The following is a 72089-nucleotide window of genomic DNA, read 5'->3' as shown; positions in this document are numbered from 1 at the left end:
AGCCTTTGTACTACAATAGGAAGGCTTTTATTACAGGAAAGGTTAAGAATTAAAGCAAAAAAAAAAAAGGAACTGCTCCTTAAAGGAATATCACAATCTCCCGCGCTAATTAATGGGCAGAATTTAGAAACACATTATGTTTTTAATAGTAGTTAAGAGCAGGATGGCATTGAAATGATCTTATGTGTATCTCAAGGTGTAACACATTACATTAATCATGACATTTAACAATGTTCACGGCAATGTTAAATTTTATTGCCAGTGATGTATGTACATTTAAATGGCTGCAGTTTGACCCCAGAATGCATAAATCTACTAAATGTACACACATACTACTTTGAGAGTTGTACCTTGTTGTGCAAGACCATCTGCATAGAATAGATTAAAAGCATATCAGAAATATACAATACCACACACACTGCTCTATGGTGGACAGGTAGAAGGTTGGTCAATATCTGCCTGTAACACTTAGTGTAACCTCCAGCTTATACAGTATGTACAGCAAATGCGTGCATGTTTTATACAATCCAAATGAATCTTTCAAATGTATTTGTTATACTGTTTTTCTTTCCTTCCAAGCCCCGGACTACATCTAATCTCTTTAGTTTTAGTTTTAATCACAATACTATAAAATTTCATTTGAAATCCCAAACCTAGCTTCTTTTCCTCTCAACGATGATTACAGCTGTTAGTCCTGATGGCCGATCGGTGTAATTTAACGCATTAAGGTGTCCGACCCCGTGATTATTCTCTCATTATTCTTCCCCGGTTAGACTGATCTGAACAGAGTGTGTCTCTTTCCTCTCACTCGTTTCCAGACAGAGAATCCATCCCTATCTTTTGTTTCCTGGCTCATCGACAGTGACCTCAGCCCTCCCAAAGGTCAAGCAGAGAAATAAAGCAACGACAACAGTTCGGTCCCAAATGCTAGAATACTTGTCGAGTTAGGAAACTCTGTCGCTTTTCGAAAATAATGAAATAAAGCCGTGTTATCTGTAACATACTGGTAAAGGGTTATACTGTGTGTGTTTGACTCGAGGCGAGTGTGCTGATTTTATCGACTGCTATAGAGCACTGATTTCATTACTAGCGTTAATGAATATAGCATGGGATTCTATTGATGACAAACGTGTTTACAAAATGATTCTCTGTAATATGAAAGATTTTTAAAATTCTTTTAACGATTCATTTTTCATTTAAACAACAACAACAACAACAACAAACATTCATTAGGGAAATTGAGCCAAGTACTTGGGTTAATCCTGTCTGAAAGCAGTTCCTCCTCATAAAAACCACATTGCTCTCTAGCAGCGTCACACTGCAGGACACCCAGCCTCCTGCTGAAACATTTATGAAGCCTTATGATCCTCACTCAGCCTAATGTACCCTAACAGGCCTTTATGGCCTCTCAAACTTAGCTAAGCCTCCAGCATCTAACTCCTTAACACCCCCGTCTCAGTGCTTTCTGAGTTTCTTTTTTTCTTTCTTCTCCTTTTTTTTTTTTTTTTTAAACCTGTCGCTATTTAGTGGGGTTAAAGCACTTTGGACGTCTTCACGGATGACTGATGCGCTAACAGACAATGCTCTATGCATCCGAGTTTTATGTTTTTAAAAGTTACACTGCTTAGTTAAGTGGTGCGTCGGTGGACAGCTGAATTACATTCTCTTCAACTGCTTTTTTTTTTTTTTTTTAAATACTTTTCAAATTTGTTTTGCGTGAGGAAAGCAAGTGAAAATCGCAGGTTATGTTTATGTGCTACGTTTGGAATCACAATAAGGCGGAGTATAATAAATATAGCCCGAAGGTTTAGCTGATTTTCTTTGTCTGAGCAGTGTTTCTCATAGTTTGACCTTTGAATTTGGCCCAGGTAGCTATACTTATACCTGTACATATAATCATTATTTCAGCTACTAGCATGAATTAACGTTAATAGCATACTTCATACTGTACACTAACAGCTACCTGAAATTTGTTATTCCTCGCCAGATCTTTAAAGGCATCCTAAAGAAACGGATTAGAAACTTTACAGGGAATGAAAACCAAAAAAAAAGAAAAAAAGAATGAAATTTATTATTTATATAACGTCGTCAAAAGTTTGAACAAAATCATGGAACGCACGAGCAGGGATGTAAACATATCGTTTCTGTTCATAATGAACCAAGATGAAACATAAATCATTTGTAATCCTTGTTTAAAAACATTAAGACAATTTTATCAAAGTATAGATATCCATAACAAATCTTGCAAACATATATAGCATACATATGGTATACATGTAAAGGTCCAAACTTAAAGTAACCACGACACACCAAGCACCAAATAATGGATTTGTTTATTTGTTTGTTTGTTTGTTTACTTAGGTAGTTAGTGGCTTTCCATATTCCGACCCCCACCAATTAAGTTATTGCCAATTCTTAAAATGTACTTCTAGACAAAACACCCCAAATACCTTCTACTACTGTTTTTACCCATGTTACATTATTTTGTCCATTATTATAGATAACAGCATGCCATCAAAGTGGTCCGAGACGAGCCTCTGAACTCTAAAGGAGCACATTTATGACATGTCTTGGGTGACCAAGTACATTTAAAGTAAACTTTTCACAAGAGATATTAATATTCATGTGATTTTTAAAGGGGGTTAGGCGTAGTGTAGAAATGAAGAAAGAATGTCAGGAGGTGTAAAGAGGATGAAGGAACGTGACAGAGAAAGAGAGACAGAGGAACAGAGTGGTGTGACCTCAAGTTGTCATTGTGCTGTCAGAGGTCTGACTGGACAGGAGACCACCATTACTCTGTGTGTGTGTGTGTGTGTGTGTGTGCGTGTTAAAGCCGAGAGCCTGTTTTACCGCACAGACCCTGTGCCTGTGTTTACCCTCGCATGTCGAGAAAGCCATATGCTAAACTGCTAGAGTTTCCACTCGGATTTCAAATCTTACACACTCGCTGGTTTCAGAGGATCCACGGTTTAAAAAAGCACCGCTTAAAAGCAAAGCGATACTGAGCTGTTTGATGTTCAAGATGGAGGACTTTACACCTGAGAGGTCCTAATTATAACTGAGAACTTTAGCCCCATCGGATTGCTACTTCTGGTTTACTTAAAGTGAAAGATCATCTATTTATCTCTATTTATCCATATATGTCATTTATATTAAAAGAGTTTTAAACCCAATTGACCCTATTTTAGAGTAAAATCAATTTTAAGATGTCAACATCAAATGTTAAAAAAAAGGAACAATAAAACTACAAATGAAGGAATGCTATTGAAAGATTTTTTTTTAAATAATTCAGTTATTTTTGTTCAGCTGTTTAAAAAAAATACACAGATTATATATATATATATATATATATATATATATATATATATATATATATATATATATATATATATATATATATATATATACGTAGATTCTAAGGCATTAGTTAGTAAAGTAAAATAGTAAAATAACAAAAATGCCGTTATGCAGTCTATCTGGATCAATGCTGCTGAAATGGAGAATGTGTTTTCATCCACACACGTCCAGCTAATGGGTCAGAACATCATCTTAAAAATGGCTTCCCATCAACACACACACACACACACACACACGTTCTGTGTAGGAGAGACAGAGGTCAATACAGGCAGCCCTAAAGGTGCCCGTGGTGTCCATTACACACACTCTTCATTACTCACAGACAAAGAAAAAAAATACATAAAAAGTCAATCCCATCTCAGGCCCCTTGTGTGATTCAACTACAATTCTCCAACATCCGTGTTTTTGCACTTCCTGACACAAAATATCCACTCAAAATTGATATCACGGTTGCATTTGGAATCAATAATGGGAAGAAAGACATATTTAATCTCCTAAAGCACATGTTTTCTGGGCCAAAGTAGAGTGTTGTGGTTTCTGGGTGGTCAGAATCTTCGCTTAAAGTGTCATGGGGGGATCGGGCTGGTGTACGGAAGTCGATGAGGGACATTTGGTAGTTTTTCCTTTCATGGTGTTCTCTGGGGAACACAGTGTCCTGATCAGGGAGGTCATACAAGAGGCCACCCGCAAGAAAATGCACTTATATATATCGAGAGTGACTGTGTGTGAAGTGTGTGTGTGTGTGTGTGTGTGTGTGTGTGTGTTTGTGAGGTGTACATACTAAACAATTTACAGGCTAGATACAGACTTTAGCATTATTTTCAGGCAAAGAGATTATTTAGAATTGATGTAGATTAGAGTACTTAAACCAGTTCATCTAAATTATCGTTAATATATCATATTTAAAGCTTGGGTATTTTGGGGTAAAACATATTTTTAGCATGGTACACATTGGGCATGTCGTAATAAATCAAATATTGGTACGTTCAACGCATATATAAAAGTCTTACATAAAATTTATAAAAATACAGTGGACAGAAAGTCCCCCTCACCCAATGAGGTTTTTTTTTTTTTTTTTTTTTTTTTTTAGACAAATTAGAAATCCAAGATCAATCTAATAGCACAGGTTTAGACAGTGAGACAAGGGGTAAGTCTCAATTAGCACCCTAGTTTAGGAGTCAGGGCACTGATCAGAGAGTCTGCCATTTTAAGGGCTGTCTCAAACACGCTGGAACGTTCGCGCCCTAAAAAAATTCTCAGCCAATGTCGTCTACAAATGTAAGTAGCTTATTATTGTTGTAGCTCTGAAATGATTACTTTATTAGATGTTCCATATAGGGTTTGTTTGAGTCTAAGGTCTTTTAAGTGTTTCATTTTTAAAACTCCACTAGCTAGCCTACGATCCTGCTTGACATAACCATGACAAAAACACGTGTAAACTAACACATTTATATGACATATAATGTCTGAAAGATATCGGGCCTGCCTGCCGCTGATAAATACCAGTGGTGACATCTTACAGTGCGGGTATGTAGTCATGGTGCGGGAGTCACCTGTGTCCCAATGTGTAGTGAGCCAGGTTCCTTACCAAGATATACTGATTCACCACCTACTCTAGGGAGCAATGGAGCTGATTGAGACGCACCCAAGGTATTAAATGATATGAAAGTAAAATTAAAAAACATTATATACAATTCTAAAAGTACATCAGTAAATGTAAATGGTTTTGACAATCGTTTTATCCAAACTGGTCGCTTTTTTCTTACTAAATCAGTTACACATTCACCATTACAGTAACTTCCTGTTTTTACTACCAGTCACATGACACAGCTTAACAAATCAGAATACCACAGGTAGAATGAAGTTCTGTTGAATTACATTAGCAAACTCCACAAATGTAAACCTTTAGACGAATATTTAATATTTTATCTTCATATGCAAATTCGTATATACAGTGCGTATTTTATTAAGCCACGTTTATATTTTTTTCTAAGTATATATTCATACTTTTCCACAATGAATTATGAGTCCATTATGGCTTGGAGCTTAGGTAATGATTATATTGCTGTGATTACTCTCTGTGTGGTGTGAAGTAGGCAGCGTTCGCCCCCCCCCTCTTTCTTTTCTTTTGTCCTGCCAATGTTCAGCATCATCGCTCTATTGATCAGAATTAGTCAGTTAATAAGCTTGAGACCAATTCATCAAGCAGCTAGGGACTGGAACGGAGAAGCCAGGCTTAATCAAGTCCTCAAATCAAGCATTCAGCGCATGAAGAGGCTAATTAAAGGAAGCAGAGAGGGAGTGTGCGTTAGATAGATAGGTAGTAGCAGGGTTCTAGGCCTCGATCAGGAAGATAGAGAACTTTAATTCTCTTTTCTGCCGCGGCGGTGCGCATGTGGAAATGATGGACGATCCACTGTGAAAAACGGCGCGGGGCCAAACAGGGAGTTTCATTTACAGCGTGTCAGTCAGTGAGGAAAAATTTACTCCACTAAGTGTAAAAGAAAAGAGGAGGAACTTGAAAAGTTTATAACCAGAGATAAATCTTTCCACTGATCGTGTTAAGCACTGTCAACTTTCAGAACTATATATACATATATATATATATATATATATATATATATATATATATATAAACATTTCATAAAGTCATGGTTAAATCTTTTTAATAGACTTGGTAAGTTGGAGATGTGAATTTAGCTTGTATGGAAGTTTGATTTGCAAAACGGAGCACATTTTAGAAGTATAACTTCATATACTTCATATACTTCCATATATATATAACATATATATGTTTTATATATATATATATATATGGAACCCCACACATGCGGGTAAAATAAAGAATATATCGTGGCCACAGTTTATTAATTCGTCCCCTCATTTTAGGTAAGTACATTTGAGGGAACAAATGAATAAAACGTGCTTACATATGAATAAGTCGTAACAATGAATTCTTAATCCGTGGCCACGATATATTATTTTTTTCACCCGCATGTTGTGTGAGGCGCTCCTTACATATGTACATTTTAGCCTTTTCCAGTTGCTAGTGAATAGCCTGCTAGCTAGTCAGCAGTTAAACATGAAAATCCTGCTAGCTAACTGGTTAGCATGTGACTTTAAGCTATACTGGATATTACAGAAAACATAGCTAAGTTTACGTGTCATTTCATTATGCAATCATTTCACTGCTAAACTGTAAGTCTACATTACTATATTACGTACGCAACATGTACGTAAGCTTGTGGCTTCAGTTTTTCATATGCAATAAGTCTGTACAGGGATTTACAGCATTAGTTCATATTATAATCTGATTCAAACTAGCAATTTTCCTGCATTAGTTCTTATTTTTTTTTGTCTCTGTGACCTGGGATCCAGTTAATGATCATTAAATGAATCAGAAACATCTCACACACATTGCGTCACGGTTAGGAGATGATGCAGCTCCAATTAACGGCAGCAAAGAATCACAGATAATTACAGCCTCTGTTTTTTATTGAGTGAAAACATGGCAGAGAGCGATGGCCTCATTTGGTATGTTTCATGCAGGTTGGATTTACGGATGACTGGGGGGAAAAAAAACGATGGCTGCTTTCCCTCCATAATAATTCCTCTCCTTACAAGAGTGAGGAAAGAGGTGGAAAAATGTAATGACTTTTAAGCACAACACACGGTGTGTATTCATTTGTAATGGAGTGTGCTTGATTGGACATTGATGAAGGTGGCGGCTTTTGCAAGGCATGGAACCTGCCCTCTGTGGCACCCCAGTCCATCACAGGGCATCATGCACACACACATTCACACCTAGGGGCAATTTAGAGTAGCCAATCCACTTACCGGCATGTTTTTAACTACATAGCTACCCAACTCTCACATAATTAGCTATAACACCACTTCACCAGTTGTGTGTGTTAGTTAGCTAGTAACATGCATGATGTCTTGAACAGGTCATAAACTGTATTATTATAATTCCTTCATTCATAGAGACGGGAGGAGATTCGTACTGTTAATACAGCTTCAGAAGATAAAATGCAAAGGTTTCACATTTTACTAGCGAGTCAAATAAAAGTTTGGAAAGTTCTGGAGTAATCGGTACCTATAGCAAAACAGGTGTGATAGTAACAGTAATGCTGACCCCTTCACCCTAAGATAAACACTGCCCAAGCGTTAAGAAAAGCCAAGAAATCCCCTTGATATGTTGTGTATTTAAGTAGAGCGCTTAATCGAATCCAGAGATTGTGCAGACATGATTAGTCTCGGTCAACTTTGCGGTTCGGTCAAACCACTGGCCACAGTTGACCATGTGATGTGCTTGACTTTTCTGTCATAATTAGTGTATCACTCTATGCTACAATTCGCAACCCATAAAGTGCAATAATGAGTTCCCTAGGTGAGCTCATGTCCTCTGTATGACCAGGGTCATTACCTATTTATCGTTGTCTACTGCATGGTTTTTCCATGTGAACTGTCTGCCATGTCTGTCCTCTCACACATGATATACCCCAGTGACCCATTAAGTGACGGCCTGTCCTTTAAAACGCCTGTTCACAAATCCCCACCCTCAAAAACAGGTCTAATGAAGGAAGACTCACGGGTAATTGTACCTGTTGTTGACGTTCTCTCCAGGTGGACATGAAGCCAAATGAAGCGGCAGCTCAGCGCTAGTTAGTGTGTGTCTCTGTGGTGGTGGAGGATGACATGGAAAGTTCCCAGGATCAGCGGTCACTGAGCCAAAGGACCTCTGTTATGTCTCACTACACACACTCACACAGTAACACTTTAAGGTTGTGTTCGTAAAGAAATAACGACATCCTAGCATAAGACACAATGGAGATGTGTGCAGTGATGCAGTGATGCGTTATAACAGTGAAAACAGCACATTCCTTCATTAAGTAGATGAAGACACTTTGTAAAGATGGAGGCTTCATGAAGTGACGTAATAACACAACATAAAGGACAAGAGTCATACATACAAATCTTTAAAAAACTAACCTTATGTAGCTTAGTGGTTAGCATGTTTACATGCTCCACATGTACTTGGAGTCTCTGTGCTTCGGAGGTTTCGTCCAGGTACTCCGGTTTCCTCCCCCAGTCCAAAGACATGCATTGCAGGCTGATTAGCATTTCCAAATTGTCCGTAGTGTGTGAATGTGTGTGCGATTGTGCCCGGCGATGGTTTGGCACGCTGTCTAGGGTGTGCCCCAAGTTCCCTGGGATAGGCTCCAGGCTCCTCTGTTTATAATTAGCGGTATGAAAAATGGATGGATGGATGGATGGATGGATGGACGTGCCTGGCTTATTAAATACACATGTAATTCAACATTACATGAAATTTAACAGGAGATGGAATCTGTTAAAGAAATAGTTCAGAACCCTGAGGAATCTTCTGGAATACATGGGATAGTGTGATTATCAATCGATACACTTCTACAATTGAATATTATAAAGTCAAGGTGGTGGGAGCACGGTAGTTTAGTGGTTAGCACTGTTGCCTCGCACCTCCAGGGTTGGGGGTTCGGATCCTGCCGCCGCCCTGCGTGTGCGGAGCTTGCATGCTCTCCCTGTGATTCAGGGGTTTAATCCATGTACTCCAGTTATCTCCCTAAGTCCAAAGACATGCATTGTATTCTGATTGGCTTTTCCAAATTGTTCGTAGTGTGTGAGGGGTGTGTGAACGTGTGTGAAATTGCCTTGTGATGGGCTGGCACCCCGTCTAGGGTGTCCCCCACCTTGGGCCCCAAGTTCCCTGGGGTAAGCACCAGGCTCCCCAGCGACCGTGTGTAGAATAAACAATATGGATGGATAGATGGATGAATGGAAGTCAAAGTGTGTTGAAAGGATGTTCAGTATGAGCAGATTGTGAATAAGACTTCTGGGATGAGAACAGGACAGTCTTCAGTACAATCTACAGATTTCAGTAGTTCTAAGGTACAAATCTATTATCTGGTTGGGGGGCGGGGGGGTGTAGATTTTTTTCCCTTCTATTCTAGGGATTTTTCGTAATACTGACTAAGAGGATGTGAAGGTACCGAAAAAAAGTATTTTCACAATTTGCTACTTTTAAGAATATGTGTGAAAATATGTGTAAAATCAGGGACAACGGATATTAAAAAAATAAAAAAGTCTACACACCCCTGTTAAATTTTTTTTTTTTTTTTTAATTAAATAAATCAAGATAAATCATGTCAGAACTTTTTCCAGTATCACTGTGAAATTACAATGCATAAAAAGTAAGTGAAAAACAATTAGAAACGTTTTTGGGAAAAATACTAAGAACAAAACACTTATAATAATCATGTTGCATAAGTGTGCACACACTTTTTTTTTATAAGTGGGGACGTGTTCCGAATGAACCAATCACATTCAACCTCAAATCTTCGGCATGAACTGTTTTTGGGAAGTGCAAAAAAAACCTTTAGGGTATCCATGTGGAACTATTGAAAACAGCAAAAAAGTGAGTCACAAGAGCAGAAACCCCAAGGAGAAGTAGAGAGAGGATCAATCAGAATCAACAAGAAGTGTGTCAGGATCAGGCAAACAGCATATCTTTGTAGTGTGTATAGAGTGAGACAGGTTTTTGATTTGGTTTGAACTAAATATGATGTTCTCCACAAGCTGATACACAGATTCCTTCCTAAATGTAAAATTGCAGAATTGCACAATTTCATCAAAACAAGCCCTGCTGATTATCTAAATAATTCTAAAAAATATAATAGAATTCTGATTATCTGAGTCGCATTTCATTTCCTGAGTTTATGAACCTGAGAAAACTGCCTGTACAAATGCCTGTAAATTTTGTTCATTGAGTTTTAAGGATTAAGCCCACAGTGCATGAGTGCAATCTGAGGAGCTGTTCTGCTTTACGGCGTCTTACGATAGCGTTCCGACTGCTGTGATGATCAGCTATTGATTTGTGTAAGGTTTAAACCTACACCGAGCCCTCCCACTAATCATGAGTGGATTCCAGTCACTACTCCCACTGGGACTCAATCAAGGTCCTGCTAGTAGCTGTCACTCAGGATGGAGAGCTCAAGTCTGACTTTAGCTCAGAATAGAGATTTTGCTTTGCTTGTATCTTTGGCATTAGTAGTAATTCATCATAAACCCATTAGATATAATCCTCTGTTTTCTAATATCAATATTTAGAGTTTTAGAAAAGTCCATTATGTTTAATCTAGTGTGTTTAAAGGCAGCACCAGAGACGCTGAGCTTTTATTTATAAGAATGCTGGATTCAGTACTTAGCAAAAAAAAATGTCTCATTGACCCGTTCCATTTTAAAATCTCCAGATCTATCTGTTCTTCGTCTCGGTGCTGATCAATGTAAATACTTCACTTTATTCACCTTGTTACTGTCAAGCTTATAATTACCTTCATCATCATCATTTCTGTAATGAAAGAGAAATTTATGTTCCATTTTGACCCTGACAAAAGCATAAGGGGTTAAACACACTCTAATATAGATCTCTTCTGATAGCCAGATCGCTTGATCGATATCACGTAAGCACTGAGCGTTTATCTAATCTCGCCGATCGTTAAGGAGGACTCGCCATATAAACACAAGGCGGACTGAAACTTGTTGACATGTTTTATCGTGGTTCATGAGAGAACAGATCAGTGGATAATCACTGACGGAGAGACAGAACAGGAGGAAGAGGAGGAATCCCCGTGTGGGCCTTTTGCAGGGTCAATCTGTGACCTCTGCTCTAATCAATAATCTCCCATTTTACACACACACACACACACATACACACACATACATATATACATACATACATACATACATATGCCCTCCATAAATAGCCTGTGTGTTCTGAGCTCATTGAATTCCTCCAGTATTTGGAAAACACACCGGTGAGCAGTAAATACAGCTTTATACATGATGGAATATCAATATCACTCTGAGCTCATTTGTCACACTGAGAAGAAGAATGATACTATTAGGGAGTGTTAATAGTGTGCACTCCAGTAGAGACAAGATCAAACTGTGCTAGGGATTGTTAATACTGACTATATACTAAAAAGTCTTTTCCCAATTTGCTACTTTTAAGAATATGTGTAAAATCAGGTACTATATATATATATATATATATATATATATATATATATATATATATATATATATATATATATATATATATATATATATATATGTATGTATATATAAAGTCTACACACCCCTGTTAAAATGTCAGGTTTATAATAAATAGTCAACACAAATCATAAAGTTAAATAAGTCAAGATAAATCATGTCAGAACTTTTCCCAGAATCAATGTGAAATTACAACGCATGGAAAGTAAGTGAATAACAATTAGAAACATTTTTGGGAAAAATAGGGAGAATAAAACACTTACAATAATCTGGCTGCATAAGTGTGCACGCATTTTTTTTATAAGTGGGTACTTGTTCAGAATGAACCAATCCCATTCAATCTCATGTTCAAAAGTAATTATCATACAGCTGTCATCAATGAATTGATTCTGATTAACCCCAAATAAAGATCAGCTGTTTCTGTAGGATTTTCTACACATCTTTTTTTTTTTATATCCACTGTACTCTATAAATTGCTAGTTTTCAGAAAATATGAAAATATAGCAGCCATATGTTTGACTTTTTTCAGTGTATTGCCAGAGACATAGAACATATATTAATACTAATCATCCTAACTATCATTATAGAAAACATGCTCAGCAACAAACTAGTTTTAGAGTAAAATAGGAACTGTGTTCACAGACAGTGAGTTCTGGAGGGGTTTCTGAGCCCATGCAGTGATTTCCACTACAGAATCATGTCTGTTTTTAACGCAGTGCCGCTTGAGGGCCCGAAGATCACAATTGTCCCTTGTGCACAGAGATTTCTCCAGATTCTCTGAATCTTCTGATGATATTATGTACTGTAGATGAAGAGATATTCATAGTCTTCACAATTTTACGTTGAGGAGCATCATTCTGAAATTGTTCCACAAAATGTAGACGCAGTTTTTCACAGATTGGCGAACCTCTGCTCATCTTTACTTCTAAAAGACTCCGCCTCTCTAAGATACTCTTTTTATACCCAATCATCTTACTGACCTGTTGCCAATTAACCTCCAGCTGTTTCTTTTTAGTAACACTTACTCTTCCAGCCTTTTGTTGTCCCCGTCCCAACTTTTTAGAGACGTGTTCCGGCCATCAAATTCAAAATTACTTAATTTTTTTCTTAAAATGGTACATTTGCTCAGTTTAAACATTTTACATGTTTTCTATTTTCTCCTGTGAATAACAAATGGGTTTATGAGATTTGCAAATCATTGCAGTCTGTTTTTATTTCCATTTTACACAGATCATCTATGCCAACATACACTCACTGGCTACTTTATCAGCCAATCATGTGGAAGCAATAAGACACACATTCTAAGAAACTAGCATCACAGTAAGTAAACCAAACTTTCTCTAGCACATATCTTGCTGAAATCATTACACGATTCTCTGAATTATCAATTCATTTGCTTTGATTTGAGCATTTCACGATCCATCATGGCTAATTTAGGGTTACCCTTTCTAATTTTACACACCCTGAAAATGGGCTTACATTGAGCATCGCAACTGTGTGTGTGTACGGCAAGCTGGTATAATTATCCCAATAACTGATTAACAGAAAGATATTTCATTTCCTTTTGTACTAATATGAATCCTGGATTTGTCAAGTGATGATTAATTCCAATCCATTTTATGGAATATCTCACTTTGGTGGCCCTGACGAGATTTTCTTTTTCATTCATTTCTCAACCACATGTCCCTTTGCTTTTGAGTCACAAATAACCATTGACAGAAATGTCACCCACTTAGCCACACTTCCATGCAGCTGAATCACAGTTCTTTACGTTCACTTTGTAGGCCACAATCTGCCTAATAACACTTGTGGCCGACAAAGTGTGCCCTCCATCAAACAGATCACAATAGTCAGGCACAAATAAGAAGCCGGAGAGGCCGTGTGTGTTGGTGTTTAAAGTGCAATATAAAAGTCAGAACCATTGTGCTCCACTTTCTTTTGCCCCGGGTAATTGTGTCTCATTCAAGCCTTTGTAGCACAGCACACTTCTGCCTTGGATTGTAAGAGGATGGCAGCGTGTGTAAGGGAACGAGGGGTCGGGGGGAAGAGGGCGGATTTGGGCACGTGCACATCACAATGGGACTGTCGGATTAAAGCAGGAAACAAAAAGCAGAGTAAACTGTAATTAGACTGTGTTTGAGTAAAGGGAGATACACTGCTCTGTTTGCAGCTGGGCTCAGATCAGTATAGGCAGGAGGACACACACACACACACACACACACACACACACACAGCTCACACACACTGCCCACTCCATATGCCTCCCATCCCCCTGTGCAAACAGATACAAACAGGTCATAGGTATAAGCACGCTTCTGGGATTCCGTAAAGGCACAGTTATAGTGGAAATAAAACAGAAATGTCAATAATATAAACATTTTCCTCAGATGTGTTGGAAAATTAATGAGAAAGTACTGCATATTACTAAAATGACACTGTAATTACACTTAGCATCGAATGCGAACCAAACTCCTATGCACTCTCATATATAAAGGTACCAAGTAGTAGTATAGTTCCTTGTCCTGGGGTGGTACTATCAGTCGTACATCTTTAACTGGTAACACTTTACACTAACAGTACATGAATAATCATGCACTAATTCCTGAACTTACACATTCTTAAAAACAAACTAATGATTAGTTAAGGCATGTACTAATTACAAACTAATGAAGAGCTAAGCTTAACTACGACGTGAGTCTTATGACATCACGCGTGAAAAATGACCTCCTTAAGTACACGTTAGTACAGGATTGTTAGTTAATGTATAAATTAACACGTAGGGGTAAACTAGTGTAGAGCGACTCTGTGCTTTGAAGTCTCTATCAATAAATACCTCTTGATACTGGTTCACAAGGTCGTGTTCTAAGAATACCATCACTCTAAAAAGGGAGGTAATATAGTAAGAAAAACACATGGACAACACAATTATTTTGTTTTGTTGTTGTTATTTTTTTTTTTAATGAAAAGTGCTAATTTAAGTACTTTAGGAAGGTAGGTCTTTAGACATGGTTTGAAGACCGCCAGTGACTCAGCTGTTCGGACATCTAGTGGAAGTTCATTCCACCACCTAGGTGCTAGAACAGAGAAGAGTCTTGATGCATGCCTTCCGTGTACCCTGAGAGATGGTGGAACCAGTCGAGAGATGCTAGAGGATTGGACGGAGTGTGGTGCAGTGCGGAGTGTGATAAGTGATTTGAGGTAAGTGGGTGCTGGTCCATATTTGTCTTTGTAGGCATCAGAGTTTTAAATCTGATGCGGGCAGCTACAGGAGGGAGCGTATAAATGGGGTGGTGTGGGAGAAATTCGGAAAGTTGAAAACAAGTCGTGTAGCTGCATTCTGGATCAACTGCAGTGGTTGAATGGCGCTCACAGGAAGACCTGCCAGGAGCGAGTTGCAGTAGTCCAGTCACAAAATGACAAGAGACTGAACCAGCACCTGATTGGCCTGTATGGATAGAAATGGACGAATCCTTCTGATGTTGTAAAGGAGAAATAGACATGAGCCTGTCAGATTAGCAATGTGAGAGGAAAAGGACAGTTGATTGTCCATGGTTACCCCAAGGTTGTGTGCAGTAACCGAAGGTGGGATCAGACAGTTGTCCAGGGAGATCACAAAATCCTGACATGGTGATGAATCACTTGGGATGAACAGCAGTTCAGGTTTGCTGGGATTAAGTTTCAGCTGGTGAGCTGCCATCCATGATGAGATGTTTACCAGACATGCTGAGATCTGAGCTTCTGCTCAAGAGGGTCTGAGGGAGGGAAGGAGAGGATGAGTTGAGTGTCGTCCGCATAGCAGTAGTATGAAAACCCATATGAGGATATGACCTCACCAAGAGATAAGAGATCGAGTATAGAGGAAGAACAGAAGAGGACCAAGTACTAAGCCTTGTGGGACACCAGTGGAGAGTCTTCAGGGAGCAGATGTGGATCCCCTCCACGTCACCTGGGATGAGCGACCTTCCAGGAAGGAAGTGAACCATTGCCATGCTGCACCATGAATTCCAAGAGTCATGAGGGTGGACAAGAGAGTCTTGTGGTTGACTGTGTCAAACGCTGCTGAAAGGTTGAGGAGGATGAGGACTGATGATAGTTGATCTAGTAGCATGTAGCTTCTCAGTGACAGCCAAAAGGGCAGTCTCTGTGGAATGTGCTGCTTTGAAGTCAGACTGTTTAGGATCTTGGAGGTCGTTCTGTGAAAGGTAGAGAGACAGTGTGTTCGAGGATTTCAGAAAGAAAAGAGAGAAGTGATACCGGTCGGTAGACGTCTTTCAGAAAAGATGTTGTGGAACTTGCAAGGATCTTGTACAGAAGTTTCCAGCCTTTCCTTGTAGAAGGAAGTCTTAGCAGAATTCACTTCATGATGTGTTGTACATCATGTTCAATTTTGATATCATGATAATTGCTTAGTTTTTCAGTACGATTTACAACATAAGGACAATATTGCATTGAAATTGACTCCATATATTTTTAACTGTAAAGAAAACTATGCACCAGTAGGGATCGGAACTGGAGCATCCTTTCATTGTCTAATTGGTTTCTCTGAGAAGGATGCATGCTCCTTCAGGAACTTCGTATAAGATAACTGTCCTTATACGGATTACAAATGGGACATGCTTAACCAAAAATACGGCCTACCTATTTAACATCTTCCTGAATGGAAAGTATTCAATATCGCAATATATTGTGTAACCATATACTTCATATACCATGTACTCTGTACTATGAGTCTTTTAGTACTGTGGGCTACAAATGAACAAATTACTAAGATGTTCCATAATTGAAAAAACAAAAAGTGCTATTACAATTATAAAGATGCATTTATGTGTATCGGTAAAGTGTGGCTAATTATGTACCGGTATATCTCCTAATCTGTTAGCATTAGGCTTATAGATGAGGATAAAGTCGTGTTAAAGAGGTTAAAGACTTTACTGCCGCACATTGGGGTGCCTATTGAAATGCATCCTCTTAAACTCCGGCTAATTATCGGTCAGGGCTAATTTACAGTAAGCGTGGGGTAATTAGAGAATTGAGGCAGTAGAATGGGTCTCATGAGTGACGATGGGGCAAATTAAACACATGGCACTTTCGTCTACAGACTGGCGTTACAGTTTCCCCTTAAAGCCAAATGTTCATTTTTTGCATCACAGATGCTCTGAAGGAAAAAGCTAAATGGCAGAAGGTGAAAATATATTGGTACACCATTATTTAAAAAAACCAAAAAAACAAAAAAAAAGTCATGCTAGATGTCATGATAATAAACATTATATACATGTGGGTTTATGTTCATCCTGATCGTTATTTTTAATATAATATTTGTTAACTTTTTATGTACTCATTACATTATTTTTGCACCATACCTACACTTTTAGGATGTAGTTTATCACAAATTAACTCACAAGACGGCTTGATCTTTTAGTCTTATTCCTGAGAGTGACGAATTGGAAGTTTCTCATTCACAACCATTAGGGCTCACAGTGCATCAGATCAGCTAAAGTTCCTCTCCTCAAAAGATTGTCCAGTCTCCATGACCTGAGGCAATGGACTAAATAGCCTGCCCTTCTTAACTTGGTACATTAAGCTCCTCTCTAAAGCGGCCGTGCCATTCTTGTGCGAGTAATTGGCGTCCATGAATATGAAATGCTCCTTAAACAATGTGAAGAAACAAAAAGCTTGAGGTGTTTCCTCATTTCCATGGCTTGAGTGTTGGAAAGAGAGAGCTTAGGAGCGATATGGGGATAAACACACGAAAACTGAGTGAAATTTTTACAACTTAGTTATTATTCATTCATCTTCGGTAATCGTTTTATCCTGGTCAGGGTCGCGGTGTCCGTTATCAGAGTGAATGGGTGTTTATTTTTCAGCCTTTGTTAGCTCATTTTAGCTAATAAGTATTAGTCATTTCATTGACATTGCAGGTGTGATGATATTACCACGAAAACCGAACCTGAGATAGTTATGTTATGCTATGCCATGACTGATGATGATGATATCACGTAATAAGTGTATTACACTGCTTACATCTGCTCTGAGGTTGGTTTTCAAACAACTTTTTGAACAATCAGAAAAATCAGTGTTTGTACGTTATTCTGATAAACTACTGACCGGTAAAGGTGATTAAAAAAATGTCATTTAAACCGTTTCCCTTTAACTAACATACCCCTTACTCTGGCATTGATTTCACATTTAATGTCACGCTCTCGGAAAATGTGACAAACGATAAACCCTGATAAACGAGAACCTACTGAGATTTGGGATTCAAAATGCCACGTACTGTAGAAAATTTAATATATTGATTTGTCAGGTTCAATTCCTGTATATCCAGTACATTTAGGGAATGACGCATTCCTGATTCTGGCTCGGATATGACTGATGGGTCGGAATCTTCTTGTTTAATTAAGACCTCATCTATTGATGTCTTCTGAAGAACGGAAAAGGGAGGATGGGATTGATAAGTGGATGAAAGGGCATTTAGGTGCCACTCAGCGTCTTTTCTCCTCAAGTTTACAGTAAACACAGAGCCGTCCCAACCTCTTCCCAACACTCAAGAAATGGAAATGAGGAAGCACCTCAAGCTTTTTTGTCTCTCTTAAGTCCTTCACATTGTTTAAGGGGTGTTTCATATTCATGTGCGCCAATTACCCGCACAAGAATGGCACAGTTGCTTATGAATAACCCAATGGACATAACACAGAGTTAAAAACATAAATAAAGAAGGGCGAGGGAAAATGCTGTAATGGTGAAATGACTATTATTAACATCTTCATATTTAAAAAAAATCATTCATTTTCCACAGGTGTATCTTGCTATGGTCGAATGTGATGGTAAAAGTGATGGTGGAATCACTAAATTACAGGTTGAACATTTTGGAGTTCTAAAGCATTACATTTTCAATACATATGCAGCAATCGGGCTACATTTCTATCATAGAGACACCATTACTGTAATCTACTGTACAAATATTTATTGTCCTTATAGGTGTACGCTTAGTGGATGATGGCTGCTTTATAATATACAACAAGTTTATCCATGCATACTACAAATATACTGCTAATAATGTATACTTGTACTAATGTATAATGTACATGTATAGGGAAGGCAAATGTCTTTATTAATTCCTTGGACATCTTAATTTTGTTATACACCTTAGCAAATACTAAGTATACAATAAGTTTATCCACATTTACTACAGACATGCTAGTAATAATGCGTTCTTGTAATAATTTACACTATAATATATATTTTTTTTTAAAAAAATTATAATGTATAATGTGTACTTGTAGAGAGGAAAGACACTGAATACAGGTACTCCGTGCATAATGGCTTCTTTTTTAATTACTTTATCGAATTTATATTGTTAAACACCTTAGCATATCATACAACTAGGGTTTACTCATATTCAATACATGTATACTACTACTAATGTATACTAAACTATTGCATAATGCATACTGGTAGAGAAAGCAAATACTGGATGATGAGTTCTTTATTCAATTCTTTATTAAATACCTTAGCACATCCTAAATGTACAAGTTTATCCACGTTTACGCAAGTATGTCACAACTAATGGATACTTGTAGAGAAGCACAGTCAAGTGTCAGGTATACATAAGTTCACTTTTGATGTGCTAGCTCAGTGGTTTTCAAAGTGGGGGCCGCCAGGGGGCGCCCGGGGGCCTCAACAATTTGGTGTGAAAAATAAATAAATGTATGTTTTCTCTTTCTTACTCACACACACACACACACACACACACACACACACACACACACACACACACACACACACAAACAATAAATTCCTAATGTAATGTAATGTAAAGATGTAAGATGTAATTATTAATAATAAAAAAGGGGGATATATTCAGAAGTCTGTATTTTTAATGTGTTTTAAAGACATCTTGCAAAAGGGGGGCCTCGGTCAAATGTTAATGCCATTTGGGGGGTTTTGCCCTGGAAAAGTTTGGGAACCCCTGTGCTAGCATATCTATGTATACTGGAAGGGAAGTATATAAAGTATACAGTACTTGCAGGTTTCATTTGATTTAGCATGAAGTAAATTAGGTGTAGTTTTTTTTTTTTTTTTTTTTTTTAGTAAATTATGTTTTTTGTTTAAGGGTGCACGGTGGCTTAGTGGTTAGCATGTTCGCGTCACACCTCTAGGGTTGGGGGTTTGATTCCCGCCACTGCCCTGTGTGTGCAGAGTTTGCATGTTCACCCCGTGCTGTGGGGGTTTCCTCCCCCAATCCAAAGACATGCACGGTAGGCTGATTGGAATGTACGTAGTGTGTGTATGTGATTGTGCCCTGTGATGGATTGGCACCAGCCTTGTGCCTGATGTGCCCTGGGATAGGCTCCAGGTTTCCCACAACCCAATAGGATAAGCGGTATAGAAAATGGATGGATGGATGTTTTTTATTTTTACTTTTAGATGTAGTGGCACAAAACTGTTATGAAGCACATTTTTTTATGCAACAAATGCTCTGGTTTACTTATGTTAGTACATGTTATTTTTTAATAATCTTTTAATATAAGCAAAATAACCCAGTATACAATATGCACAGGAACTATTTTGAGGAAACACTTTTACTCCAATGATTGTCATATGACTGATTTCACAGTCAGTACGTTTACATGGACGACAGTAATCCGATATGAACCCGGTTAAGACGACACTCTGATTAAGAAACTAGCATGTAAACGGCGAATATTGATGACCTTAATCCGATTAAAGTCATACTCGAAGTAAACACAAATGGGAATTAAGACGTGTGGAGTGTTCCTGTTTTAGTCGCGTTATCGGCGTGTATTACAGACACGTACACACCTTAATCCCACTATTAACATCGTGTGGGAGTTTTCACCGCATTTTGCGACAGGACACGTACACACACGGCAGCGCTCGACCTTTTGACGGCAAACAAGAGAGCACGGCTGTGTCTGAAGCCGCGTACTCAGCTGCTACATAATAGGCGAAATACATGTATCTCAGCTACTATATAGAAGGTAAGAACACGGTTTGGGACGCAGCCCACGGCTTCAAGCAGTCGTCTATTTGCACGTACAGCACGACAAATAATTAACAGCACTCGGAGCTTTCGTAAAATTAAAAATTTTGCATGAATTATGCATGGTGAGCTGAATATCAGAGATTGTGTTTGATCTGTTTATAAAGGTCGGTATGTTCCAGCGATTTACCGCTTGTGATCTGAGCTACAGAAACAGCCATGGGGTGTCTTTCTCTCTCTGCCTGCATATGTGTTAATATATTTGTTAATGTCCTTGTAAGAAACATTAAGAGGACACTCAGGGATCCTTTGTCATTCAGTGTGTCTTTATCTTCCTCCTCTTTGTAATATAACGCAGAAACACAGGGCAAAGCTGCTGGAATCACCACGCTCGGTCAGAGGTCGACAATTTAACAACGGGGTCTTTATTTTTCTCACTTTGCAATTTAGTTTCTCTTGTTTTGTTTTTTTTATTTATTTATTTATTTATTTAACCGTACAGCACTTATTCTTATAGAGTGATACATCTCATGCACTAAGAACAATAAAATCACCCATAGACCACTGCCGTAAGACATTCAGAAAATGAATAAGAAATAATCTTATTATTGGTCGAGTAAGATGTTATGTTCTACACTTCTCTGGAAATGTACTGGAGGGTTGAACATCCTACGAAAAGATTTTTTCCCTCAGATGGTTCCCTCATATTATCTGCAAAATTTTCATCCTCATTGAACACTTCAGTGAGCCCTTGTGCCCTGTAGAGGGGGGCGGGGTCATCCTGGAAGAGACCACACCCATCAGGGTAGAAGTGTTTCATTGTAGGATAAAGGTGATCAATCAGAATATCTTTGTATTGATTTGCAGCGGCGCTTCACTCTTAATGGTGCAAATGGACACAAAACATGCCAGTAAAATCTTACAACACAACAGAGCCACCAGTTCTTTCCTTTAATTTGTCACCTGTCTGTACATACACACACACACACACACACACACACACACACACATATATATATATATATATATATATATATATATATATATATATATAGAGAGAGAGAGAGAGAGAGAGAGAGAGAGAGAGCGAGAGAGAGAGAGAGAGAGAGAGAGAGAGAGAGAGAATGCTTTCGAAATACTGCTAAACATGTATTATAATTAAATATAGGAAATCAATTGAATTGGACTTAGCACAGAAACAATCTATTAAGGAAAATGTAGTCTGTACAATTCAGATAAATGATTTTTCTTTTCTTTTCTGTGTCACAGCTTTTGTTTCACATTCGAAAATGTAAGCTTACTACAGTAAAACATGGACAGGTAGAGCATGTAGAGAGTGTTTCTTCATGAGTGTGTGTTTTAAGGTCCAGACACTAATTCATTTTGCAATTCCTGTAAGTTCCATCATAGTGAGATGTTTAACAGGAAGGACAGCGGGTTTTCAAGGCCACCCGGCTACTGCCCGAATCAGGATCCTCTGTCTGACAGGAAAATAGATATAACTAAATAACTACAATCTACTTTGTTATGAAAATAATAAATATACCAAAGCTGGTACCACTAGCTTTATAAGATTAAAATTTATAAGAATAATTACTGAAATGATGTGTGATGATAAGAAGCTACTATACTGTGATAGGGGAATCTCTTTTAGAGTTATGTATTCAAGTGTTCAGATAATAAAGTATAGCCTTCATAAGATTGTTAGCTAATTCTCTAATATACTGAACAATGTGATGTTGACTTGTACGAGTATCATGCTGTAAATTTATCAAATTGTTTCACTGATACATTTACAAATGTATTATAAGCTCGGTAATCTAATCCTAAACTGCAATTCATCTGAAGCCTAATGGCCTAGCAATCATTTATAATAGAGTTAATTAATATGCCAGTTAAGTTAAGAATTCAAATAATAAAGCTGCTCTTCTTGCTTGGAGAAAAAAGGACTACAATCAAGCCACAGTGAAGGATTTGTTGGATATTTCTATAATATAGAAATTTATCCTTATAATATAGAGACTTAAGAGTTCATGTTGTACTAATATTGGGATAAAGTTGGCAAAGGTGCGCTTTTCATAACAACTCTGCCAACACCGGCCCAATAGAATGATCCCCGGTCCAAAGCTGTAGGCTGATTTTCAAATCGTCCATAGTGTGTGAATGTGTATGCAATGGGCTTGGCACAGCATCTAGCTCCCTGGGAAATGTGTGGATGTATCTTTAATCTTGATACCTTTCAATCTCTTATAGAAATGTCCACTTTCAGCTCTTCACATTTCCCTATATTGCACAATTTCTCTCTTCCACTGCCACTCACAGTTCCTGACTATAACCGTAACACAGGGCTTATCTCACAGTAACACCATGGTCTCATCCACACCTTATTGTAGATGTTATCCTTTTCTCTTATCCCTTAATCTCAATCTGCCATTTTTCTTCTCTAATCCTCACGTTTCTTCTGTTCTGCAACTGAAATACTCCTTGCCTTGAAGTGCGTCTGTACAGCCCCTGGTGATTACGTGGGATTTAATGCCATCCAGCGGTCACAGATAGAACTGCAGGCTGGGTAGCGAAACCTGTTGGGCTTGTCTAAAAACAATCCAATATGATTTCTGAATTCATTGTTATTTGGGAAAGATACGAAAGACTGTATCCGAGAAAACAATGCTAATAATATTTTATTTTAATCGCGTGCCTTCATGTTCATTTAATTAAATTTCTAGAAAAAAAAGAAAAAGAAATGAAAATCATACCTCACACATACAAGTGGTATTTTACCTAGAGATATTGTACAGCAGAATAATACCATATACAATACGTTTCATATAAATGTATTCTATATTTGTATTCTATATTTTCGCTACTCACACCAAACTCATGTTTAGGCCCTAGAAATGGAGCCAGTCTCCCAGAGCGAAAATCGCGCATCGTGAAATCCCCATGAAAGAAACGCGTATGTCCCAGTGTGCCTGCCGTAGTTCAAGATGGCGGCCCTCAGTGTACATAACGTGAGTTGTGCTCTAATCCTAAAGATTAACCATAAAGTTAAGCTTTACGTGCGAGAAATGTTGCTAAAGATGGTTTTACACAGTTATCCTTTCATAAACAAATAGTCTGTTGATAAATTTGTGGCACCACATGCAAATGTATGTAAATCCGTTAATGTAGAGGCTAGCTGTGTGAAACTAGCATGTCGCTAACGCGATGTGTAGAGCTAAACTGATAATGTAGCTAAAACGCTGCTTCTAGATGAAAATCTAGATGAAATCATGATGGCCTAGTAAAAAAATAAAAATAAAAATAAGCAGCACTCTGATGGACTACGGAAGCCCTAAGCGGCCACGCATTATTGATTTTTTTCCCCTGTTGTTTTCTCGTGATCTCGACACAAAAGTTGTTTTTTTTTCGTAATCTCGACATAACAAAAATTAATCCCGAGAAAATAAAGTCGAGATCACGAGAAAACAACAGAACAAAATGAATAATAATGGATGTCACAAAAAGCACTGAATTAAACTACAGTCCTAAATTAATAATATATATTCTGGTGTGTGTGTGTGTGTGTGTGTGTGTGTGTGTGTGTGTTGGGTTCTTTTCAGTCTTATATAATTGGACAAACAGTTGTGTAAAGTTTTAGTCTGAAGTTTATATTTGTAACACTGTTTGTGGATTTTATTTTAAATATACGAAAAAATGGTACCGAAAGCCTCCCATCCGATTAATCAAAGAAATAATCGGCCAACTAACCGATTATGAAAATAATCGTTAGCTGCAGCGCTAATGGACATGATTACGTTTTTAGACCGAGCTTGTATAACCTACTGTCAGAAGTGCTGTTATCGACAACTAATCAAGAGGAATTGAAGATTCAGCAGTAGTTAAATCTTCAGTATGTTACAGCTGTAGACGGTGCTGCTTTCTGTACAGAGACACGAGCATTATTTTGGGAGTGTTTTGTATTTTTCCGTCACGTTCATCAGTTTCGATCTCCTTTTCCCCAGGAGGTGATTGAGGATGATCTGCCTAAAGCAGTGCAGCTACTCAACACACTCACGCAACAGGTTTGGAATGAAGTGTTTCCTAATCCTGCTTCTTTGTACTTCTGCTTTGCATCACATTATAGTGTTTTGTCCTGATTTCACCCAGCAGAACCGAGGGACGTGATAACATAAAGTCTTTAAATCTGACAATCTCGGGCCACTGAAGTATACTACGAATGATTTAGCAACCAGAGCGAAAGAACCCGAAGACTGTTAATCTGGATTTATAGTTGGGAGTTTATGGAATTAATTATATGCATCAGAACGTCATTGGGATTAATTGAGTGATTAGGAAGCTGTGCAGTGATTGTAGCATGTCTGTGTACTATCTCCACACACACACACACACGGGTTGTTCAATATTTTAGCTCAAGAAAACAAATACCTCAATTAATTACTAAAACCGAGTATAAAAATAAACCGTGCGTGCTCCCTTAACGACCAGTTAGGATGTATAGCGTTTATACTGATGTACAGAATAGAAACGTTCTTCTCCTTGAAATTTCAGGTTGCGTTTGTTACGAGCCACGTCCGAGACTTGATCAAGAAAGTCCAGAATAAAACGTATCCGACTTCTAAGGTAAGAGTTCGGCCGTGTAAAGCACAGTGTGTTCTGTAACACTTTTAATGTTCCTTCTAATAATGTTTGTTATCGACAGGGTTTGTCCTTTCTGGACCTGCGATACCACCTACTGTTATTTTACCTTCAAGATGTTGCACATCTGATGAGCATTAAGACAGATGGCCAAAGTTTGAAGGACAACGACGCCATCCACAGGCTGGTCACCATAAGAACGGTCCGATTCTCTCACTGATCCATGTGAATGCAGTGAAACACTGTATAAACGCGATGTGTGTTGTAATGTATTAGATTTTTTTCATTGTCTTTGTCTTTGAATCAGTTTAATATTGTCATTATGTAGGTCGTTGATTCAGTCAGATTGATATTTTTTAAGTGAATAGTAATCATAATGGCGCCGATTGAAGAGTAATGTTTTAGGAAGAAAACCGTTTTCAAATGCAGTATCAAAAGGTTAGGTTATCGCGCTAAAGACATTAAAGCTCGGCACAGATTGCCGGAACTGCTGCTTATCTGCAAAAATCCACACCGATAGTTTTCCCCGGTTGTGTCCGTTGCGGAGCGGTTCGGAAGGGTCCGCCGTCATTATACAGTAGGAAGAGGGGCTTTTAGAGTCGAAATAAAAATGATCACCGACACCTTTATTTATTTATTTATTTATTTATTTATTTATTTGAAGTGTTTTTTGATTCATTTTGTTGTCTGTATTTTTATTTAAAAATAAACATTTAGAGTTACATTTTGGTTTAGTTTGGATATATATTATTTACTTTAATATTTATTAATAGTAAATAAATATTAATATTTATACATTTTTAATTTTTAAAAAAAAGTACAGTACATTTTAATGGTGCAGTCAGTACTGTTTATTTTTGTAATGAAGTAATATTTTACTTATGTATTAATTAAAAAAACTATCGGTTGATTAATCGGTTATCGAGAGGTACCGCCCGACTTAGTTATCGGTAGATTTTATCAGTAAAATCCACCTCTATCGGTCGACCTCTAAAAGAAACGTAATATTACCACTACATGCTGTGTATGGCAATGTTTGTTTTTTTTTTTTCTATAAAAACTATATTTAACACAGAGTTTTGTTCTCACAGAATTTAAGCTTCTTAAAAGATTTCCTGTCTCTCCTGTAGGTTCTGGAGAAGATGCGTCCTCTCGATCAGAAGCTGAAATATCAGATTGATAAACTAGTGCGCACTGCTGTGACTGGCAGTCTGGGTAAGGCTTCTAATCCATGGAGGAAAAAAAAAAATCATCAGTGTTTTTTTTTTGTTGTTGTTTTTTTCGATGAAACCGAACGATGTGAAACAGAATGAGTCCGAATTCCTAGACTGATCATCGTAATGATCGTATTTTCATGCACGGTGACAAATGAAAGGAAAACCTGGTGACTCTATTAAGGGGTGTCTTGCTGACATGGTTTGGGTCCACTTGCCTTTTTTAGAAGGAAGAGTCGCTGCAAATCAATACAGAGTTCTTCCAACCGATCACCTTTAATTTGTAATGAAACCTTTATATTCTGATGGGAGTGGTCTCATCCAGGATGACTCCGCCCCCATCACCAGGGCCGTGCGGGCTCAGTGAATGGTTTCACGGGCGGGAAAATGATTATATAAATGAAACGTTATGGCCGCAGTCACTGGATCTCATACCAGGCGAACACGTATGAAAGCGCTTGGAGTCACATGTTAGACAGCGCTCTCAAAACACCAGATGAGGGAAAATCTTTTGGAAGAATGGTGTTTAAACCTCCAGTATATTTCCCGAGAATCGTACAGACTGTGCTTAGGGGGTATTGAAGCTGTTCTGGTGGCTCGTGGTGGCCCAAAATCTTACCAATTCCTTTAATTCGTCACCCGTTTGTACACAATCACACCTTTCATGTTAGCAGATACTGTTACGATAAACACGACTCACTGCTTGCTAACAGTTCCTCCTGTGTCACAGCTGAGAACGATCCTCTACATTTCCGTCCGAATCCCGAGAATCTTGTCAGCAAGGTAAAGCTCTTCAGATCATCATTTGACTCTCACTCTGTGATCTTAGCATTAAACAGCATTTGTTTGTATCTTTCTCATTTGTAAGTCGCTTTGGATAAAAGCGTCTGCTAAATGAATAAATGTAAACGTAAACAATATTAAGAGTGAACGTTATGTGATATCTGCTGCCTGTTGGGATTTTATTTATTTATTTATTTATTTATTTATTTCCCCACAGCTTGATCAGTCTGAGGAATCGGACGACGATGACGACGATGGAAATAAAAAAGATTCTGGCAAAAACGTGGCTCCCAAAGCCAGGAAATACGTCCCACCAAGGATCGCCCCGATGCATTATGGTAAATCATTTAAATGTCCATTTAAGCAATAGAACACTAGAGGGAGCGTTTGGTCACAGGCACGAGCTGTAGATCATCACAGGGCTATAAAACATGCATCATAATCCATCTGGTGAAGTATGTCCGCTGAGGAGCCACCTTAGCAACGATTTTTGTACCATGAGCAGATCGACGATGACGTCCGAGACACCGGTTTGTCAAACGCAGCTGTTAAAATCAGACAGAAGTGCCGTAAATAAGATGTGGTCTGTGGTTCCAATAACACAACACGTATTTCTTCATAACTAACACAGCCGAGCGCCGTGTGTCTGCTCATTCGTCAGTGTAAGAATCTTATAGGCTGGGTGTTTTTGGTAACATCTCAACCAGAAAGGTGATTGGCTCTTCTATACTGGAGGGGTGGGGCTTGTGTAATACAGACTCGAGAAATGTTGAGTGTTTTGTGCCGCTCCGTTCATCTTTTACCCGATGATCTGTCTCTACTCGTACCATCTCTAGTAGTGATACAGGAGCTAGTGATAATCAGCCTGCTAATGTAAGGGCCTCATTAATGATAGTGTCAGTAATTAAATATTAAATCTAGTCTGATTTGCCTTTGATTTATACTGAATTGTTGTATGTATGTATGTATATCACAGTAAGCTTTATAAACGGAATGTTTTTTCTTCTTCTGCAAACATGAAGCATTGTACACTCGGCTCATTTTCTCTCATTTTCACTTCTCCTCGCACAGACGGTGATCTGACTGAGGCCGATAGGCAGAAGGAGCTTGTGGATAAACGCAGGAAAGCGGCGTTCCGTAGTTCAGTGATCGGGGAGCTCCGGCAGCAGTACAGCGACGCGCCGGAGGAAATCCGTGAGCGCCAAGACTTTCAGACTGAGCGAGACATCCGAGAGGACCAGCACAGGTGAGGACTTAGGCCCTGTTTACACGAGTGTGTTTTAAAACGATCCTCGTCTACACTGGCGTTTACGACACGTACACGACCGAATACGCACGTCACATGACCATTCATGCACACTGGGCATGCACATACAAGTGTAAACAGGAAGTTGGTTGCTAGTCCAAACCGGCGTTCCGTGTAGGGCTTACGCCGCTCGAAATGAGCTTTGTTGCCGTTCGCTCTAATCGTAGCTCGCCCCTTGCGCATGTAGGCAGCTGCAGTATTATAAAATACAGAATTGAACTGCACGACGGCTGCTGAGAATGACGACAAAGCCAGCAAAGCTCGCGGTTCAGTCTCCGTGGTGTCGTGTATATTATCAAGGTGGTGTAATTGTCAGACGCTATGGGCTCGACGAATCAGGGAAGGATACGCAACGATCCAGAAGACCCGATCAGGGGGCGAATGTGGGCGAAGCCACGCCTTCATTTTCAAAAGTCTTCGTTTTGATCTGTTTACACTGAAACGCGAGCCCGGAGTTTTCAAACTAAAACGGGGGTCGAAGTAGTGTAGACTACAGGAGTAACCATAGCGGAAGTTACGCGTTTTAAAATGAAAACACCCCAGTGTAAACGGGGCCTTAGTTATGGAGTAATGTAGGTGTGGCACAGCTGGGTCAAATCAGAGACAAGCAGCAACAACCCTATCTGAAATGACTGGGAATGACCCAGCTTGATCAATTTCCTATGATATACCAGTATGATGATAGCATAGCTCTAACCATACAACTCTTCCGAATTTCTTTCGGACCGATAGCCGTTTACACGTGACTTTTTTTTTTTTTTTTCTTTTCCATGCATCTTTTGAGACAAATTTCGTGACTACAGAAAGCGAGACGTCTGTTCAAAAATCCCCAATGTTACTAGTGTTGTGGGAAATTCTCTCCAACCGAAGTCAAAAAAACTTCCAGAGACCAGGAGTTATGGATGTCGAAAGAATTCAACTTTGTTCAAAACAAATAAAGTGAGACCTCTTTAGACAGTCTACATTATACAAACGCACACAGGACCTTTTTTAATCATACCTTTCTGAGCTAAGGAGCTCATCTTAGGCGTGGTTTTACCTTTTTTTTTCTTTAAAAAAAAACCCCCACGAAAATACAAATCTGCTCCTTTGCCATAATTAATTACTTTTGGTTTTATAACTATGGTATAGGACCAGTTAGCTGTTTTTTTTTTTGTTTTGTTTTAAAAGGTTTCACTCAGTTTTTTTCCCTTTTTTCCCCCCGTCTGATCAAAACTCCCTTCCTCGCCACCTGTCCTCCTTTCCTCCGGCCTTGTCCTAACTCGACACTTGGTATCGGGCCTCAAGGTTGTTCACTTACAGAAGCCGATTCTGTGCAGAACAACACAGGATTCTTCAAGATGTCTAAATGCTGATTTACAGAAAAACACCGGATCCTTTTAACTCGGCACACACTTAGAATATAGTTCGATTAGAATGTATTTTACGTTTTTAGATCACGTTTCTAAGTATTGATTATATATATTGATTACGCTTCTAAGTATTCTAAAGTTTCTAAATGTTAGTCATACATATTGATTATGCTTCATCGATGTATTCTTTTTCTCGCTCTCATTCATATATATATATAAAATTTCTTTTAGTATTCAAACATATAAACATATGAAAAGAATAAAGTAACGTCTATATAAGCCATCGTTGAGAAGAAAGAAGCTCGTGTACGAGATGGAAAGATTTGAATTAATATTGTCTGCAAATAGTCCAACCTGCAGACAAAATGTCAGACCTTCACGTGTATCAGATACAACAGCGTGGATTAGACTCGTGCGGTATTGAGGTTTAAGGAGAGGAAGGGAGGGTGTATTAGCTTTGCAGTCGGGAACCGCTTGCTGGCAGTGGCAAACACAAAAACTGAGCCGGATTGTATTTTATTCATTCATTCATTCATTCATTCATTTATTTATTTATTTAAGGTTTCTGGTTCTGCATTAAAGCACTGTAAAAATAAAACTGCGCATTTTCAATATAATCCTTTTACAAATCACTCGTCTAATGTTTACTTGGACAGCATTTCCTATGTCTAATCTGCTGCTTAAATCCCTTGAACACATCCGAGTGCTGACCGTCACTCCGCGCAGGATTTTTTGGGGGGGATCGTTGTGGCAAAACATGCTCGGTTTTGCTGCGGCTACTTTCAAAATTTGCGATTTTTCTTTCTCAGTGGTAAACTACTTGAATTGGCGAAATTGCAATTGTACTGAATTGTTGCGCACAATCTTTGGTAGTGATGTTCGTCGGTAAATGAGACCTTTTTAGCTGTACTCATGTCCGACGCACGTGAATCGAAGACGGCGAGAAGAGTAGTCACGTGACGCGTCTCGGCCGGAATCTGCGGCGATTATGAAAAATCGCAGGCTCCTCCGAATATCGCGGTTTCCTTGATTTTGCGTCCGTTTCTGCGGTCGTGAAATCCTGGATGGACTCGATTATCAGAATTATCGTGCCCGTGTGCGTTATTCGTCAAGTGTTTGATTTGCCACAAAAGAGTGTTTAAATTTTTCTGTGCCATTCATAGGTTTTATTTCATATATGAATAAATGCAACATTCTCCAGGCGGTTCCAGTGCCGTCCACCTCAGCAAATCTTTTCAGTTTCATATGTTGATCGGTTCATCTCCTGTTCATCTCCTCGTTCGACATGTTTTTGAGCAATAACTCATACCAGAATGTTAAATTGCGGTGCTTCTATGTAAACTACATAAAGGTCTGGTAATAAAATATAAATGAAGTAAACATCAATCAACACCATCGAACTGTAAGGTCATGGAGAGATTGTTGGATCACACTAACCTAGTGTGTATTAGATACATCTCGACTTGGATCAATTCCATATGAGAACCGCAGACCCGATGACCTTCGATGTTGTCGGAGATGCATTAGCATTTACACTACAAGCGTAGAGCGTCCATGCGTGTCCCTTAGCGCTTCTGAATGTTGTTCGAGTGACCAGATCCGTCTTTCAGACTGTTGCGACCGTGTTCATGCTCGTTTCCGTGCCGAATTTTGTACCGAAATAATATTTAGTCGATAATTCACACACCGGTCGTCATCGTCGAATACTTTGTGTTTAATCATATCGCAGGAAAAACTACGAGGAGTCTATGATGGTGCGTCTAAGTGTCCCCCGAGATCAGAAGGCTAAGAAGAGACGCATGATGGGAATGTCCTCACAGCTGAAGAGCATCACACACTTCGGTGACATCACAGCGCTGACCGGCGGAGACGCACCGGTGAGTGAGACGGACTGATAAGTCACGGATAGATGGTCGGGAAAGCAGGCAGACAGATCGATGGACGTGTGAGGACAGATATATGTAGAGGTTATTAGAATCCTGGAGAAAACCAGGACGTTTAGAATATAAATGCTTCATGAGACAATTTAGGTCATCCTTATATTTTGTGAAACATCTGTACTAAAATTCATCCCATGAAGTTCCATTGAGGATTATTATTGAGGATGCGTAATGGTTGCGTATTTTCTGGAAAGGAAATCCTCTGTTGTAGAGTTTTATACAGGGAGACAAACCAAAGAAGTCTTTCGGACAGTAGAGTCCTGCTGAAGCTCCGCACACCAATAATACAAATCTCTAGGATGGACAGACGAAGCCCCTGATTGGCCAGAATTCATTTTCACTCACACAAGAACAGTCCAGCCGTTAAAAGCAAAGACTGCACTATAAGGAGTTTGGACATTTTTTTGTTCTCTTTAAGAAAAGATTGTGTTCTAGTGTTTGGGGCAGAGTGTAGTTTTGGATACAAATGAGATCTAGTCTGAGTGTGTTGTTTCATTCTAGGATTTGGATAATCCCAGACCCAAGAAGAAGAAGAAAGTACTGAAGAAGAAAAACAAAAAGAAGAGTAAGTGATTCTTTCCTAATCGGATATTGCTGACATGCACGTTATATTTTGAAATTAAAATTTGTCCTACTTTCATTTTGCAGTGTTCAAGAAACGCAAGTAGAGGTTCTCTACGTCTGGATCGAGACAGGAGGGTTTTCATGTACTTGCATCTTCCAAATAAAAATATTCAACCCCTTTTTCGAGTTTGGTCTGTGATATTTCAAATCATGAACTATTAGAGGTTTTATAAAGGAAAAAAATGGGGCCCAGATCAGAGAAGGTGACATCTTCCTCAGACTGAAAGCTGGAGGGGGGTTCTGGCTGTGTAGAGGCGCCGATACACACGTTCACGGGGCAGATTCTGGGATCACTTCTGAGAATTCTCATCGGTGTGGATCTCGTGTGGTGGAACGGAACCGATAAATCCGGACCCTTGCTTCTTCTCACCCACGGCTGGTGGTTTTTTTTTACTATCTCCAACTGGGTTCAGAGGTAGATGTGAGTATTTGCTTCTATGTTGAATTTGAAGTGTTTTTGGGTAATAGGCTAAATTTGAGCCAGCATTTGGATTTGTTTTTTTTTTGTTGTTGTTTTAAAAAAGCTTCACTCAGTTTTTTCCCCCCGTCTGATCAAAACTCCCTTCCTCGCCACCTGTCCTCCTTTCCTCCGGCCTTGTCCTAACTCGACACTTGGTATCGGGCCTCAAGGTTGTTCACTTACAGAAGCCGTTTCTGTGCAGAACAACACAGGATTCTTCAAGATGTCTAAATGCTGATTTACAGAAAAACACGGGATCCTTTTAACTCGGCACACACTTAGAATATAGTTCGATTAGAATGTCTTTTACGTTTTTAGATTACGTTTCTAAGTGTTGATTATATATATTGATTATGCTTGTTAACACTTTGAATTTTATTCTTTTAAATTATGCTTCTAAGTATTCTAAATGTTAGTCATACATATTGATCATGCTTCATTAATATTATATATATATAAATAAATAAATTCTTTTAGTATTCAAATTCAAACATATACAGGATTTTGAAGAGCCTTTTTTTTTTTTTTTTTTTTTTTGCTAGCCTGCATCGTGAACACTCTGCTAGACAGAGACCCTCTAGGGCAACAAATACGGCTCAGTACATACCACAGCCAATTACCTAGCCGAGAGCACAACGCCCAGAGAGGTTTCGTCAGCCAACCTCCACCCATCCCCCTCACTTGGCACAGTGAGGCCAGACTTCAGGCCATCGAATCTACAGAAATTATAAGGGGCAAAGGAGTAGACAATGACTGTACCACTTCCACGGTCGGGTGCTTCACCAGCCAGCAGCTCAGATGCTGGGAAGTGCTTACTGTATGTCAGATCCCTGGGTTGTATCAACCCTGTCACAGGACTACAACATTCATTCAATTCAGACGTCGACCGCCGAGGTTCCAGGAAATATTCACCTGTTGCCTAAGGTGCCTGCGCCCACTGAGGAGAAAAGCATATTTTACCCAAGGGGTTCCCTTAGGGGCCACACCTTCTCACAGGGAAGTAGTGATCACAGATGACCCTGGCAGGCTGGGGAGCTGTGTGGCAATGCAGGGCAGTCAGAGGCCAGTGGAGTCCTTGGCAGCGGGAACACCACATAAATGTGTTGGAGCTACAGGCAGTGCTGCTCGCCATCATACCTATCGCCATTTCCTTCCAGTGCTGGTAGGAAGGCATGTCCATATAAGAACAGACAACACATCTGTGGTCTGTGCACAGCATACCTGAACCAGTTTCAAGGCTCTTCGGTAACAATTTCTTTTAGGAGCACTTAATTACAAAAATTTAGGAGAACAGTCAAAAATTTGAGCACGGTTGGTTTAGTTTTTCTTTCTTTCTTCTTCTTTTTTTTTTTTAAAGAGATGGCAGCGTCAATGTGCCACAGTATAACACACAAGTAGGCATGAGAAAACTTGAGCTTGTCAATTATGACAGAATTTAGGAACATAGTGTGAGGCATGACACATTAATTTACCTTCTGATAAACTAAATTGAATATTTTCAGTTAATTTTACAGACTGTATGCAAAAAAAAAATAAAAACCCCACCACCATTAACCTGTTCCACCTTGTAAACAAATACAATAAACATCAAAATTCTGTCTTTGAATCCCGCTCCTCTTAAATATATTTAAAGCTTCACTATTAGACATTTTGCCCTGTCATGGTTCTGGGCTGGAGTCAGTTCTCGAACCGCTCTGTGTATATTGTGTATATACCTGAATAATCTCACATAGGATGTGATTGAGTTCATTTACCCGTCAGATGCACAGCGCTTAAGTTTAATGTTCATTAGGGATGCTCCGATCAGGATTTTTACAACCGATATCGATCCAGATACCGATCTTTTTTTTTTGTTTACGCTTTAATCAGGAGGTCTGCCATAAACAGTTAAATGTAAGCTCTCTGCTCATGGTCACTGTTAATTGAATTTTAAAAAATAGCAATGAGAAATACTGTGGGTTAATTGATAAACAAGCATAAAATATTTATTTTTAAACAGAGAGTCCTAATTTAAAGTAGATTAACACAGGCATTATCCATATTAGGAAAACGGCCTAAAAAATAGCCTTCTAGGGAAATAGCAAACTAAGCTTAATGTCAAATTGATATTAAATGCAACCCAAAGTAATTAAACATTATTTCAATTCTCATTTTATGAAGTTATTATGTTTTATATTAAATGATTTATTTATAACTAAGCACATTTTTTGTCTATGTTTGAATTTGAATACTAAATGATATATATATATATATATATATATTTTTTTCAATTATCTGACGACTTTTCATTTCTAGTTTATGCACTGTACAGATCCAATACATACAGCAATACAACATTTGTAATTTGTTTGGAATAAAGTTTTAGATACACAAACTTTTGTAGAATATCACACAAACTCTGTAAATGAAAATAATATAATCAACTGTAAAGATTTCGCACCACGTTGATATTTTTTAGCAGATCTAAATAATTAGTCTGATCATCTTTTTCCAGTTGCTACACTACGATGACCAGATTTTGTTATACATTATATTATACAGTATGAACTTCTATAAAAGTCCAGTGTGTATAAAATGCTGACCTAAATAATTGAAAAATTAGCTTCAATTAGTGTGATACACAAGGGGTCAATGAGCAATGTGGACAGGTTTATTTTCCCCCTATTGTGCAGGTCTACTGACTTCAATACATATTAATGAACAAATAAACAACAATCAGGAGGGCCTTACGGGCTTCAAAATAGATTTTCCAAACCTGATTAGGGGTCCTGGCTTCAGAATTACCTCCCAGAATGCCCCATTGTGTGGTCTCTTCCAGACCCATGGGCTTCGTGCATACAGGCAGTTCCTTGGAGCGCTATCAGATGAACAACTGCTCCATTCTGAGGTCATCTTATATCATACAATCGCCATTATTCGTGAAACGTAACCTGGCCCATTCAATTAAATCGTCTCTATACTCCCTCCATTTTACAAAGATCTGAGGACATGTAGGACACAAAAGGAATACAATTTGCAACATATACAACATTATGTACTGAAACAGCTCAAGGGCAGATTTCTTGTGATACACCAAAATGTATGTGACAATTTTAAAAACGTTATGAAATCCCCCCACCACCATTTTAATCATTAAAGGGCCAAAAGGCAGGACAACAAATTTCGCAAACATCCCCCCCCCACATTGTCAATAAAAGAATAGCACAAAAAGTGGATGAAAGCTTGACTAATGAGAAAGTATTTATGGTGATCACAAACTAAGGGATGGTTTGGCAGAAAGCTCTAAAGTAGCAATTGCTATGGAGTATCTCACTGTCCAGATACTGCCTTCATTGGGAAAGAATTCATATCAATAAGGGAATCAAAGTGTTTCCACATGCTAATTAGATGACCTCTTATAATGAAAATTACAGCCACATCATGATTCCATTGCATTATAAATAAATTCATGATCCAATACTTAACATATCACAATGTGCAATCTGGGTACGGAGTAAAGGCCGCTACTATAAACATGTCATGTTGATTTAAAACAATCTTAAATTTAAAATCTTTAAGATCTTAAATCACTGGCACCCTGTCCGGGGTGTACCCCGCCTGGTGCCAGATGCTTCCTGTGATAGGCTCCAGGTTCCCCCGTGGCCCTGAAAAGGAGTAAGCGATTGAAAATGGATGGATGGAAGATCTTAAATCATGCAGTGACGTTTCTTTAGACATTTGTCACCCAGAAAAACTTTTTTGTAAGGGAGAAAAAAAACAAAACAAAAAACACGACAACCCCATTTCATTTTTACAATCTTTTATTTTTTTTTTCTAATTACAGACTCATGGGTTAAAAAATAAAAAAAAGCCAAACGTCCCCCCCCTCCCCCCAAACCCACTTCCCCGTCTCAAAACAAAAAACAAAACAAAAAACCCCCAAGGGAAAAAAACCTCCTCACACAACCCCCTCCCTCCCAACAAATAAAAGCTTTGCTCCTTTCTTTCTTAAATAGCCTTAAATTCCCAGGATCAGTCCTCTAGCGCTCTAGAAATGCATCCCTCCCTTTTAACCTTTAACCTGTTCTTGTCCTCACCGTCTCATTCTCTCCCATTTTAACCAGCTGCTTTGCTCACGCTATATAAATATGTGGTGGTGGTAGGGTGTGTGGGTGCGTGTGTGTATATGTGTGTGTGTGTGTGTGTGTGTGTTAGTGAGCGTGTTCAACGTTTGTTGTTGTAGTAAATGGGCCGGGGATCACCCTGTGCCCCACCCCCACCCCCCCACATGAGTGTGGATAGAGGGATAGAGGGAGCAGAGAGAGAAAGAGACGATGGTGAGACTGTAGGGGGCGCTGCAGCCACAGGGGGAGGAGGAGTACTCAGCCTCCACTGGTCCTGAAACCTGAAACGACAAGAAGTGGTCTAGTACACAGAGAGAGAGAGGGGGAAGAAAAGAAAAAGAGAAGAGAGAATGAACCAGACAAGGACGGCTCAGAAAAGGAACGGAAAGCACGGGGACGGTTTGGGGGCGGTTAGGGGTGATTAGCCGAAATATATGTAAGTGGTTGGAAGTGGCAGAGCGCATATGTAGAGAAAGAAAGAGAAAGATGCAAACTGAAGTGGCGATAAGGCAAGTTTGGGGAAGAAATCAGAAAGCAGGAAACAGAAAATGGTCTCAATTTCATTCAATGGCTTTGAGTCATTAGTGGGCATAGCCTAGTAAAGACAGAGGGAAGTTGAAAGAAAGGAAACAAAACAGAGGTGAAGATGGTGGACAAAGGAGGCAGAAGATTTTTTTTTTTTGTTGTTTTTACAATTGAAAGCTTCAGTGTCAGCGTTAAATACTCAAAGAGCCAAACACCATGAGTCAATAGGGAAGAAACTAATGAAAATGCAAAGAATGGCTGGGTAATAAATCAGGGGGGAAAAAAAAAAAAAAAGTCTCATGAAATTGAACACTATGGGGAAAATAAAAAAACATGTTAAACACCCTGAACTGAACTGCAAGCTGTGTCAGAAAGAGGAAGAATGCAGGTAAGCATGAGAAACAAACAAGAGAAAGAAATCAACATTTTTTTTTTTTTTTTTTTTTTTTTTAAATGGAGGATGGATGAACGTTAACAGTTCAAAAAAAAACAAACAAACAAAAAAAAAAACCAACAACTAGAAACCTCATATCTACTTAAACATACAGCGTCATCACTTTTGGGGAATTTCACACACATCTTCAAGGTACAATAGAAGAAAAGGAGGGAAAAAAACTGTTTGCTCCTTGTGTTGTGTGAGGAACTCACAGCCAGACCAAAGGAGACACATCTGCAGCCTGAGATCACACCATCTTCTCTAAACATTTCACAAATGCCAACCAAGAACCGCCCCAAAATCTCAGTACCTTACCGGGGTGACTGCAACACTCACGCGCGCACACACACACCAGTCAGTCAAGTCAGTCTGTCCGGAAGATGCTCTTTTCTTTTCTATTTTCTCCCTCTTTGTGTATTTTTTGTCTTTTTTTCTTCTTTTTTTCTTCTTTTATTGAGGGGTTATTTTCTTTTCTTTTTTTTTTTAAACAGGGAAAGGAGGGATGACAGTAAAAAGGGGAAATGACAGTGGGGAGTTATTAGTAAGGGGAATACCACGATGTTGATCGCCCTCGGCCCCTGGAAAAAAGAGAGAGAAAAAGAGGGTGAGTTTTTTTTTGGTTGAAGATGGAGGACACCAAATTTGTTATGCGTACAAAAAAAAAAAAGGGGCTTAATATTTGAGATACAGGTAAGTCATTCTTCTAATACAAATACTATTCAGGTATACAGAATGTCCAGTTAGTATAATGTATACCATCTTGTCTACATTACTGAAGAATATAATTCTTTAAAAATATATATGTTATATTATAGTATGAAGCGTTCGGCTTCATCTAGTACTACAAAATGCAAATGCATTAAAGTGGTAAATCTAGGGGGGCGGGGGCGGGAAGTGAAGACATCCTCTCTCCCTCTTTATCTCTCTCTGTTAGGGCTCCTTTGGTCACTGTAGGGGAGAGATGATGGACACACAATGTTTCCATCCAGATGTTTTACAAAATGGTCAAAAAATAAAATGTCATCTCTTCACCCCTGTTGAGAATATTGATGGAAATGCATCATCAGAAGAGCAGCAGCCAAACACACACCCACTACCTCACCATTCACTCGAAACAATCCATCTCCAATCCCTATGCCGTAGCTTTATCCATGCCACGACCGTCAAGGACGGCGTCCCAAACCACATGCTGCTTATAGTGTACCGCTTGATAACGCCACTACTGTGAGACTACAGGGTGGACAATTCAATTCATGAGCTAGCTAGGAAGTCTACCTAGGGTAACTACAAATTATGAGCTAATAACGTATTTTAGTATACTATATATATATAAAAAAAATGTAATTCAATAAGATAAGATTTTTTTTTTTTTTTAAAAAGTCAGCGAGTACTTGAATCCCTGAGAGAGGCACCTTTATGCAGCCAGTCCTTATCCTTTCCTGATAATCTCTATGGTCATGAACACAAAAAGGCAGAAATTTGTTGGCTGATGTTTCGTCGTGGCCACACTATACTTTTCATCCCACCGACCTCCGTTTATACGTGCGCGGATGCAGGAGGCCGGAAACGCGAGCTCAATGTCGAGACGTTTGGTGAACTCTGACCTGCGAATTGGTATCACATAAAATCATGTGTGATCAGTAGAAGATCGACACGTCACAGCGTGACCTCTTCAGAAAATCCAAGATGAAGGAAGCAGGATTTCAGCGAGTATTTTTGACATTGATTTCGTGGTGGCCTCCCCCCACCCGCCCCCCCCCCCCCCGCCCCCCCCCCCCCCCCCCCCCCTTCCAAATGTGCGATGCAATTTGCGGAAACCGACTTGAACCGGCGAAGATGCGATTCCACAAGATCGTTTCGCGCGGCCTTTCGCGGTGATGTTTGATGGTAAATGAGAACTTTTTAGCTGAAATCATGTTCGACAAGTGAATCAAATAGGGCTTTGGCCGAATGTGCGTCGTGATGACATCACGCGACACGTCTCGGCCCAGGGCGGCAGAAAATCTGCGGTAATTTTGCGTTCCCTTGATTTTGCGTTCATTTCTGCAAGAACAGATGGTTTTATTTTAACACTGAAACAGATATTTGGGCAATTGTTTCGCGATTGCGGATTAAAACAACATCTTGGCTTTTCACCCCGTCATATCCGGTTGCGGCTCATATTCGCAGCGGCCTCCGAAGAAATTTCGCATGCTGAAAGTCTAGTGTGACCGCGCCCCTTTTCCTCGTTTTCGCTGGATGAATTATTTACTTGTGAGGTATTGCGATAGTGTATTACAGTTCTAGTTCTTGCACTACACTGCACTGTATGCCTACTAATACTGTACACTTATATTTATGTTGTCTACCAACAGCCACACCGTGTCCTTGACTCACATACATAATGCAGCAGATGGAAGAGCATGTTGCCTTTAAACGAACATAATCGTTTCAAATTTTTCCTGCCAAAGTAAACAAAGTAATAAAAGTAGTTTGTCCTTCTTTGGCTGTGAGACAAGTGACAGGTGTATCTGAACCTGTCTGTCCGTTCTGCCTGAAGCCGGTCTGCTGCGCAACCGTGAACGAACCCGACAGCCCAGATACATAATCTGATCTGTGTGCCCGGGCTAATAATTTGTCCGCTCCTTCACTATGGAATTTGTGCCATTTTGAACGCAGCTACTGTTAGTAAAGAGCTGTAATAATGACCTATTAACAACTTATGAACAGCAAGTGTGCTCGGCTAGCGTGTCGGACCCTTGATGGCTCTGCTCCTTCTGCTGTGTAGTACAGGCCGAAACCACAGTGTGCAAAAACAGGGTGCCGAGTTCCGCAATTTGTACGCTACATTTTGCTGTGAACGCCACCAACACGCCTGCGAAATATCACAATCTGTGATGGGTAAACTGCTACGTTCCTTACGCGACATTTCTGTTTGTGTGAAGCACACGACAAGAGCGGTCTTTACAGGCTGCGATCACGTTCCATACCCAATTTTTTTTTTTTTTTTTTTTTTTTAACACATCTCGGATGAGCGCAAACTTTATTCCTGTAATACTTTTGATTTGTAAAACAGATGGATGGAAACAAACTTTAAGCACAAACACATACACAGGTGACATGCAGTGTCTCCACAAAAGCACTTCAGACACACAAACATGCAAGAACATTCAATCAAAGATGCAAACACAGCTTAGTCACACACACTCCTCACCCCCCCCCCACCTGTGTGCTTTATAAGAGCACAGGTCACAATATACACAAGTTAAATTACTTGAAATCAATATCAGGCTGCAGGAATGAAACCTTCATTTCTGGAAGTGAAATCTAGATGCATAAAATCATCTTGTATAATCAATCGCATAATAACTAGCCACTAGATATGTGCCAGTGATTGGTTCTATAATATCTTGTGGCCAAGTCTGATTTACTTCCCCCGCATCCCAATATGAAGGGGGCTGTTGATGCAGATGGCATTTTGGCCTTTACTTATGTTCGAGAAGTCTGCCTCATTTATTTAAAAAAAAAAAAAAAGAAAGAAAAAAAAAGGGCACAATATTTAATAATATTGTGTAAAACCTTTAGAATACATGATTTAATCTATTTAACTGCCACGACATCATTCCTAATATTACAAAAAGTGGCCACAATATCATTTTAAGCCAATTTTAAAGGTAAAAGGATTAAGTGAACATTTAACATTTCCTTTTTATTAGCCTCCGTGTTAATGCATGAATTTAAAAATCGCAAGTACTTTGCTAGGCTACCGAACCTATTCTTCTTTAAATACATGTTTAAAAATGTAAAATATCGAAACTTTAAGTTTAACCTCAAATTAGCATATTCAAATGTAGTGTGAAGCTTTTGTTTTTTTGGCTAAACACAAGCGTTGCTGCATTTTGAAGAGCATAAACTGTACGATTAGGGGCGGGTTTAAACCCAAAGTTGGCTTTGTTCAGATTAATCCTGAACGCCGGGTCGGATTTCAGTTGCTCGGCCGTTCATTTTGGGGGTTGGGGGATGTCAGGGGTTGGGGCGACGACCCGTTAAATGCCCAAATGACATCTGATTGAGAAGGTCGGATGGTCCAGTGAGCAGCTGACAAAGGAAATGTTTTTCTCCATTATCCTAACAGATAGTCACAGCATAGGAACGGTAAAAACAGGGGGCGGGAGTTAGGCGTTTTCCTTTTTAACCCGAGTCGAGGTAGAGTAATATAATCTCATGCACACTGGTGACAGATCCGGTAGGTCTGAAAGGAAAAGGCTTTCTGTACTTTTAACTCAAATTTACGATGGTCGGTAAAGAGTTCAAGCACCAAGGGGGTGTCAGTTTTATCTCATCCTGCAGATACTGTTATTAAAATATGAACCTAATTTTCATTAAGATGAAGAGACGCTGAACAAAATCTTTTACCTAAAAATCATCCAAGTGTACTACTTAGAAATATGTTTTGCGAATTGTGTTCTAAGACTTGGCCACTCTGTCACTAAGTGTGTGTGTGTGTGTGTACACAGCCTTATTTTTGGGTAAATGCGAAGGCTGCAACGCTCTCAATACTATCAAGTTCAGTAGTGTGTACACAAATGTGAGCAAGACTGAGGTGTGTCATCTGTTCACCTGAAGGCCCGTCCTCTTCCTCTGGGTGGTGTGTATCCGCTGTAATACCGAGCCCGAGACGAGAAACTTCCTCCACGTGAGCGGAATCGGGCCCGTGGAAACCCGCGGTCTGTGGTGCTGATACCGGGTCGGTTCGTTCTCTTAGCCCCAACCTGAAAATCGTTCAAGGTCAAATATTGAGCTACGGCTCTGAACGCGCTACCGATGTTTAACTCTTTAACCCAGTTGTGGGTAAAAGTCACACGGGCCACAAACTGTGAAAGTTTGTACCCGAGATTCCCTAACCATCAGCATTTCTAGCCAATAATGCACCTTTTTTTTCCCCCCACTTAAACTGATATCTGTTTAAACACGTTTACCTTTATCTGCCTTCCTCGGAATAAGGACTCATCCAGTGCCATTGCTGTTCTAACAGATTCCTTGTCTGCAAACTCAATATATGCAAACCTGAAATGCGAAGAAAAAAAAAAAAAAAAAAAAAAAATTTTTAAACACAATCAGGAGGCATACACCTGGGTCAGGTGGGTGAAAGAAATAATCAAGACATCGACCGATTATGGATAACTATGGATTATGAAGAAAGAAAAGAAAAAACAAACAAACAAACAAACAAACAAACAAACAAACAATGCACAGTAGAATTATTTACAAAACAGGTGAAAGCAACTTTAGGAAATGTCTTGAATTTAACCGAATCCTATTTTAGAACATTCACAGAAGGATATTTAATAAACATGGGGTTGGGTTGAGTGACAAGTGAAAAACACGTTCATTGTGTATTCATGTCTGCATCCCAAACAGTATACTACTATAAAACCATCATGCCACCCACTTCTACTGAATAACGATACAACTTCTACAAGGACAAATCTGATGCGTCTCCGCGAAATTCAAGAACGGATAAACGTCATACGCCGGAAAGGGGAAAAAAAAACAAACAAACAAAAAAAAAAAAACGTACATTTATAATCAACAGTAAAACACACTAGATTTAAACAAAAGGAGTTAATAAGCCGTATCATTGCTATAGAAGAACAATCATTGCTCAGGAATATCAAAATGAACTGCAACGAACAACGGAGAAAGAGTGATGGACAGAGAGAATGTAGCGTTTTAACGATTACCCTTTCGGGTGTCCTGTGAATTTGTCACACAGGATAGTGACTCTGTTAACAGAGCCACAGCCGTGAAAATGAGCTTCAAGCTCCTCGGCTGTTGCTCCATAATCCACCTGCAGAGAACAAACAAAAACATTTTAACACAAAGACATTCTCAGTCCATGATCAGGTCATACATTATGAAAAGGTCAAGGTGTCGTACTTTATTCAGTACATGACGCAATGTTCTGTATAAGCCCGTTCCTCAATTGTAGAAAGAATGTAGTACTTCTGAATGAGCACAAAGCTGTTGTGTACAAGAATCTGTCCGTCACTGAATGGGGCTTCATATCTGACTGACCCACAATCAGTCACAAAAAGGAAGAAAAAAACAAAACAAGAAACCCCACACCCTGCTCTCACTACCATTTTCTGGGTCCCATCTCTAGCTTTCACTTGTAAATGATAATTTCTTGTATGTATGACAAGTTCTGTATTATTATTATTATTATTATTACATGAAATACTAGATACTGTTAGTGGCTCACTCATAAATATAACTAAACATCTTCTTAGAATAAATGCATGTGTCTTACTGCTCTCTAAATCTACAGAGCATTAGCCTTTATATCAAAATAAATAAATAAATAAACTCTCACACACAGTAACTACTAGAAAAACATTTGCCAGTACTACCGACTATTTATAACTGGTTAAAAAGTGTAAGAGAAACCCGTACATTTCCAACATAAATTGATCTTCCATCTGCTTCGATCTTCTCTTCAATGGACATGATGACAGGACCAGCTGTGGTGGAAAAAAAATAATAGGGTATCATTTTAAGAAAACTCGTACGCATTTGTATCGCAATTAAGGATTTGAAATGAGGTTAATGTTAACGAAAGGGTTTCTAAAGGCTACGATATCGCAGGCATTTTTCTTATTGTATGTCGATGATCTTTTTAACCAAATTCTTTGAGCCACTAGAGACGTGCGTGACTCGGCCTTCAAATCCGGTTAAAGTAAGAAAGCTTAGTGCTTTCCTCCCCCACCGGATGACGAGGCATGGCTCAGCTCGGCAAATTACCCATAATTCCTATACTTGAGTAACCATGCTACATTTTGGTTACCCTTTTCACCCAGGTACCATGCGTCTCGAACTGGAACATGCGAGTGGAGCTAAAAATAGCGCAGGCCACGGATTGATCAAACGGTCGCACAGTAGTCCTGATTAACGTCCATGACTAGAATTCGCAATGATCTCCAGAAGTAGGTTAGAGTAATGTCTGACAATGTTTCTGGAGGTTTTTAAGGGTCGAAACTGTAAATTATTTCAGCGATTTTAGACAGAAATGTAATGTTTCGTATTAATTTCAATGTATTAAGAGCAACGGTAATGGCCTCGTGCACTCAGTGACAACTGTGCCACGTTCTCTCCTCAGAGGATAAAATCATGCAATTCTGTTGACCAGCTAGAGCAACGTGAAATCACAGAGCTCGCGCTACATTTCTAAAATGTTCCAAAACTTTTTGATAAAAGGAAACCGTATTTATTTAAATAGACAAGCATGGTAAGATCATATTCCTAGACAAAACGCTAAGAAATCCTCATGTGATGTGACGATTTATTAGCAGCACATGCAAAGATAAAGGCAGTGTTTTTGTGCCGTTCCTGAAAAGAATCTAGGTTGCAGGCAGAAGAAGAACATCTCAAGTGACCCAGTTGTTTCGCCGCTCCTGCTCGGGCGCAGCTCTTATTTGTCAGCAGCGCCCCAATGTGCAGTGTTCTCCTTTTCACACAAAACACACTCACCAGGAGGAGGACTAAGGTTCATCTGTTTCTCCACTTCGTTCTGGAGCTCCTTCAGTTTCTCTGCTTCCTCCTCCATCTCTCTCACCCGGGCTTTAATGGCCTCCAGCTCCTGTAGACATTGTTAAATTACAACGACGGCGTTAGCAAGAACACGATATAATATTACGGCTAATGAAGACAAATGCTCATCAAACGGCATTTTAACACAAGCTAGAGTATCGCTCAGGTCCCGTGACGAATTGCACGTGTCGACGAGGTGTTCTACAATAATCGGCGGAAATTTAGCCGACGCAATATCATCGCGAACGATCCTCTAAATTCATGCTCCCGGTGTAAAATCCGCCCCGTTCATAAAGAGACACGGCTGTCTAGTGTATCCTGTACAATTTTTAAGCAGTGCTGCATGTCCATCACACATCTGTTCCCTAGATAGTGATACCGACAGTACCGTTGATCCGAAATAATAATAATAATAATAATATAAATTGAGGTTAATGATTAGGTCAAGCTTGCGACAGCGGAATTTAGCATTGGCTCAGGCCTACACCGACGCATGTTACCTAATATGTTTGGGATGGATCAAATGAAGTGTGAAAAGGAGGTGGAAAATATTGAAAGATTAAAAACCATGCAAACTTGCTCCGTATTGCAAGTGTTTATTAAATGCAATGCTTGCAATTAAAAAAAAATAAAAATTCTTCTCTCTGCTTTCTGTTAGAAACAATCTGTGATGCTGCGATTACGACTACTTCTACTACTAGTAGTAGTTCATCTTTAGTAACCAGGATCGCAATAGATCTGGAGCCACACACACACACACTTGTTCACAGCAAGAGACGGTTTAGAGTAACCGTTCCTCGTACGGACGTGATTTGGAAGGTGGGAGAAAACCCTGAAGAAACCCATATGGACATGAGGAGAACATGAACAGAAACTATATACAGATAGTAATCTGCGCTCAGGATCTAACTGGGGACACTGGAGCTGTGCAGATACAATGCTACCCACTGCACCACCGTGTCACCTATTATTATTATTATTATTATTATTATTATCATCCAATGTGCCCAAATCAATTCGATGCAGACTAAGTTCTAGGCATGTTTTAGTGCATCCAGATCTCTCTCTCTCCCTCACACACACACACACACACACACAAAGGTAGCACACCCCTCTTCGCATGCACAACCTTTACATGACCAATCATTCACACACACTAAGAGCTGTAGTGGCACCAATCTCATCCTGGTGAATTAAACACATCCTCGGAATTCTCTCCGAAAGTGCACACCATCATACTGAACATCCTCTGTATGATTTCCTGCGCACAGCTGATCGATAACGTCGTGTCCTAAACCACTGAACGTATAAACACCTGCACCCTTACCTAATTACAAACACTAAAAATCATGTAGAGGAGGCGTTTTCGCCATCGAGCTGCTTCGCACAGCGGTGATCTCTCATTAACACACCGATGTGTATCGGCAGTAGGAGGTTTGCGGCAGAGCCTACATGTGTGTAGCACACTAATGGACAGGGAAAGGCGTGATGCCATTCTTTTACACACACACACACACACACACACACACACACACACTCTTGTAGTGTGATGCTCTTGTGGCAGTGCTGCATTGCAGGGCAGATAGCACCATGCCCCGTCCTAACACACTTATACACCATTTTTCATCACAAACCCAGCCATGTTTCATCATATTACAGGATTATTATTATTATTATTTAAATTCCGTCATGATCTGCTCTGAATCACAGCAAGAGAATGTGTGTGTGTGTGTGTGTTGAAGAGACTGAACATGTTATCAGCATGTACGTCAGTGTCTCTGTGAAGGCGCTCAGATTTAGCCTATTATCCAAAGAAAAATGGACATGTAAAACACACAAAAATGCAACGCGATAAATAACGCGCTTAGATTTATTCCAAAATTAATAATATGCTCGTTTAGCACACGCACAACGCCCTGCTATCAGATTAACGCGGTTTTAAATAATAAATAAATAATGCGTGTAACAAACCGCAGCAGCATCTGACAAACGCGCATTAAATTAGCAGAGCCCGAGGCTAGCGGAGGGAACGTTAACGGTACCGAAAAATCTCATTTCACAACCACAAATCCACAAAGCAGTTAATCGGCTTTCATAGGAATCCACCACGCAACACACGGCTGGATCTTTTCTTGTCCGTATATTCGGTTAAAAACAGCGCGAAAAGCGTTTCATCGGCATCCCGGCGGTATAACATTAGCCTACCGCGTTAGCAAACAGCGACAACGCGACAAAGCTGCTGGCTGTTAGCATCCTAGCTAGCAAAGAGAGGCATTTTTATTCTCGCTAATAATAAAAAAGAGGCGTGTTTTACCGTGAGCTTCTCGCCTCTCTGCAGACAGCAGCGGCGTTAATGGCGGCCTGTCCTACCCTCTAACGTTAACCCCCTCTCGCATTTTTTTGCGACGAAGGTTTTTTTTTCTTCTCCCCCCACCAACCAAAAAAAAAAAAAAAAAAAAAAAAAAAAAAAAAACCAATGTTGCGCCAACATGGCCGCCAACGCCATGCGTTAAAGCTTACACAGTGAACACCGCGCGAGCCACAATGGCGGACCGCGCCAACGGATTTTAAAAAAATCCTTACAATATAAACCTAAACACGGAGGTATTTGTATTTGAATGTCAGAGACTAATAATAAAAAAAATCATACACGAGGGTGAATACTAGCCAGCTAGCTAAACATGTGATCTCGGTGTAATTCCAATATCAGACTCGCTGCTGTGAGATAATAACGCTGTAATAACGTCCTTAACTCACCGGGTCTTCAATAGCGGCCTCTCCCTCATCTAAACCCGGTTCTTCGTCACCAACACCCGGATCTTCCAGCTCTGGGTGACCGGGGTCTGAGTCGAGCAGAGATTCCTCCGCCAATCCATTACCGAACTCCGCCATCGGGCCGATTCCCGCCGCTCCGCGCGCGCCTCGTGCTTCTACTCACACCGCTGGAGAGCGCGAGGGGCAGAAGGTGGAGGGGGAAAAAACGGCGGAAAATACCCCGCTAAAGTTAAAAAGAGGAATAAAGAGGCCCGTTTCCTTCACAAAAGGTTCAAACCTTTTCCGCTTACAAGAAATAACTCACTGCTACTCGCTAGACCAATTCAACTATCTTCCGTGCTGTGACCAGGAAGGACTCGTGTTCGCTATAATTATCAGTCACATCAATATTATTCAGGGGGAAGAAAAAAAAAAACCCCAAATGTGTATTATTCGCTTTGCGCCGTGTGATCCAGAACAGAAATGGAAGTCATGGGCGGGGCGCTAGGTCACTGCAGGCGCAAACTCAATAGTTTATAGGACAATGACAAGAGTTTAGACCCGCCTCTATTATATATCAGGCGCTCCCGTTGGCTGTGCGTCTGAACGTTTCTCTTCGGTGGCGAACTTGACTTTACAATCTCTTTTGTGATTGGACGAAAGGGTGTCAGTCACAGCACGTTGATGTCGGAAGTGAATACTCGATCAATCACTTTTAAAGTTTGGTCCTTTGTGGCTGGGATCGGTTTACAGATAACACAGTGTATACACATTTTAAATTGTGTGCTGTTTTTCAGTTTAAAAAAAAAAAAAAAACACAACCAAAAAAAAAAAAACAACAACAAACAGAATTATATAGAGTCAGCCCAGTCAGTATTTGCGTGTGAATAATCTTGACTAACTAGCAATGCTAGCAATGCTGTAGTGCTAGTGGTTACTTAACATTATTCTGATTTAAAAAACAACAAAACAAACAAACAAACAAAAAAAAGAGGTGAAGCCAGACACTTGCGTCGATTTGATTAGCTAGTGGCTTCTCAACCGCCAGCAAGAGCTCATACAGATGCATACATACATACCCGGATTTAACGTCACCGAATAAAGTTGGTTTGAAATTGGACGTTCGATATTCCCAGAAATGCGGAAATTAAGGGACCGTCTCTAAAGTTACATACGACATTGTTGAACACGTTTCTAACTTCAATAGCATTCGAAGGGAATGATGTACAATCACACAACCAACTGGAAAGTGTTCATCTAGGCGTCAGGTATGATGCCCACCTTTTAGATTTTTGATGTTTACTGTACATCATTCCCTTCAAATATTATTGAGCTTTAAGTAAATTGTATATTTATATTTTGTGCATGAGCCCATTCTGTAGTGAAATACATGTCAATATTAACATATGATTTAATAGTTTATTTGTTAAACATAAAAAAATCTAAAAGGTGTGCATCATACCCGACACCTAGATGAACACTTTCCAGTTGGTTATACGACTATAAGTCATTCCCTTCAAATGCTATTGAAGTTAGAAACGTGTTTAACAATGTCGTATGTAACTTTAGAGACGGTCCCTTAATTTCCGCATATCTGGGAATATCGAACGTCCAAGTTGAAACGTCAGTATCTGATTGGTTGAAACAACCCGTGTCACAGTACACTGTTCAGAAACGTTCTTGTAATGTAAGCGATTGCACTGATTTTATTAATAGGGCAATTTTTATTTTTAGATGTTTTACTAGTTATTGCAAAATCCATAAAAGTGTGTAGTTCTTTGCAGTAAAAAAAAACAAAACAAAAACAAACAAACAAAAAAAAAACCCAAACAAAAAAACCTTGACAGACAAGTAATTTAGAGACTTCGAAAGATAGATGTGGTTCAGATTTGAAGAAGAAAGACAGCTCTTCAAAAATAGGCATGCAAATTACAAACCATGCTTGAGCAATATTTGACCCTTGGTAAAAAGTCAAGCACTGGTATATACAAAGAAAGAGAAAATAATAAAAAGAAAAGAAAGAAAATTTGTAGCATGGCGCAGCCAGTAAAAAGGAGTAATATATTACATCCAAAAAAAAAAAAAAAAAAAAAAAAAAAAAACCCACCACAGAACTGTGATATAACGTAGCAGAATTAAACAGATGGTTAATTGAGTTGACAAATAAAAAAAAACACCACTAAGTGAAGTTCAGTTTATTTTTCTGTATAAGAAAACAAAAGGAAATCCAACACAAAAATGAAGGTAGAAGTAAAGGGGAAAACAAGCTTAAACAATATTCTATTTCATAACAACACTTTCACCATCAGTTTGCAGTATACCAAGACCATCTCAAGGAAGATAAAAGATGCTATTTAAAAACCGTAATGAATTAATAATAATCAAACTGTGATAATAGTAATGAAAACAATAGCAAGTAGTAGTTATAACAAGTGATAAGTGTTAATGGAAACAAAAAAAAAAAATCATAAAATCAGTCAAAAAGCAGGTCTCTGCACCACCTCTCGACACCAAACAGTGCAACACTGTGATCCCATTGTTTCGCACTGCGTTCAGGTCATGCTCAGTGAACATGAGCTACAGCTCAACACAGAGTGTTTTTTTAAAAAAAATAAAAAATAACGGAGGTGCGTTAAAAAACAAACAAAAAAAAAGCCACACGCCTCTGAATCATCACGCATCCAAGTGCTCCACTTTGTTTTGGCTGAAACACACGCGTTTTCAGCTCGATATCTCAAAGTCCTTCCTGGACTTGCTGAAAAAGTGTCAAGGTGTGGGAGATCCATTACAAAACTCTCTCTCAAAATGCTTTTTGGTTTGTTTGTTTTTTTTTGTTTTTGTTTTTTTTTTTTTTTAGACAGAAAGCAAGAGAAAGATGAATAACTTTGGAATACCATTTTCATAATAGAGTTCCTTTTAAAAAGTTATCTTTTAGTTTTGCATCTTGTTAAACTATTAATAGTAACATTAATAATAAGAATAACAATATACAACTTTAAAAAAAAAAAAAAAAAAAAAAAATGAAATGAAATGACAGTTCTCTTTAGTATTTCGTTTCCTTCAAACTCACATTGTCGCACTGAGTAGTTTCCGCATCAACAAATTGATACACTTGTCAAAAACCACAGAAAGTACCTCGTGGTCAGCTGGAGATGCATGGGGGGTGGGGGGGTGGGAGTAGTTCCTACCCCAGTACAAGTACTCAGTTTGCACCCACATAAAACACAATGAGTAAAAGGGTATAAAATGACTTCTCTCCCATAAAAACCTGTTGCAAGCAGTGATTATTTGTAATACATTAGGGTTATGACAAACTGAAGAGGGACCAAAAAAAATAAAATAAAATAAAGGTGAAGAAATACAATTAATATAATTTTGTTGTTTCACAAATTTATATCAAAATCATTTAAAATTGCGCTAGCATATAGAATTAACTTTGGCTTTTTGCACAGCGGCTAGGTCTGATCCTTTCCTGTCCACATGTTAATAAAATACAGCAAAAGCTGGCAACACTTCAGTAAAATCTGACATACAGTAAATCACTATAATACAAACATTTATTCCAAGCAGTATGGAAACCTTAAAATATTTCAGACCTTTAAAGGAAGAAAGTGCTGCACGACAACCGTTTGACATTTTTAGATTTAGCCGGTGGAGTTCGAAAAAAAAAAAAATTAAAAATGAAAAAATGTATGATTGTCATGATGGCAAACGGAGGAGCCGTCGTTCCATTAACAGCCTCCTCGAGCGTCTGGATTTCGAAGCGCTCGCCAAGTCCCTCGTTTTTTTTTTTTTTAAAACAAAACAAATATACACGTTCTTATTTGTGTGCGCGCGCCGATATTTAACGATACATCGCGATATTATTGTGGACACTTGATATAATCGCCACTGCCTTTCATTTGGAAGGAGGCTACCTACTTAGGCAGCACTTTTGGCCCCAAGACTAACTCTTCCGTATGGAAAGCAATATAAACACATCAGTCTTCTAAGGGCCCTTATTCTGAGCAAATCTGAAGCGGCATTGCATGTATCCCATAATTCTGTTCACTAGAATTCCATAACAGCCATAAGCTTATTCCATAAATGTCCGAAAGCTTATTTCTGATTCTATATTGCGATAATATTGTAAAATGTGCTAAAAAGCAATCGTCGTGACATTTTAGTATCGACGCTTGCCTACCATCTTTAAAAACTTCCCATCAGCTACATGGAGTTTTTTTTGATACACCCATCATCTTTTTCACTTCGTCAGTCAAATAAAAACAAAAACCTCCCCGCTGATGACGTTTAATAACTCGATTAAAATTTGATCAAAACATAAGAATTCTGAATTAAAACACCATTTAGGCTCAAGCAAAAGCAGTACCATGTATGTAACATCACCGAATAACTTTTGATGAGTTTCAGGTGGCCCGTTGCTAGGTTCCCCCCCCCCAAACAGCCAGAGTGTTTCAAATTAGCAAGAAAGGATAATAAACAAGCACAAAAGAAACAGATGTAAAACAGAGACGAAGCAGTGAAAGACATAAAACGAGACCGTTACAACATAAGCAATTGCATGTCCAGTATAACCAATTCATTTGATTATTATTAGTGAAATGATGTGGCAGCGAGTGATCGGAATAAGGTTCTGTTTAGGATCAAATCTCGCCGACATCCAAAAGTGGAGAGTTCATTCAGGCCCACTGTAATGGTGCAGAATTAAAAGAGCGTTAGCTTTAAAAACGAGCACCTTTTCATTGCCGATTAAAAGTATAAGAGCCGAGTGGGTCCACTTAATTAAGCAGCTGAAGTTCATTTCTTAGCTAGTGCTGCTAGCTGGTGATCTCGAAGAAGCCTGGCTCACAATGCCAGCTGATCCGTTGTTAATCTGCGTCGCGGACTGACCAAAGTTAGTGGTTCTCAGTGTTGCAAGATGCCGGGGAGAGAAAACGTGGTCTCGTGCAGCGGCTCTGGACTCGAATTCTATGTTACACACGTCGCACTTCCCTCTTAGTGTTTCACGAGCTGTTGGCTGACCCGCGGCAGGTGACGGAGAACTTTCCAGAACTGTCAGTTGTACTGGTTTGGGCAGAATTGGACGGTTTGCTCGGAGCGCATTGTACTGCAGGTAAGTGCCCGAGCTGATGTCCAACTTCTTGGAAGGGTCACTGGAACTAGGAGACTGTATAAGGGGAAATAAGAGAGACGCGTGTTCATTCCAAGTTCTTCAAGAGCACAATCCAGAAGTTTTAAAAAGGCATCAGTTAACTGGCGTTAGTTCAAATTCGGTCACGGAGTGAAAGTGAAAATCTCACGGCATTAAGTGTAAATTCTGTCACCGCGATGGTAATGCAAGTTCATAGTAATTGGTCACCATCAATTTTATTACCAAACACCTGCACATCCATGCGATTATCCCGTCCGCCAATCATGTAGAGGCAGCGTGATGTATGAAATTACGCCGATACAAGCAAGAGCTTTAGCAGATCGCATCAAAGGTCTGAATACGGAAAACTGTGCGTCTCAGTGACTTTGCTTGGTTGTTGGTGCCAGATGGGCTAGTTTAAGTATTTCAGAAGCTGATGATCTCCTGGGATTTAAATCCACAACAGGCTCTAGACTTCACACACAATGGAATGAAAAACCTAGGCTGAAACAGTAGACCACACTGAGATCCATGTCCGTCAGCCGAGAATCGGAATATGAGGTTACAGTAGGCACAGGTTCGCTTACGCTAGACAGCTGAAGATCTGAGGAAAAAGAAGAAAAACAAACAAACAAACAAACAAACCCCCACCACCTGGTCTTTTTTCAATCTTCAACTGTCCAGTTTTGGTGAGCCTGTGCCCACTGAAGCTTCCGCTTCCTGTATTTGGCTGACAGACATGGATCTCTAGGTCATCACTGGGGATAAGCAGTGGGCCCCTATGTGGTCTACCTCAAGGTTTAACGTGTAGTGCACTCCTAGATGCTTTTCTGCTCACCCCGGTTGTAAAGGAGAGGCCATTTGAGTTACCGTAGACAACCCACCAGCTTAAAACAGTCTGGCCATTCTCCTCATTAACAAAGTGTTTGCAACACTTTTTTCCCCACTTTGTAAACTCTAAAGACTTTGTGTGAAAACCCCAGATCGGCACTTCAGCAACAGGGAAAAACTCAAACAGACCCGTCTCGCACCAACAGACATGCCACGGTCAAGGTCACGGAGATCGTTGCCTTTTTTTAAAAAAAAAAAAAAAACCCCGGATCTGATGTTTGGATTTGAACATTAACTGAAGCTCTTAACCTGTATCTGCATGATTTCATGCATGTTGCTGCCACATGACTGACAGACATGTAACTGAATGAAAGTGCAGGTATTCCTAACAAAGTGGACGGTGAGTGCATATCGCACAATTTCTTGAACCAGTGAAAAGGCAAGCATGCGTGCTCCACACAACAGCAGTGTCTGGTGTAAAATGAACTGTCCTGTTGAGCAGAGAAGACCATGCCCACGGCATCACTCCCGGTGTAAAATAACCTACATCTGAAACATAAAAAGGTATCCGTTTGGCATTTTAAATCTTTTAAAAAGGGAGTTGAACATACCACGGCGACGCTACTCTTCGTATCAGAACGTCGCCAGACTGATGCTGCAAACAGTTAACGGTCTATTCAAATACTTCCCTACTACAAGCTAGAAACTACACAATTCAGGCCAGTTCTGTAACAAAATCTACAGTGAGGGGAAATAAGTATTCGGACGCATTTGGTTTCGTTTAATATAAACTTCCACTGCATATATCCGCTTCAAATTTACACATAAAACTTTATAATAGTAAATATGAACCCCCCCCCCAAAAAAAAAAATTTTTTTTTTTTTAAGGTATTATGTATTCATATGCAAGCATAAAAAATAAATCGAAGAACAAAATTGATCGGGGGAAAAAGTATTCAGACACTATATTAAAAATACATATGTAAAGGACTCAGAAAGAAAAGGAGAAAGAAAAGAAAAAAAAAAAAGGTCAGGCTCTAGATATAAACGTGGCAATAATTGCACAGTGTTTCATTATAAAATGCTGCCGTTTATTGGGAAGATTTCTTAACACCTCAAGTGGCAATCATGGTGAAGGAACGTCCTCATGTTCTCAGAAACATTATTCAATACTCAAATAGGAAAATCTACATAGAGCTAGCGAAGGCCCTAAACATCCCTGTCAGTACAACTGGTTTGGTAATATCCAAGGGGAAATTTCATGGAATTACAACTAATCATCCCTGGACAGGTGCACCACACGCGAGCTTTCACAATACTAACGATAAAGGGGGTAAGTCACCCGAAAAGATCTGCAGGACGACCCGAATGCAGCTGGAACAACGGTTACACAGATGTATCAAAATCATCTCTGCTCCCGAACCTCACAAAACTCCACTGCTTTAATAAATAAATAAATAAATAAATAAAGCAAGCCCCAGAGACACGTGTCTAATAGCATTTAGCCAAAACGAAACTCGTTTGGAACGATATCTTTTCGTCCGACGAAACAAAAATAAAACTCAAATAATTCGTCACGTTTGGATAAAGAAGGGTTTCGTCAAGATTCCTGTACGATACCAAGAACACCATACCCACAATGAAGTATGGAGGGGGGAGCATCATGATATGGGGATGCCTCTCTGCAAATGGTACTGGGGCACTACACGTCATTATAGGAGATCTGAGGAGAAGATGGATGTTTCAACAAGACAACAACCCCAAACATACAGCCAAAATGACTCAAGGCGGCATTGCATGGCCGATCTCCTAACTTGAATCCCATCAAAAATTGACGAAGATTTATTTTGAAAAGAGCGAATTCATCTGAGGGGCCCTCGTAACCTCGGGGAATTAGAGACGATTTGCCAAGAAGAACGGGTCAAAATTGAACCAAGATGCTGCAAAAAGCTCATTACATCTTAAAGGAGATGTCTCAAAGCTCTAATTGTCAATAACAGCTTTACAAGAACTACTAATTGTACTAATGTTGGTAATCTGTGGTATCCGAATCCTTTTTCCCCTCCGATTCGTTTTGTTTAAAACGTCTCGTGTGCATTTATACATATTTATATACTTGTAAATTTGAATAAATCTGGATATATGCACTGGATTTACACTCACTGTCTACTTTAAGAGGAACACCTGCTCGGTTATGCAGTTATCCAAATCAGCCAATGGCGTGGCAGCAGCACAGTGCATAAAATCATACAGATACAGGTCAAGAGCTTCCGTTCATGTTCACATCAAGCATCAGAATGGGAAAAGTGTGATCGGTCACTTTAAACGTGACACTGAACTATCGCTCGCTCGCTGTTTTTTGCTTTTCGCACCATTCTGTGTGAACTCGAGAGACTGTTGTGCACGAAAGTCCCAGAAGTTTCTGAAATACTCAGCATCCATGCTACGATCAAAGTCCCAGAGATCAGTTTTTCTTCATTCTGATGTTTGACGTGAACATTAACTGAACCTCTTCGCCTGTATCTGTATGATTTTATGCACTGCGCCACGTGACTAACTAAATAACTGCATGAATGTGCAAGTGTACAGCTTGATCTGATGAGCCTTATCGTTAAATTACCAGTAAACATGATTATTTAAAGTGTAAAGATGATCCTACCAGTTTCTCTTGCTGTAGCCTCCAACGCTTCTCCTTGGCACGTGTGTTTTGGAACCAGATCTGCACCACTTTCAGTGGAAGACCAAGCTCGGTCCCCACTGCTTCACACTCTAATGCATTAGGATGGGCACAGGTCTCATAGCAGGACTGGAGAATGGACAGCTGCAGACAGTTCAAATGTGTTCGTGGTCTTCTCGGGGCGGAGTGCTGCTGAATGTAATTGGCTTCTTTTTGGTTTTGGCTGGATGGTGGTGAAGTAACTGTCATGGATGGAGTTACGACTGAAGTTGAAGTGATGATAGGGCGTGGGGTGCTCAGGCCCAGCTGTTCCCTGGACAGAGTATTGATCTTAATTGGACCCTTCTGAGACCAGTAATTCATGCCATTATGTTTCTGAGTTGCCACAGTCAGAGATTTGCTCATTGGTGTAGTGGATACTTTTGGAACCATGCGGCTGGTTGTCCCAGGGGTGTTTTTGTCTTGATCTTGTCCATCCTTCTCCTCGGTCCTGTCTGCTTCACTCTGTCCCTCCAGCTTGGTCTTCTGAGGGTTTGGGGGAATGGCAGCACTACTGGTCAGTATTGGAACTGTAACTAATGGGGCCACAGTTTTGGGGGCGATTTTCACCATTGTAAATGCATTCACTGGTTCACCTTTTGTCTTGGGTGCTGATGTTGTACTGCTGGCAGTGGTAGTTGATGCCACTTCCTTTGGCCTGGTCAGACCATGGATAGGGATTTTCTGTGGTTCTTTGACCTCCAAAAGCTTTTCTGCCTTTTGGGTGTCATTGCTAGTTTGAGACTTAGGTGGGACCCAACCAGTTGTTGGGCTTGAGTTGGATTTGGGGGTACTTGAAAAAATGGGCTTATTTAGTGGCCAAGTAAACTTTATAAGTGGTTTACCGACAGCTGCCAACGTGCCATCACTGATGAAGCGAACTTCCCCTTTACGCTCCCTAGCCCTCATGTTTTGAAACCAAATCTGTACCACCTTCTTTGGCAGGTGCACCCACTCTGATATTTGTTCAAATTCATGCTTTCCTGGGTTTGGGTCTTTGAAATAACATCCATACAGCACATCCAGCTGGTCAGCCTGAATAATTGTCCTGGATCTTCTCATGTCCCTGAACCTTCTTGCATTAGTTCTTTTTTGGTCTCTTGACTTGTCTTGTTCACTCTCTTTTAAGGAGGCATTTACTTTCTCGGCAGCCCTCATGAACACTGTGCTTGTCTTAGCCAAGTTATTGTGGTTACTAATGGTAGTGTTGGAGTTTGGGATTGTAATGGCAGTATCAGGCTTTACCTGAACAACAATAAGACTCCCATCTGCAGGGACACCAACAGCTGTAGGCCTTAATCCAAGACCATCAAGCAAAGCAGTCTTTTGTATAGATACCTTGCTGTTTGCTGAGACAGATGTGGTTGTTGTGGAACTTTGATGTTTCCCTATACTGAGATCTAAGGCAGACTCGCATTCACTGCCATTGGATATGAATTGGGTGGATTGCACAAGGGAACCAATGGCTGCTCCATGAAGTGGGTCAGAAAATGGAGCTTGAGTGCGAGTAATAGTTGGGGGACTTGTGAAGGTTGCTACTTTGGTTCGGTCTGCTTCAGAAACACCAACTCCAACAACAGATGACGGAACTGAAAGGACATAGGGACTGAATAACTGAGTAGAAAATGGGGCCAGAGAAAGGGAAAGAGGCAAAGGATGCAAGATTCCAGCTGGAAGACCCTGATGGTCAACTGTAACCGAAAGAGGAGTAGGAGGATCAGCTTGTGCTTCTAACTGAAGGTCAAGATCAGCATCATGCCTCTCCTTTTTGCATTCGGATTCCTCCTTATCTAGCTCCCGCTTTCTCTTTTTGTTTTTTGCACTCTGATCTTCATCTTCATCCTCTGCATCTGAAAGAAAGACTGTGGTGGAGCGGAGAACCTTTCCTCCACCGCTTGACCTTTCCCCTGATGTTTCTATCTGTGAAGGCTGTTTAACTGGGCTACCTGGATCTTCTTTCAACGAGCTACTTTGGCTCTCCTCGTCTGTCACGATAACAGAAGTGTAGAATTCTTCATTTTCTGAGTCAGAAGTTAAGCACAAGTCCCCCTGGTTTTGGCCATATACCTTTTCTTTGTGTATTTCAGAACTGTTAGAGAGATCCATCGCGTGACTACTGCCAGCTGATGGACTCTGTCCATATTCGCTTTCATCTATCATTAGAGCACCTTCGTCATCTTCAATGCTTCCTTCTATTTCATCATGCTCCATTGCTTCTGCACCACGTCTCTCTTTGGCACGGCGGGCGTCGACTAGCCATCTTCGTACCTCATCCTCAGTTAGTCCTACTTCCCTTCCAAGGGCTTCACAGTCCTCTCTTGGTGGAATTGCTGAATCAGCCTCATTTCGTGACTCAATAAAGGCCCACAGAACCTGAGACTGAAACTCAGTTAGTACTGGAGGTCGTGAGGACAAGATTGCATGAGCCTTGTCACTCTTATGCTGTGAGGACGTTAAGGCAAGGTTAGTGTTCAAGGGGTTGCATTTTGCAGGACTACGTTTTACTTCTGAATTATTAACAGTATTTTTATCACCGTGTGTGGGAGACTGACAAGATTCAGTGAGACAAGATGAAGGGCAACTGCACTGAAAGTCCTGGCCTGCCGAGTCTTTATTTGCATCTGAACTTTTTGTATTTTTTCCCAGACCCCCCTCTTCAACTGTACTTTCCATATCAATATCATCCTTCTCTTGATTCTCATCAGTGCATATCATGGTATCCTCAACACCTTTATTCTCAAATTTTAAGCTGTTGCACTCTTGTGTAACCTCTCCCTTATTCACATCGCTTTTCAATGAACCATCATCAGTGGTCCAGGCTTCTTCAGACGTCTGTGGCACTTGTTGATCACAAGACTCCTGTTGTGGTTCCTCATTTTTTACTTTTGTGCCTGCTCCCTTATCAGCACTACTGTCATTCTCTTCTGAAGGCATCTGGGCTGCATTGCTGAGTCTAAAAGCAGCCCACTGATTCTGCAAACCACCGAGTCCTTGGGCCAAGAGAGCCTGTTGTGCTGAGCTGAGACCAAGGACTGGAAGCGTTTGCTGCAAAAGTTGTTTCGAGGATTCTGAGGTTGGACTCTGAGGTTGGAGTCCATTCAAGATAAGGGGCATAAGCATTTGAGGCTGGGTTATTAGCTGAGGACTTGTTGTGCCTGGTGCAGCACCTGTTCCAGCAGCAAAGAGAGAGGGGAGGATGGAGTGTGGAACAGAGTTTGGACTAGAGGTTAAGAGAGTAAGAAAAGCCGATACTGCCTGAGCTGAGGCCACTGGGGAGGAAAGCAATGAGGGTGCAGGCTGAGGCTTAACCTGTTCTTCATCTTTGGTCATCGCTTGGGATGCAGTCAGGCTTGTTTGTGTGACACAATTACTGGTTGTAACATAAGCTAACTGTGTGGTATTAGCCACAGTAGTGGCTGCCACATTTGCTGCTACATTTCCATTTCCTGCATTTGTTGTGGAATTAGTTGCAGCGTTTCCAGCATTCCTGCTACGACTCTGATGCAATACAGACTTTAAATGACTTTCCAGGGTGATGGCATGATTATAAGAGACACGACACACTGCACACTGGTACGGTTTGTTTGAGATGTAAGGACGAGCAAGAATAGGGGTTGAGGAATCACCATCATTCCCTGCTCCTGTTCTCATCCTTTGGATATGGGTGGCTGAATTATAATGTACACTCAATGCCGATCTAGAGGGAAAGAACTCCAAACATGCGTGACACTTGAAAGGGTGGGTAACATCACCATCGGCAGCAGCACTGCTTTTATCATTGGATTTATCATCATTGACCGAAGCTTCAGATCTTTCAGGCTGGGTAACATTATCCTGATTTGATTCCATGTTCCTCCATTCGTTCTCATTTCCCACTCCTCCCAATTCATCACACACCTCTTTTTCCTGGGAGGAACCATCTTGGTCAGTTACACTAGACATGGCTTCATTCTGAGACTCCACTAAAGGCGAATTTTCTGAACACTGCTGCTGTGAAGTGCCATCTGGGGGAAAAAGAAAAAAAAAAAGATAAATGAAATGGAACATTGATATTTGTTTTCTAAAACGTTCATTTCTATCGGTATGAATGCTTATATCATCTAACTAGTAGTGAATGCTTGCAATGGAAGCCGAGGACTAAACTTACTGAGATCATTTTGTGCACCGGACTCTCCGTCTTCGTCACTGGAACAGTTCTTGGGAGCAGCCTTAAAAGAGTAAAAGTAAAAAGGCATAAAGATTTAAAAAGGTACTGTTTAATATTTACAGTCCCTGCCGAAACTACTGGAACAGCAAGGCCAAGTCATTCGTGCGTGCTGTACACCAAAGACATTTGGATTTCAGATCAAAAGATGGATATGAGACAAGAGTTTAGAATTTTAGCTTTTATTTCTTGGTATTTACATCTAGATGTGTTAAACACCATAAAACATAGAACCTTTTGTGTCAGACCACCCAATTTTTAGGTGCACAAATGTATACGAACAAACAAGTCTTTAAAGTCAAACTCAATATCTGGTTGCATATCCCTTGCTTGCAATAACTACAGCAAGCCTGTGGCTCGAATTGAAATCACCAAATTTTCGGTTTCTTCTTTTGTGATTCTTTTCCCCTTTCTCGGCCTCTTTCAGTTGTTGTTTGTTCAGGGGGGTTCCTCCCTTCAGTCTCCTCAATTGCGTTAAGGTCTGGTGATTGACGTGGACAGTCTAAAATCTTCCACCTTTTCCCCCCATTGATAAAGTCCCTTGTGGAGTCGGCGGTGTGTTCTGGATCGTCGTCGTGCTGCATGATGAAGTTCCTCCCGTTTAATCTGGATGCATTTCTGTGTACACTGGCAGACAAAATGTTCCTGAAATCTTCTGAATTCATTCGACTGCCACCATCATGAGTTACATCATCAATGAAGATTAGTGAGTCTGTTCCAGAAGCAACCATGCAAACCCAAGCCATGACACAACCTCCACCATGTTTCATGGATGAGCTTGTTTGTTTTGCATCATAAGCAGATATTTATTTTCTTCACACTTTGGCCTTTCCATCACTTTGGTAGAGGTTAATCTTTGTTCCAGAACTTCTGTCTCTCATCTCGATTTCTTTGTGAACTGCAATCTGGCTTTCCGAATCTTACCGTTGAAGAGTGGTTTGTATCTCAAAGTCTTCTTAAAATGGTAGATTGTGATATCTTCACCCCTGCCCTGTGGAGGTCGTTGATGTCACGGACTGTTTTTTTTTCCACAGCTCTCATAATAATGAGTCTTTATTGGTCACATATACGGTGGAGCACAGTGAAATTGTTTTCTTCGCATAATGTTCGTCATCAGCTGCTGTTGTTGTTTTCCATGGCTGACTCATTCGCTGTCTGATGCTCAGTACACCAGTGGTTTCTTTCTTTTTCAGGACATTCCAAATTGTTATATTGACTATGCCCGATGTTCGTGCAATGCCTCTGATTGATTTTCCCTCTTTTTTTTCCCCCCCAAGGGCTTGCTTCGCTCCCATCGACAGCTCTCTGATCTTCATGTTGGCTTATCCTCATCAACAACAAATGCCGTCTTCACACGTGAAACCGAAGGCTAAAAGCAAGAGTAGATGTTCAGAGCTATGTACTGTTTAAACAATCAATCTAACAGGACACACCTGGGTAAGAAGAAACATCCGTCAGTCACATGTTCCAATATTTTTGCTCACCTACAAATTGGGTGATCTGATACAAAATGTGCCACGTACTATGTTTTATTATTTACTATGTTTTACATATAAAAACCAGAAAATAAAAGCAGAAATTCTAAACTCTCTCCTTGTTCATCTTTTGATAAAACCCAAATGTCTTCAGTCTACAGCGAAAACTAATGAACTGGCCTTGCCATTCCAGTAGTTTCAGATGGGACTGTATAGTCTTTCACAAAATTCACATACTCTAACTGGTGTGCAAGTTATGAATATTACGACTATTTAAAGCTGGAGAAAGGTTAAAGCTAGCTGCTTTCATGAGTTCAGTAGAATAAAATGCAACAAAATCCCCCTCAGCCAAACTTTTCACAAGATCACATCGACACAACGATAATAATTACTCACAATGTCCAATAGCTTATCAAGGCAAGCAGGAAGCACGCTGTGTTTTTCGGCCAGGTGCAACGCAAGACCATCGCGGTCTAATTGACCTTGTTGACACAAAGGACACAGCCACATTGACCCCCCATCGCTGTCCCCACCCATGGTCTCTCCCAGCTCCTCCTGAAATAAAAAAGGGACACCGTTAACCATCACAGAGCACAAACGTTTTTCTTTAGTTCAGTTGTATAACTTTAGTTCCACATTCTCCTGTAGACTGCGGTTCTTTGTCCTCATTAAAAATGAAAACTACACTATTTTATACATTAAACAAAATTATTATTCTCAATGCTAAATCACACAATCTTCAATAAACAGAATATACATTGAATTTTACAGGCAGACTGATGTGCAAATTCTAATTCAAATTTCAAGAACAATTTGAAATGCCCATTTCAGTAGCTATGCAACAACGACAGAAGTAAAATGAGGTAAATTAAAAATAAATAAATAAATAAATAAAAAAGAGGAACGTAGGTGCTCACCTTGTGCGTAACTTGGAGTACCCCAAAATTATACCGCTGTTTTCTCTGTTCCACAAGCCAATGGCTTTTTTAAGCAATAATGCATTTTTAAATAACATTTTCTACTAGACTGACCATGTTTCAGGGATGTGTCTACAGACTGATGTCGAACTGTGGCTTTGATCAATAGTTGTTCTCAGGCCCCATGACATGATCTTCCTGAAGTTATCAGAGTTTAAGTGAATCCCACATGGCTCGCAATTTTAACATAATGTACTACATAGGGCAGAGAATCCCCTGGTTTTTTTTTTTGGTTTTTTTTTGGCCTGGATCAATGGCGTCGAACTCAAATTCAGTCCGGACCACATCAGCATGTTTGTGAACCTTCGAAGGGCCATAATCTACGGTTATTAGGACATTCCTAGAAAAAAAGAAGGTATAACAGAACCTATTCTTAAATGTTTCTTCATGGAGGTTAACATAACATGATATACAGGTGTGTGTCAAATAACATTGTTCTTTGGTGCAGTAACTGAGCTATAACCGCAGTTAAATCTACAAAAGTTAAATCTGTTGGGTTTTTTTTTACGTTGTCATTATGTTCAGTGGAGCTGTCATTAAGATATTTTATGGCAACATTATCAATGTAGGTTACATTTACACTTATGCATTTAGCAGATGCTTTTATCCAAAGCGACTTACAAATGAGGAAATACGAGCAGAGCGATATGACGCGGACGGTGACGCCATGAATTTTCCACCCAATCTTGTGCGCGATACAAGTCGTGCTACCATACAAGATTTTTCATTGAGTTCTAGAGGACTAAAGTGTACAGTAGTGTTGTAAGAGCCAGTGTGAATCCAGAAATTAATATTACTAATTTTTTTTTTTTTTTTTTACAGCCCCTTCTGAAAGTATTGGAACAGCATGGCCAATTCTGTTTATTTTGCTATTGAACACATTTGGGTTTGATATCAGAAAATGAATGAGACAATAGATCAGAACTACAGCTTTCATTTCCTGATATTTACATATAATTAGAACAAGGCACTTTTGGTGGCAGACCAAACTTTCTTTGGTGAACGAACGTATAGGAACAGATAATCTTACGCAACACTTAATATTTGTTTGCATATCACTTGCTTGCAATAAATGGGGGTGGGGCAGGGTGCTGGTGAGTGGTTTGCATCTTGTAGTATGGCCTCTATATTTCTGCTCTCAAAGTTTTTTTGGAATGGTGGATTGTGATGCTTCACTCCGGCCCGGTGGAGATCGTTGGTTAAGGGTTTTTCCCTTACAGCTTTCACAATATTTCCATCAACTGCTGTCTTCCTCTTCTTTTCCCAGGACATTCCATATTGTTGTACTGGCTATGCCTAATGCTTGTGCATTGGCTCCGTTAGATTTTCCCTTTTCTTATCGGCTTCAGAATGACTTGCTTTTCTCCCATAGCAAGCTCTCAGATCTTCATGTTGGTTTATCCTTTTTAACAACAAATGCAGTCTTCACAGGTGAATCCCAGGTATCAGACCATGCTTAGACATTCAGAGCTATTAACTGTTTAAACAAATCAATCTAACAGGGCAAATCTGGGTAACAAGAAATACCTGTTAAGTCACGTGTTCCAATATTTTTGACCACTCGAAAAACAGGTGGGTTCAAACAAAAAGGTGCCATGTTCCAAGTGGTTTAACAAAACTAGACGTAAAATATCAGTAAATGAAAGCTGAAATTCTGATCTATTCTCTCATACTCATCTTTTGATCTCAAACCCAAATGAATTCGGTGAATAGCAAAAACAATAGAATTGACCTTGCCGTCCTAAAACTCTCAGAGGGTATTCTAAATGTAAATCTACGGTCAAGACCCCGCAGAATGTAGTTCACAGCTACGCCACTGCGAACAGCAGACACGTTTCTGAATCGTTCCAAGTCGTACTCGCGTCAAATGGAGTGTTGATTGGAACACACACACACTTCAGCACCGAAAGACGCAATCATGCACATGCTTTACAGCGATGTGCGCTGAACGTGCTCGGCCACAACACTACGGCTCTGGGGTGTTGTGCGGTAGTTTATTTTGCCCATTCACACAGGCCTCGAGTTTGGAGTAGACGGCAAAGAAAGCTTCCAAACACTAATGAATAAATGAATACAAACAAGTACCTGAGAACACTAACACAATCTGAAATCTTTGTGGATGGCACCAGAGAGCCACGGAGGTGGAGATGAGACTAATTAGGTTCAACAAGAATAACAACTTGGAACCTAAGCAAGGAAGTCCAATGAATTAATCAATCTACCCCTTGGGCAAGTAAAAGCTCCATTGTGTTGCCCAGTCCCATGTTTAGGTTATTTAAAACAAACGAAAAAACCCCCGCAGCAGCTAACATAACGATGTACGGCAAGCTAGTTACACTCCCCTCCGAAAGTATTGGAACGGCAAGGCCAATTACATTGTTTTTGCTACAAACTGAAGACATTTGGGTTGGAGATCATAAGATGAATATGATCTGACGGATCAGAAGCCTTCGCTTCCTGCTATTTACGTCTAAAATGTGTCCAACAACTCAGAACATGCCGGCTCTGGTGGCACTTGAAAAATGGGTGGGTTCAAACAAAAAGGTGTCACGTTCTAAGCTGTTGAACACATCGAGCTGTAAATATCAGGAAATGAAAGTTGAATTTTTTTATATCCATCGTCTGATTCATCTTCTCCATGACCTCCAACCGAAATGTTTTCAGTGTATAGCTAAAACAAAAGAACTGGCCATGCCGTTCCAATACTTTCAGAGGGGACTAAGAGAAACAAAACATGTCTATCAATTTCCAGGGAGGGGACAACTGTGTAGCCATACTGTAGAGCTTATCCGCTCCTGACGTGTGGTGGTGTCATGATGCAGCCTGACGTGAAGTGGAATTACTGTTTCCACCCCGGAGTTGACTCTTTTCCTCTAACAGCATGTCCCAAAGTGTTTCAATCCTCTTACACAACAATTTAACAGTAAACAGTACGGCCTGCTCTAAAGTATCAAAGCACTTCACATGCCACCGTGCTGCTGGCCTCATGACGTAACCTGCGTCTTCATAAGAGTAACATTTCAATTTTAACCGGTTGTTTGTGGCTGAACCTTTTTAAATAAACTGCTGTGTATTGCGTCCTAGCTAGTTTTCTAGCTGTATGGCAGTCATGGTCACATTTACCTATCTTTCTTGTCCCGTCAGAAAACATTATCTTGTGAGACTTTAGCAAAAACGTTGGGTAGTTTTTAATGACAACTGGATTTAAAAAAATGACAGCACGTGTTCGCGAACAGATGATTACGAGATTAAATTTCTCTCACGGCAAAACACGAATCACACGGCATGTGCATAACAGCGTTGGGCGACGAGTAGCAAAGCTATTCAAATCAAATCAGCTTGTGATCGATTACTTTTTCCTTTTCACCTTATAGCGCTAATAAATACTACAGTTTTACATTTTTATAGCATACACGATATATATATTTTTACATGTGTTTTCTGTCGTCGAGTCATCCCGCTTTTGGCTTACGTTAAAGTCGATCCTATTAATTCCAGGTATTAAAAACTAAGAGTCAACGTACACATTCATGCATTCGCCTCACCGCTCGGAGCAAACAAAATTAATTTTGCCTCAAACGTTTCAAGTTAGTAGGTCGGGCAGCGGATATTTACTCGGTCTTTATTTCGAATTTGTTTGGTCAGAATTGTACAAATCGGGGTTTGCGCAAGATGTCTAGTTGAAAAACATGTACAGAACCAGTAAAACCATGTACTGAATACAGTCACCTTGCATTAGTGTGGGGGTCTTGTATCTGATTGACAAGCACTTGGTAATATTCTCACGCTGAGCTCTGGAGTAGTATCTATTTCAATGAAATGCAAATAAATATTTTCTGGTATGCTATATATATATATATATATAATTGAAAATAAACAAAACAATTAATCTGGAAACACATGATCATGAACTCGTTGTCAAAAATAATCGTTAGCTGCACCACTAATTTACAGCTACGTTTATTTTATGGCGTGTCCACGAGACAAATGAGTTCCTCTTATCATATCCTGTTAGAACAACTATGAACAATCGCTGCATCATGAGCCTCTCTCTTTTTTAATAAGACATTAAGACAAAAAAAAAGAGAGGTGTCATGCTATCAATAAATCCAAAAGCAAAAAAAAAAAAAACCCAAAACAATTACTGACTGTTCCAAAGCTCTAAAACTGGAGACTCCTTCCATAAATCCTAAACATCTTATTTAACAAAAAGTAATTAATGAGAACAACTTCTTTTAATCTGTTTCCTATTAGTCTTAGATTATGTGAAGTATCCATTAGGGTTGCCTCATATATATATATATATAAAAATAAAAAGGTACTACACGATACTAAAGCTTCAAAATACCGCCAATGCCACTGTATATACGCCACTTGCAGCAGACATAAAAGTTAGCGACACTTAACCTTTATTGTGACATTTAACCTAAATTCTTTACCTTAATGTTTAAAGATTTTAAGCGAGCTAACGACACGCTAATTGCCGTGTATACATACTACAATTGGCCAGGTTCGCAAATAAGCAAGCTAATATTATGCTAACCACTGTGTGTAAATAAAAAATTAGCTGTGTATGACAGTAAGCGAGCTAACGTTCCCAATTTTATGATTTTTTTTTGGGGGGGGGGGGGGGGGGGGGGGGAGTTCATTTCCAAGCAGTTATTTACTTTTAATGTTGTGTGCTTGGTACTCTGATGACAATTTCCACTTGCATCATTTCATTGCTCCAGAGAACAACAGATGCAACACGTGGCACGTTGAATTAGTCGCTTGCTAATTGTACGACTGTTCTTGAGGTTTACCCCCCCCCCCCCCAACAGCCAGTTATTCGTGCTCACTAATAAAATATCTGTAGGAAAATCTGATTTGTCTTTTCATTTACATCATATTTCAGTAAATTTGGTTAATCTGAAGGACAAAATCAACCCTGTTTCGTGATACTTCAGCTGGTATAATATCGTAAGATACGTTTTACGCCATCATGACGACCCTGGCGTCCAGCGTACATCTCGGCGATAAGTCGGCACTGCCGTCAGAGGTGCTCTTATAGAAACTTATCCTTTCCTTCTGACCGATAAGTTTCGAGAATTCAACACTGCCATGGTATAAACAGTATACAGAAAGAGGAGACGTACAGTGCCATCATTTTGGTACCAAGAAATAATGCTGTACGCTCTTAGTACGATTAACTGTTTCGATTGGCCATCTTATAAACACCTATAATAGTGTTTCCCAATCAGAAAGGGCTCCTAGTTGAACTCCAATCAATGAACCCTCGAAGACTTACCGTCACCCAACAAGAATATTGGCGCAAACATCGTGAGTTATCTGCCATCGACAAATTGGTGTAATTAATATCCGTTAAAACAACATAAAGCAGGGGTGAACATTTTTTTGGTTGTTTAAATATTTTATAGAAACAAAATATAATTATACATATACACACACACATGTATGCACATGCATATACACACATAAACTAGACACATATCCATTGCTTCACATGGCTGTAAATAAGTAAATACCTGTGTTTTTAAAAAAAAAAAAAAAAAAAGGTCTATTTATATTGTTAAAGACAACATAGTGTAACTTGTAAATATTACACAATCCACCCTGACAGCTTAATTAACACCGTAGAGGTCTGGGAAATTAATTAAACCATCAAAAATATTCACTGCGGATTATATAAATGACCAACATTGATGCCAAATGTAAATCAGATCAAAAACTCATCGTGATGATTTTGCTGCAGTGTAATGTCGCTTTAAAATAAATAAATAAATAAACAAACACCACTCGTCGTCTGAACATCATTTAAATAATAAAAAAATAATAAATAAAAAAAAAAAAATTTAAATCACCAGGCTGAAAATTACTACTTCAGCATTGATTATACTCAGTTTTGCTTCATTTGCATGCGAGGACACCGAGAAATTTCGGTGTATGATGCAACTGTAAAGGAAATGCCAATAGTGTCCATTTGCAGTGGTCTATCTGCTACGCCAATTAGCTTTCGTGCTACACACAGTGGTCCTGCACGCCTCGATAAAAGTGCTCTGAACTCACCCAAGTCCTACAGAGCCTACAAAAATAATACCTACGAAGCAATTCGTGTAATCCAGATTGGTTTCAGAGCCCTACGGCGTCCGTTAACTCCGGATAATTTTGCTAATTAAGCCACAGCCTCATTAGCAAGAACCAATTAGCAGGGTTAGCCATCGTGGCTAGCTACCACTCCAATTAGCTCGATTATCACGAAGCCTAACGTGTAAAGCTCCTTCATTCCGGTCTGTTTTGAACACTAGTCGATTCCAACTCGGATCCAGGCTGGGATCATTTCATTAGGACACGGCGATTGAAGTCAAAACAACCCAAATCGCCTGCCACCTCACCTAGCCATCTAGGAAAACTAAACAAAATTGGCTAGCTAACTAATTATGCATCGCTTATCAAGCTGTGGGAGCCGTCTTTCAACTTAGAATTAAAGCTACAAATTGAAGCACAAACGGACAAGTTGTGCAGCGAATCTGGATATGGGTCGGTATTCTACCGTAAAAACAGACTCAAAGTCAGAATGCACTAATTGAATTTTCGTAAACAGGCTTTTATCCTCTTCTCATTTAAAGCCACGGCCTTGATTAGTGTCCTTATCCGCAGATTGTAGCGTGTTGGTGGGGTACGCAGTGCACACCGCCCGCCGGAAACTGAGGCCTACCCCCGACTGAAGCTATTTAATTAATACCTTTAGATTCCTCTAACAGAGGTGTACAAATTTAAAACATTCCCCCATTGACTGCCCTTCTTACATTGCTTAACAAATCCGAACCCTGCCCTTCAGTACCTACAACTTCATCGTCCAACAACAAGACAATTAGTGACAAACATAACTATTTTTACGAGCGTCGTGTACAGTGATTAGCGTCCGGATAATAAACGGCGTGCTACGAAAAAGAGCTACGAGGCAGAAAAGTTTGCAATTTAGCAGCCGAAATCCAACTAAATACACACTGGAAGAATTCAACACGCTACGGCAATTAGTCGCCGATTTTTTATTTTTTATTTTTCCTCCCCCCCCAAGCGCAATCAAGTCGACAACACCCGTGATCTCCGTTTAATTCAGCTATAACGTGGTTTAATTAACACTAAAGCAATTAGTGAAAGCGTTTACCTGCATGGTGACGACTCACTGCAGCGCTTCCTGTCGCTCTACAACACTGAAAAGTTTTTCTTTTCTCTCTCTCTCTCCCTCTCTCTCTCTCCCTCTCTCACTCCCTCCCTCCCTGTAGTAAACACACAACAGCTCCCCCCAAAGCCCACACACGTTAACCAAGACGCGTTTTCACCCACAGCCACTGTGATTAACTAAACTGATAAACCCATTAAACATTATGCAGTTTTAACTCCATGTCTTTCATTAATGCTTACACCGCAGCCTCGGCTCAACTATCCAATCTGATTGGTCAGAAGCTGTTGATTCATTTTCTATGACAGAAAGTAGTTCCGGAAGTAGTTCAAATAATCATATTAAGGCTAATAATAAAGGCATTTATTATTATTTTATTACAAATAATTTCATGTTATCTATCTATCTATCCATCTATATGTACGTTTAGACAACCTCATTCTATATTTTATTTTTTTTCTCTCTCCACATTTTAGAATAATAATAATAAAGTCATCAAAATTCTGGAATAACACAACTGAAACTATGGGGATTATGTTGTGATAATAAATAAATAAATAAATAAATAAATAAATAAATAAATAAAATCCCAAATAAATCAAGATAATCAAAAAATAAAAAAATCCAAAATAAATCAAGATCATTTTGTATTTTAGCATCTTCAAAGTAGACACGCTTTTTCGACCTAGAATTTCCAGAAAAAATTTATTCTTTGGCGTTTCCTCGACCGATTTCTTGAGGAATTTCCCTGAGATGCTCTTTAAACAGTATTAAAGGAGTTCACACCGACGCTGGACACTTATCGGCTGCTTTTCTGAATATTTCGCTCCGATTCATCCGTTTAAAATAATATATATATATATATATATTTCATATCTAAAATGTTTTCTAATGAAAGAAATGAATATGCTGGCCCAAATGTATTTTTGTCTACAACCCCGATTTCAAACTTTTAATCATGCACCTTCAGATCAAAAGGTTTATAAGGAGACATTTATTTGATATTTACAGAAGGTTGATGTTAAGTAGAGATTAAACATTGAGAGATTGAGAGAGATTTTTATAGCTGCTATAATGTAAGTGATGTAAGGCATGTACCTGTCTTGCTGACATTCCAAAAAATTACATGTAACTATAAATGATTATGAAGCACAACGTATCACTCATCAGGAAATCCACCAGAAGTCCGTCCATTTTCCGTACAGTTTATACTACAAAGGGTCACATGGAAGCCTGGAGCCTATCCCAGGGATAGACTCAGGGCACACCCTGGACGAGGTGCCAACCCATCGCAGGACATAATCGCACACACATTCATACACTACAGACAATTTGGAAGTGCTATTCAGCCTACAGCACATGTGTTTAGACTGGTGTAGGAAACCAGAGTACCCAGAGGAAATCCCTGAAGCACAA

At 39.6% G+C, this 72089-nt stretch overlaps 3 protein-coding genes across 7 annotated transcripts; 1 reads left to right on the top strand and 2 right to left on the bottom strand.

Annotated features, from left to right (window-relative positions):
* The first annotated feature begins 23439 nt into the window (after nucleotides 1-23439).
* Nucleotides 23440-32428, top strand: ngdn (neuroguidin, EIF4E binding protein). Its single transcript, XM_017453527.3, has 11 exons — nucleotides 23440-23463; nucleotides 24457-24516; nucleotides 25004-25075; nucleotides 25155-25292; nucleotides 26221-26305; nucleotides 27035-27087; nucleotides 27305-27425; nucleotides 28159-28333; nucleotides 31475-31622; nucleotides 32187-32250; nucleotides 32334-32428. The coding sequence occupies exons 1-11, from the start codon at nucleotides 23440-23442 to the stop codon at nucleotides 32351-32353; spliced, it is 960 nt and encodes a 319-aa protein (XP_017309016.1). The 3' UTR covers nucleotides 32354-32428.
* Nucleotides 32429-35404: 2976 nt separating this feature from the next.
* pabpn1 (poly(A) binding protein, nuclear 1) lies at nucleotides 35405-48664 on the bottom strand. Of its 2 annotated transcripts, none has more exons than XM_017453525.2 (7): nucleotides 48160-48664; nucleotides 45343-45451; nucleotides 44269-44336; nucleotides 43557-43663; nucleotides 42792-42879; nucleotides 42433-42584; nucleotides 35405-37153 (listed from the first exon to the last, which is right to left on the bottom strand). In XM_017453525.2, exons 1-7 carry the CDS (start codon nucleotides 48292-48294, stop codon nucleotides 36973-36975), a joined length of 840 nt encoding a protein of 279 aa, XP_017309014.1. In that variant the 5' UTR covers nucleotides 48295-48664; the 3' UTR covers nucleotides 35405-36972. The 2 variants fall into 2 exon arrangements, with proteins under 2 accessions (XP_017309014.1, XP_053530714.1); XM_053674739.1 differs by having other exon boundaries at nucleotides 35405-38411; nucleotides 48160-48662.
* Nucleotides 48665-50336: 1672 nt separating this feature from the next.
* zfhx2 (zinc finger homeobox 2) lies at nucleotides 50337-70930 on the bottom strand. 4 transcript variants are annotated; one of them, XM_053674736.1, is made up of 5 exons: nucleotides 70659-70930; nucleotides 62910-63068; nucleotides 60982-61042; nucleotides 56778-60838; nucleotides 50337-53323 (listed from the first exon to the last, which is right to left on the bottom strand). In XM_053674736.1, the coding sequence occupies exons 1-5, from the start codon at nucleotides 70662-70664 to the stop codon at nucleotides 52961-52963; spliced, it is 4650 nt and encodes a 1549-aa protein (XP_053530711.1). In that variant the 5' UTR covers nucleotides 70665-70930; the 3' UTR covers nucleotides 50337-52960. The 4 variants fall into 4 exon arrangements, with proteins under 4 accessions (XP_053530711.1, XP_053530710.1, XP_053530712.1 ...); XM_053674735.1 differs by having other exon boundaries at nucleotides 62910-63830; nucleotides 70659-70772; XM_053674737.1 differs by lacking the exon at nucleotides 70659-70930 and adding an exon at nucleotides 63431-67579.
* Between the last annotated feature and the right edge of the window lie 1159 nt (nucleotides 70931-72089).

This window comes from Ictalurus punctatus, chromosome 23, assembly GCF_001660625.3.
Source record: "Ictalurus punctatus breed USDA103 chromosome 23, Coco_2.0, whole genome shotgun sequence".
NCBI lineage: Eukaryota > Metazoa > Chordata > Actinopteri > Siluriformes > Ictaluridae > Ictalurus > Ictalurus punctatus.
This window is presented reverse-complemented; position numbering and strand designations above follow the sequence as displayed.

Bases quoted from the DNA above. Each gene is read 5' to 3' on its own strand.
- zfhx2 (XM_053674735.1), bottom strand. From the start codon at position 63,098: ATGGTTAACGGTGTCCCTTTTTTATTTCAGGAGGAGCTGGGAGAGACC. The intron at 60,839-60,981 runs GTAAGTTTAGTC...TTTTTCCCCCAG, and splicing joins CGGTGCACAAAATGATCTCA to ATGGCACTTCACAGCAGCAG. The intron at 53,324-56,777 runs GTAGGATCATCT...CCCCTTATACAG, and splicing joins GGCTACAGCAAGAGAAACTG to TCTCCTAGTTCCAGTGACCC.
- pabpn1 (XM_017453525.2), bottom strand. From the start codon at position 48,294: ATGGCGGAGTTCGGTAATGGATTGGCGGAGGAATCTCTGCTCGACTCA. The intron at 43,664-44,268 runs GTACGGGTTTCT...TGTTCTCTGCAG, and splicing joins GATCAATTTATGTTGGAAAT to GTGGATTATGGAGCAACAGC. The intron at 42,880-43,556 runs GTAATCGTTAAA...TTCGCATTTCAG, and splicing joins TTCACAGGACACCCGAAAGG to GTTTGCATATATTGAGTTTG.
- ngdn (XM_017453527.3), top strand. From the start codon at position 23,440: ATGGCGGCCCTCAGTGTACATAAC. The intron at 25,076-25,154 runs GTAAGAGTTCGG...TGTTATCGACAG, and splicing joins AAACGTATCCGACTTCTAAG to GGTTTGTCCTTTCTGGACCT. The intron at 27,426-28,158 runs GTAAATCATTTA...CTCCTCGCACAG, and splicing joins GATCGCCCCGATGCATTATG to ACGGTGATCTGACTGAGGCC.